At 37.7% G+C, this 72,089-nt stretch overlaps 2 protein-coding genes across 5 annotated transcripts in view; one reads left to right on the top strand and one right to left on the bottom strand.

The window, feature by feature from the left end:
• The window catches only part of LOC104599692 (PLATZ transcription factor family protein), a 3,245-nt gene extending 210 nt beyond the window's left edge, over positions 1-3,035 (top strand). The window contains exons 1-4 of the mRNA XM_010262328.3: positions 1-393; positions 1,748-1,822; positions 1,928-2,068; positions 2,328-3,035. The exon at positions 1-393 is cut by the window's left edge and continues 210 nt beyond it. Coding sequence (XP_010260630.1) covers positions 193-393; positions 1,748-1,822; positions 1,928-2,068; positions 2,328-2,648 — 738 coding nt within the window. The 5' untranslated portion in view covers positions 1-192 and the 3' untranslated portion in view covers positions 2,649-3,035. The remainder of the gene's footprint in view (positions 394-1,747; positions 1,823-1,927; positions 2,069-2,327) is intronic.
• A 32,690-nt stretch (positions 3,036-35,725) lies between these two features.
• Positions 35,726-71,236, bottom strand: LOC104599691 (thioredoxin O2, mitochondrial). Of its 4 annotated transcripts, none has more exons than XM_088891850.1 (6): positions 70,857-71,235; positions 70,679-70,753; positions 70,541-70,591; positions 70,325-70,404; positions 43,708-43,788; positions 35,726-36,067 (listed from the first exon to the last, which is right to left on the bottom strand). In XM_088891850.1, the coding sequence occupies exons 1-5, from the start codon at positions 71,074-71,076 to the stop codon at positions 43,723-43,725; spliced, it is 492 nt and encodes a 163-aa protein (XP_088747976.1). In that variant the 5' UTR covers positions 71,077-71,235; the 3' UTR covers positions 35,726-36,067; positions 43,708-43,722. The 4 variants fall into 4 exon arrangements, with proteins under 4 accessions (XP_088747976.1, XP_010260626.1, XP_010260627.1 ...); XM_010262324.3 differs by having other exon boundaries at positions 43,744-43,788; positions 70,857-71,234; XM_010262325.3 differs by having other exon boundaries at positions 43,744-43,788; positions 70,679-70,744; positions 70,857-71,233.
• Between the last annotated feature and the right edge of the window lie 853 nt (positions 71,237-72,089).

Raw genomic sequence — 72,089 nt, 5'->3', positions numbered from 1 at the left:
TAGATGAGTGCCTTTAGTTAGGGTTTTCAAGCATTTTAAAGAAGCTCTGGACTGTCCAGTGTCCACCAGATATAGCTGAGAGAAAGAGGAGAGAGAGAGAGAGAGAGAGAGAGAGAGGGAGGAGTAGACTGAAAGTAGTAGTGTAGTGTTGTTAAGCTTTTCTCTCCACAGAGAGGAGGGAGAGTGTGGGATATGGTAAGAGAATCAAGTGGAGAAAGAGAGATGGTGATGAAACCGGCGTGGCTTAATGGGCTTATGAGTGAGACATTTTTTGCTGGTTGTGGGGCCCACGAGACTCGAAGGAAGAACGAGAAGAACATTTTTTGCTTGGATTGTTGTCGAAGCATTTGCCCTCACTGTGTTCCTTCCCATCGATCTCACCCTCTCCTGCAGGTAAAAAGAAAACTTGATCAACTACACAAGCATAACACACAGCAAAACCACCCAGTTGCCAGTTTGTTCTTCTCCGTTTCTCTCTTGGGTTTCTCCTTCTGTTTTCAATTCACTACTTCTTTACTCGGTCTTTGCTATCTTGTTTTGAATTTCACCAATTTTCTTCCTAATTTTTCTATTCTTTTGATGTTCTGTGGTTCCCAGTTTGCACCCAATACTGGGTTTTGATTCTTTCGATTTTCTTCTGAATTTTGCAAAGGTATCTTAATTGGGACTTCCTCTTTTATAATTTCCCAAAATTTTCTGCTCTTTGTTTTATTTCAATCTTTTGCTTACATGTAAAAAACCTCTTTAGTGCCTAATTGGTTTTGGTTTTGCATAAATTCCTACTTCTACTTGTTAGTGAGAGAGTATGATTCTTTATGAAACTTTTAATTTACAATACCACTTGTCCAATTGTTGCTCTTGCTGCTTAGTTTAGAAGTTCCATTTTCTGTCCTTTTCACTAATTCAATATTATACAACCCGTTCTCTTTCCCCTTCTGATATTTGTCTTCATATTTTTTGACTGAAGATTTTGTGTTATATATTCTCTGCTCTGTTAAGACTCCAGAGATTACTGGGTGTCTATTGCAGCAATTAATCAAACACCCAGTTGCTCAATTATGCTTAGTTTATTGGGCTTCAGTTCAGACAATCTTCCATGATTTCTCTCTACTGTCAAGTTCCTCCCCCCTTCCATTTAACCTGTTAATTTAATCATTCCTGCCTATCCCCTTCTAAGATTCTCATGCTTAAATGAATTTTTCTTCATCTCATCACCATCTTATTATCCTTTTCCATGATTCCCTGTGTTTTTTAGATTTGGTTTGTTTCCTCTTTTAGCAAATTTCTTCTACACATTTTTTTTCCTGCAGCTTCCTTACCTGTAGCTTTCAAGAAAGTGAAAGTTTGACCCAATTTTCAGAAAAAATATTCAGATGCTTCCTTCACCATTTTTGTCATTTTCTTTTCACAAAAGCTCAGTTTCATAATTCCCCCCCTCTATAAATTCCTCCTCTTTTTCTCTCCTCCAACTCCCTTTTTTTTCTCTCTCACCCCCACCCCACCCCGGCCAAAATCGAAGAAAGCTTTATGTTTAGGGTCGGTTTGCTATTTTAACGTTCACCTTCTTTTTTTTTTTGCGAAATTACCACTTCTCCGATTCTGTAATTTGCTTGTCCTATCCTTTGTTCTGCGATGGGACATGGCCCATGATGGTAATTCCACCTTCAAAGCATTAAAAACCCCCGATTCCCTACTCTAATCCTATAATTTATGTTAAATTTAATTGAACGGTTGATCTGCGTGACAGGTGAGACGATATGTTTACCACGACGTGGTCCGATTGGATGACCTGGAGAAGCTCATCGACTGCTCCTTCGTCCAGGTAATACTAACACACTATAGTATTTCTTCTGAAGCTTTAAATTGTGGTAAAAGTAAGAGAAAAATAAAAAAAGGGGGGGCAATTATTCTGTGAATTGTGATGCAGCCTTATACCATAAACAGTGCCAAAGTGATATTCTTGAACCAGAGACCTCAATCAAGGCCGTGTAAGGGCTCTGCCAACATCTGCTTCACTTGTGACAGGATTCTCCAAGAGCCATTCCACTTCTGCTCTCTTTCATGCAAGGTCAATATCTTCTTCTTACTCCTCATTGATTACGGTATTTAAAAGCAAGGGCTGTGATGTTGACTTCACCATACTTCGCTAGGCTCCGGCCACAGTGAAGCATAACATAACAGAACCAACCACCATTGCTAAGTTGCTACTAATGCTACTAGTTTGTAACTTTGTATGGTTTAGAGTCTCTATGGTGTATCTGCGATGTACCGAATTGGGTTTGCATTGGATAATCGTGGGTGACCTCGAGAATGAAAATGGATTGCAGGTAGATCACGTGGCGGTACAGGGAGGAGATCTGTCCAGCATCCTATACAGGTTCGATGAATCCGACTTTGCATTCTCGCAATTCGAGGGGCTACGAATGGACGGCTCTGATCTCTTGGAGGATGACGGTCAGATCACCCCCAACTCGATCCTAGAGGACCCACTAGACTTCAAGGGCTCCTCTTGCTCTAGCAACCCTCAGAGGGGGAATTCCAATTCTGAGGTGGTGAAGAAGAAGAAAGGAAGTGGATTTCTCCCGGGAATTGTCCTCTCTTTGAGCAGCAGAAGAAAGGGTGCCCCTCACAGATCTCCCCTATCTTAGAAGCAAAAAAATTGAACCATTTCCAAATCACTCTCTCTCTCTCTCTTTTTAATTAACTACTTTAGTACCCCCCACCCCACCCCACCACACCCCCCTCTCTCTATATATATTAGATGTTGTCATTAGGGTTGGCTTATGCTCCATATTTATTCACTGTAGCAAGTTTGCACCGTATATTCTCGTAGAAGCGGCATATATGGGCTTATTTTTCTTCTCCTTTCTTCCTTTCTTCCTTCCTCTTCCAAAGCGCTTACTTCCATTACTGACCTCCGGCAATGGCCGTAGAGAGACCGTGTAATTGCAGGCTCTTCATGGTTATGCCAATTTTGTATCCATGTACTGGAATTTGCGCTCGTAAATATAATATAAATTTCGGTTCGGCTTGTATTTATTGTCTTACAAACTCTAATTGGTCGGAAATATTTTTCATTTTTATTTGTTTGTATGATCATTTTTATTCCAATTATATGGGGTCGGCTGAATCTTATTATGCCAATTAAGATGATGGATTTGTAAATAATTTGATGATTTAATTACACCAAGGATATGATAATAATATGAATATAACCAACCCTAAATGAGTGCAAATATTGGGAGAAGTAAGAAAATTAGGAAGCAAAAGCAAATCCAAATATTGGGAGAAGTAAGAAAGTTAGAAAGCAAAAGCAAATCCAATTTTCAAAATGGCTAGTTTAGGAAATTTGACCGTGGCACAACATTGGGGGAATTCCCAGGACCTAAAAAAAGGGAATTGTTTGGTATAGAGACCGAAATCTCGAGATACGACCCAAACCCATGAAAACTACACAACTCTGACTGTGAGAGAGAGAGAGAGAGTAATTAAACAAAGTCATTCATGCAGTTGAGCTGGTTCTGTTCTGTGTGGTATTTTGCTTTTTATTTTAAATTAAAAATTTTTGTTTTAACTTTTAACGGGACACAGTGGACACTGTACACCATGGTGTGGGATTGAGAAAAGCGCAAAAAAATCTTTTGGTGATGCGTACGATGTATCTCAATGGCACGACATGGTTGGGGGGTTTCTCTCTAAAGTCTAAAGTTATCCACAGTGGCTACGTCAGCAATATTTTTGTCTCCCTCTCCCCATGCATTGCCAAGAACTTTTGCTACTCGGGTCGTCTAGATAACAAGACATGTATTTACTACCTGCTAAGAGATCTTCCACGTGGTAATAAAAGCTGGGCCCTACATGTTCTTCACTTGCCCTGATCAACGGACAAGTTCAGCTTGACACGTGTCAACTTTTTTTTTTCCCTTTTTTTTGGGTTTTCTGTTTTTGACTTAAATTTTGAAACTTTGAATTATTTGTATTAGGAAAGCTCCAATAGATGGTGGGGTAGTAGAAGGCGGTGATGTGGAGCCCTAGGACAGCCTGTATCAGTATCATGAGACTTGGCCGGACCGATGACTTGTAAGCTTTCCGGCTCTTTTTGTTGGTTAGGTTGTCTGAAATCAGGATATATAGGTGATGTTTGGCATTGATGCCATTTTATTAGAAAACGGCGCAAAGTAGATGTCATATCAGAGAAAGCGGTGCTTTAAATAATATCATCTTGTTGGTACTCTTTTTTTAGAAAAAAATGTTTCAAATCATGTCTTAAAAATCGGAAAAATGTGGTATGGAACAATGATAAATTCAATGTTTTATGAGAAAACAACACATTACTGCCAGCGCTGCAATGATGTGGCATCATCTTGGACATTCAATAATATAGATCAATATTGAAAACGCTGCTGCCAGCCTGTCAACAATGATACCAAATAAAAGCAATGTTGTTTTTTCAGAAAACTCCTATGTGACAGCACCGATTTCAAACATGCCCAATACCGTTTCTATGAGAAAATGGTGCGATGTAACTGCAGGCTCTCCATCGTAAAGTCAATGAATCTCACGTCCAACCTCTCTCCCATGTCTTAATCCCTTTAATGTGTAACAAAAAAAAATACTACATAATAGATAAAGAACAAAACAATAGATAAAATGAGATGGGGACACTATCAAACTACAAAACTCATCATGTTTTGAGTTCCTATATTAGCTTGCTGGTTGAGGGATTAATAGAAAAGATAGTTTGTATTATTGCTAGAGGTACCATTAGACATGTAGGGAAACCCATTATGGGATTGTCCCCATTTCTAATAATCAGTCCTAAAGAACCATCTTTCTTCAAAATAGTCTTTGTACCATGCAATATTTCTTACCCTTTTGTCTATTTCAGGTGTTTCTTGTATATATGAGCTTTTAATTTTCCTAAAGCAATAATATTTAAGATGATTCTTGTATGTATGAGCTTTTCATCACATCATTCCCTTCATTGCTAAAGAGGGGGAGGGGCACAATCAGTAATCAAACTGAAAGCTCAGATAGGCCCTCAAAGGTAGCTTCTTATTATGGTCATCACTAGGCACAATTAATTCATCTAAAATCAAAGAAAACCATTAGAAGAAGAATAAATTCCCCCCCCAAAAAAAGAAAAATATAGATTGCTATTTTTAAAGCAAATGATTATTCATGTAGGCATAATACAAAGAAAGTACATAATTAGCAGAATTATATATGTTCCACATATCAGTTTTGGTGATTTTGGTATGTATATGTTAGATGCTAAACACTTGTATCAAAACCCGTCTCGTCTCGACATATTAGGTTGAACCATAATAAAGGGTTATTAGAAGAAAGGGCTACATGGAGTAGAGTGAAAGCCATCTTTATAAAACGCTATCTGCCATTAGAGTGAGAGCCACCAAAAAAGGCGAGTAGCTTTATAAAGTCAAAGTTGCCTAAAATTAGAGTTTTTGAGATATTGGATGTCACTACACAACTATGACTTTTAGTCAAAGTTTTAAAAATTGACCTCGAAATGGAATCATCATAAATCAGTAAAAAAAATATAAAAAATAAACAAGAACGCAGAAAAATACAGAAAATTATAACAATTAAAGTTGCAAAAAAAAATTAGACACATCTCTAATATTATGTATTTATCATGTTAAAAAAATAACTGCAACAAATGAATAATTAATGATGAAAATGGCTAAAAGTATAGAATAAACAGAAAAAGGCTGAATTAATGTCTGAGGCATGACCTGCTGACTAGGTCAAATAGTTGGGCAATTCAATTGGTTGGATCATTAGATCATTGACTAAGTTGATATTCATATATGTGTATGTATGCATATATATATATATATATATAATAAAAGTACAAAACTTATTAATTAGTTGATGAAGCACATTTAATAGAACGTAGCTAGATATATACACAAGATCATATGTTAACTTTATAATAATTTTGCAAAACAAAGGTACACAAACGCCATATACAATTGAAAAGACAAAATGACAAAAAATATGCAAGAAAAAGAAAAAAAAAAACATCAAGTGTCATGAAACACCAAACATGTCAAACATGTAGTCCATCTTTTCTTCCCATCATACTCATTTGTGCTCTTGTTTCTATTCTACGAAGGGAAAATCAAGAAGTTTTCCTGCGCAGTATTTTTTGTAGAAACAGATGGGATAGCAAACTGGTAGAGCCACGGGAATGCATGAATGAGGAGCAAAATTAAGGAGTAGAGCCTAAAAATTGATCACAACCCATAAAACCAAGATTTCCCAAACAGTAATACTAATATCTCAATCTCACGTGATATTCCAAGGGAGATAATTGGTGAAGATTGGAAAGCAGCCTCAGAGAAATGAGTCTAAACACAGAGACGGTACAACAAGTACACTTCTCAGGTTCTTTATTGTCATGTGATCGCCACCCAATTGAACTTGAGGTGAGTCAGATACTTCACATGGGATGTCACATACTATGTTGACTCTCAATCTCATGGATATTAGGAGAAGAACCAGACACAAGTTAACACATTGGACAATTGCATGACTTTGCTTCTTCGGATAACTGCTCTTCTGCATCACACTCATGCACTGTGATAAGTGTTAAGCCAGAGAGAGAGAGAGAAGGAGAGAGAATGGTTGCTTCCCTTGTCTCCCTTGCATTGGATTATCATATTCTTTGTTTTGGGTAATTCGAGATTATCAAATTATCAAGTTGAAACGAGCATTTCAAGGTAGAAATTTTTTCAGAGAGGTCGGCTCGAGAGGAGAGAGAGAGAGAGGACCTCGCCCTTCAAGGTGGAATAAGTTCGAGGAAGTCTAAAAAGGGGTCATAATGTTGTTATAAGAGTTGTTATTGGTTTTCGTCATCACCTGAAAAAGGTGTTATCTACTTTTGCTAATACAGCTTTGTAACTTGCAAAACCTAGTTTCCTGATTCCTCTCTCAGACTCATAGTCTTTTAATTTCTTTTGTGTAGAGCTAGCTCAAATCAGTCTACATCACCCCACTCAAAGTCTTTTAAATCCATTGCATTTCATTGGTGGGCTGTTTCCAAGTGTTTCATTAATTGGACCCCAAACCCTAAAGCTTCCCATGCATAAGCTACTCTAACCTACACCAAGTGGCCAAGAGGCAAGAGCTAATTAATGATACCACACCCCTTATTTATTGAACAAACCTCAATTGGGTTCGAGTCTTTATTATCTCACTAGTCAACAACATTTTCTTTTCTGGGTTATTAACTTTTCAGGAGTGTGGAGTGTGAACACTAGAATTCAAATTCATTCAGAAAAGACTCAAGAGAGAAATAAATAGAAAAAGGCTTTAGATTTTACAAGGGTTGATTGCTTGGTCAATATTTGTGGATTGACCAAGGAGCTTTTTTTTTTTTTTTTTACATTAAATTTTTATTTGCCCACTAAAACAATATCGAAGCATGCAAATTGCAAATCTTCTGGAATTAGATAATCAAATCTCTTTTGGTTGAGTGAAAAAGGAAAAGAAATTAAGAAGCTTAAGAAGGAAATATGCAAATGATCCTATCCATTATTATCAAGTAAAGGGTTGGAGTTAATGCTGCTGCTTCTTTGCCCTTCAGACTCTTTTATGTAAATAGTAAGTTTCTGTTTGGATCCGGGTCCTGATCCAGATCTGAGGTAAATACGTATTCTGAACAAGGCCCAACCAGTACGAATCAGTTCTGACATCGTCAAAAGTTCTTTTGTTCTTTTGGTCAAGGACATGGTTGAAAGTTGCCAATCAGAATTGGACTCTATTTTCAGGGTGAGTATCATTTTAACACCCTAATTTACACCCTATTTGACAAAATGCTCATCAAAATTGCTTCTCTAATTCCCCTTATCCCATCTTAATCTCTCTCTCAAGTCTCAAGAGATACATTTTTGCACTAGATTAATTCTCAATTATGTTCATCACCAGGCCACACAAGTCACCAGTTATAGGCTTGTTTTCTTCTCAATTCCACACTGATATCCATCTGTAAGTCTGTGACTTCTAAGATAAAAAGAAAAGAAAAACAAAGTTTGAGTAAAAAATGTGCCACTGTGTACCAACTACCAAATGCAAGGCACTGAGGTAGCATGTCATTTCAAATCTTCACTGGGTTGGTTTTAGTATCACTGCAGCTAGTTAATCAAATCCTGGGAACTAATTCCACAACTCACATGGTATGTCTTTGTCGCTCTCCAAATTACCCAGGCCAAATCCACCTAGAAAGGGAATTTATTGTTACCATTTGGGGCCCAAGTTCTACCGACTATCTCTGATCTCCATTCTCCAGTACTAACAACTAACCCCACTTGTGAGATTAATTATTGCAAAGTTTTGATTTTTTGAGGGCCCCCAACATTGTGCTATTTCTTGGCTTCTTTGGTGCTAAGTTTGTGTTTGTGTTCTTCCTTTTCTTCTGTTATTTATTCTTTTTTTTTTTTGCTTTCTTTCTTTTTTTCATGTTGGGGGTAAAGGGTTCATGCCATACTTCAATTTTACCTCCAAATCATATATATAAATGAAATTTTAATTTTTCTCTGGGCATGGCTGCAAGAAGGGGGGCAGGGTTTGTTGGGTACTTGGGAGAATACTAGTAGTTCATGATCAGTTCAGTTGATGATTAATTTTCAGATTATCTCTAAAATAAAATGCATTATATTATCTGTCTTTTGTTCTTTTTTGCTTTCTGTTTTCTCTAATGAACCTTTCTAACAAAGAAAAAATAAAGGAATATAATCAACCTCATGGGAGTTTATATGATTGATAATCAAATCTAGGTTGGGTTGGAGAAGCAATTAATTGGACACACATGCATGCGTTGTAGGTAGGTTGGGTGTCAGCACACCTAAAGTGGAACCCAATTGTATGATTTGGTTCTTGGTGATGATATCTTGTTGGGTCATATATGCTGGGTTCTATGGTACAGAAATATGTTTGTTTGGATATACAGAAGCATTGAAGGGCATTAAATCTTGTATACTTGAGTTACAAATGTTGATCCCTTACCATTGTAAATATTACATATTTACAAACACAGTATACAACATTTATAGCCTATAGGCCCTCTACAGTGCTTTCCCGCTTTCCTGGTACTATGAGTACCACAAAACATGTTTCTATACCATAGAATTTGCACATAATTTGCTGAGATTTGTTTTGTAGTGCCATGTCACCTAGCTGTTGGTTGGAAGTTCTGTGGGAAATAAATAGCATCAACATATATATTCTTTGTATATATGCACATTTTATATTCTCAATGCATTCAATTCTATTGAATGTTATGGGGGTGTTCTATAACATGAATGTTTTTGTTTTCATTTGTTTTTTTAAGAATCATCATATCGACAGAAAAACGAAACATGCTTTTGCATTCTGCTTTTGTTTCAGAAGATAATCCATGTTCTTGGAACGATAAAAAATAATGATTTCTAAAACAAAAACAAATTTTGGAACACAAACACTAATTTTTCTATATTGGTTAGTTGAAAGCTTTAAGGGCACTTGTGTCCTAAATTTAAGGAGCCAAGGTAAACTTTTTTTCTTTTCTTTTGAGTTTTCCTGCAAAAGCTCTATGTCTGAGGTTTAAAGAGCTCTGCTGCCGCATAAATGTTGGTAAATTCATATTAAATCAGACTAGTGTAAGAGCACATGCTATGTATTTATGCAAGTATTAACCATATATGAAGGTAAATGTTCACTTTATATAACACTTATGATATTGTGAAATTTGAGTTGAGAGGACTTGTGGAATGCCATTTTCTCAACAAGTACTACTTGTTTTAAAAATGTTCCTTGTTTACAACCATTTTTGTGTGGGAACAAATGGGCCCACATTTGATGTCAACAAAAGTGTATTAACATATGCTAACAGCTTGACATTCAGCCCCATGTTGGGAACATCTCTACTACTTACATGTTACATTCATGGGTAGATGTTATTCCAACTGAAGGCTATGCTGTCAGCATGTTAACACTACATTTTTCTGGCAGTAGACCCCATTGCCAGAAACACCATAAAATAACATTTCTAACAAAGTTGGGAACTTTCCTTCACTTTATACATAACCAAATAGAGCCTTGAGTAACATTTGATAACTGCTGGTTTGGAGCCAAAAGCAGGATATATATAGCAATGATTTCAATTTTAAAAATGTGCCATTCGCATTTATGAAACTCATGACCCTTAATTGAATGAAAGAGTATAGTCACCACGTGATAATTTTATCTCTATGGGCGAATTTTGAGAGGGGGTAAAGTTGGTCAATGGAAACCAAAATCCCATTAACCAAGATACACGTTTTTTTTTTTTTTTATTTATGTGGGATCCATGGAAAATTTATTTTCTCTATTTATCACTTACCCCATCTCCCGAGTGGATAAATAACCTTTCCACATGGGAGAAAAGTTGCTAAAACTTGAATTGGGCAAAATAATCTCTTTTAATAATAAATTTTTATGGCTAAAATGGTCATTACATTATTTACCTTGGAACTAAAAGAACATGGGTAAATACACTTACCCTGTTTTCCCCGGAAACACTTACCTAGGTAAATAGCTTCCCAAAAAACGAACGAGGCCTAAAAAAATTGGAAATTTATTATTTATTCCCCTCACAAGTTTTTATTGGTTTTTTGAATGTATTATTCTAAACCCCCTAAATTGCAATACCCCTTGTATACTGTAATAGATTCCCCCATCTATCCTTTTCACGGTTCCGAGTTGTACAGACCCACAAAAACTTTTGAGGTGGAGGAATCTATAAAGATCCCCAAAAAAGTATCATGTACTAATTACACCCCTGGATCGGATTGAAGCCCAATTTTAAGCTTAGAATCTTTAACATTGTTTTTCACCTTCATCACCTATTTTAGCAGCAAATATATATATATATATATATATATATATATATATCTTGTGAAACTTTCTTTCGGCATATGAGCAAATTCCTCTTTAGAGAAAGAAATTTAAGGGACTGATTGCATTCTCCCCATATTAAATATGAGTGAATCTATGGAACAGTGATGTATTTGTCACTTGTCAGTATTGGCATTGCAAAAGCACAAACAGGACTGTAAATCTTGCAAATCAGGCTATATATTTTCACCATGACATTGGTCATTAATGTTGTACAGGGGAATCAGTATTTATATAGCTTCAACTTTTGTTATCTCAATGTGCAGCATTTACAACTCTATAGCACTTTTGCAGTACTATGTTTCTCTAAATAGATTTTGCAGCTACATATACATCCGTAGGCATGGTAGCTAGGGAAATGAATGGTATATTGATCCAATTCCATCTGGAACCAACCCATTTATCCGGGTCTAGTCAATCAAATTGAATTCAAATTTATAAATTACGATTTCTTTATTAATCAGATTGAATTCGGATTAATCGATCATGATTCGATTTGTTATTATCCAATTTGATTATATCTATAAGCAAAGGCTAAAAGGACATTCATTATCTGATATTGATCCCGTCTATCGGGAGTCTTGGGAGGGGTGGATACAGACCTGACCTTTTAAATGTAAATATAACAGATATGTGCTTTATTTTACTCCTACCAAAGGGCTGACCATTTCTTGATTTTTATATATAAATCATGTATCCTAAATTCTAAACCCTAAACTTCAAACTTTAAACCCTAAAATCTAAGTTCCAAACCATCCCTAAATCTTTAAACCTTAAAATTTAAGTGGAAAATGTTTTTGATCAAACGTATATCCTCTAATTGGGTAGGAGCCAATATTTCCTCACAGATATGTATATAAATATACATAATCTTAATTTTTTTTATTCACTAAATTATACAACGGGGGTATAGCCCATACTCAAATCTTATACCCATCAACCCTAAGATTGGAAAAACTTATAACCAATCAACCGGTGGTGGTGGGTGGTGGGTGGTGGGTCGGGGAGGGTTGATTGATGAAAGCTCTTCTGTTTGTACAGTATAATGAACAACAGTCAATTTACTACATGCATATAGTCTTGCATTGTAACCCTATAGCAATAACCTAAAATGCACCTCGAACTATAAATATTGCACCTCAACAAAGGACATAATACTGTAATCAGGGGTGATTACGATTCGGTAATTAGAGATAAATGAACTAATAACCAATAAGTTAGCTTTTATATGTCCGTTTGGTTAATCAGATTTTTTGGTTTAGATTATTGGTTGTGGTTCAACTTCTCATGAACATCCTTAAGGTTGCATTTGTTTTTTGTGCAAAGTTTTTATAATGTAAAAGTATATCGATTGAAAAGGTGAACTGTTAAAATCGATGTAGTCTTTACATCGATAATCAATTAAAACTCCATCGTGAGTGAAATTTGCATTGATTTTCAATGTAAAACTTACACTGAAAACAAATGTTGGAAAATTCAAACCGGGGTATAAAGTTTATCCCAATCCTCATTTACACTGAAAATAAATGCAACCTTAGGTTCAATTTGGAAAGAGTATAAATACAAATATGTAGAATGCAAAACTTTATATTTTATATGTATTTACACTGTACATATTTGTATTTATACTCTTTCCAAACTGAACTTTAGGCTATGTTTGGAAGAAGTACAAATACAAATTTATAGAATACAAAACCTTGTATTTTGTATGCATATATTGTATATATTTGTATTTATAGTTAAGCCTTTACATATTTGTTAGGTGTAACATATTACAACATTGGTTTTGCAAACATATATGGTGCAACAGTATAGCATTCATTATTTTTAGCTTGAGCTGTATTTCATGGTACTTGAAATTAATGATAGACATGCTGTGGTTATCTTTATTTTCTATTTTTATACAACTTTTTATTTTCTATTACTTTGCAGTTTCGTGTATATATTGACAACTTCTGCATCATAGTAATTTATTTTTAAGTTTTGTTTGTTTTGTTGATTCTTTTAAACTTATGAGAAACAAAACCGAATTCGATATCAAATATTTTTATATGCATTGGATATCAAATTGAATTCAGATTGGTATAATATATTGCAGAACCAGGTTTTGTAGCCCCAAATAATGTAATAATTTTTCTAGATATACCCAAATTTGGCCAACAGATACACTTCTAGACTTCTACTTAATAATCCAAAATGTACTTGTTTTTAAAGAAAAAAGTGTTCCTGCATATTAAATTATCATTATAAGCAGGAATATCATTTTGTCCTTTGCTAGGACATGCCTGGATTATCAAGAAAACGAGATATTCCCTCAAATCAGCACCTTAATTTTACTATAAATCTCAAGAATGGAAGATATATAAATTGAAGGGGATTTTATAGTTCAGTCCACCCCTAGGATGGAGCTAAGATTTTTAGGAATGGACTGAATCCTGCCCGTGGATTGATGTTAAATTCACAGGCAGGATGCAGTTTATAGGAAAGCTACTAATAGACTAAGAGGGAGCTGCAATTCAAATTTCTGAGATGGATTGCAGTTCACTTATCCCTTCTGATATCCACCATCTTAAAATTTAGTTGTAATATTATCAGTCCAGAAATAATTAATTTTTTATTTCTCTTAGCAAATAAAGAGTTAGAAATAATTTTCTTGATGCAAATATTCAATTTGTGTTGTATTTCAATATATCTGTACTATCATATATCAGTTGCTAAAGGGATGTATCAACAATATTTATTTCAATGACAACAACAATAGTTGTAGTTGCTCTTGTCATTGAGAATTTTAAGGTCATGTTTGGCAAGGCATTTCAAAATATCTTTTGGAATTTTCAAAGACTGTTACTTTTCTGTTTTAATGAAAACGGGAAGCCAAAAAGACCTGCACCCCAAAAGCTTGTGGAAGCTCAAAACAGTCAAAAATTAAGGGCTCGTTTGGTGTGTTTTTTCGCACGGTCTTTTGGTTTTTTACAAGCCGGGAAGACCGAAAAAACAGTCTATTTCTGCTTGGTATGCGGAAGATCTATCCACCAAAAGATGGGATGCCGAAAAGATGTGAGAAGCCCATTTTGGAATGATTTTGGGAAGCTCCAAATGAAGCTTCTTGTGTCTTTCACGTTTTAATCTCGTGCAAAAAGGCGTAGAACATGCACAAAAAGATGCACATCTGTCAAACGATCTTCGGGCTGCTCAGATCTTATGTCAAAAGCTCAATGCATCATTTGACTGTCAAAGCTACAAGATCTTCTCAAAAAGACTTGCCAAATGGGCCCTAAGAAGTTTCAAATGAAAATTCCCATCTTTATCTTTTCTTTAACAGCCCAGTATATCATGGTAGGCCAAGATACCAAAACGGTCTTGATCTTTAAAGACAAAACCCAAAAAGCTGATCAATATGCTTTTTGGCCATTTGGGTTGTGGTAAGTACTTCCTAAAAAGACTTGCCAAACAGTACTTAAGTTTTTTTATTAAATTTAAAAAAATTCCCCATTCTTCCTTGAATTATATTAGAACAATTTTTTAACCAAATTTACCTCTAAATTTTCCACAACAGTACGTTGTAGTACTATCAACTAGGTTTGCATCTCCCTTTGTATAAATAGGCTCTGGAAAATAGGAGTGATAGATCCATGTGTTATAGTGTGAATTCTAGTCGAGGCAATTTATCTCTGTGAATTCATAATACAAACAAAGAATACAGTTTAGTGACTCAAAAACCTCCGAAATTCTGTTTTGCAAAGGGGGATTATGGTTATAATCAGGGTTTTAAAAACTAATCTGGAATCGGAACCACTTTGGCCATCGGTTTTTAGGTCTGTGGTTCAAACGAACAGTCCATTGCAACTTAAATCAATGGTTTTCAGGTCAGTTGATCACTCGGGTCAACAGGTTATTGACCAAATCAATGGTTTTTGACTAAATACTGGATTAAGGATAAAACGGAATTGGTTGTTTAGACAATTCTCGGGATGAACAGTCTGACTGTTCGGGTCAATAACGATTCAAAAACACTGGTTATAATTTACCAAGGCATGTCTATTAAATCTGTCAACAATGACTACGCTCATTTAATTACAACTTCCCTACCTTTCTCTTCCTTTCTCTACCTTTTCTTTCAAACTAAACACAATATTTAGTTAGATCTACATGTCTTCTCCAAAGTATAACTTTAATATTTATTTAGTGTCTGTTTGTTTGCACTTTGCAGTGCAAATCTGAAGGGGATACAAATTTTGCACCAGTTTAATTTTGCATCTATTTATTTGTTGCTATGATTTGCAGTGCTCCTTATCTAATAGAAATTTTGTAATACTTTTGTCTCATTTGCACTCACGGAAGTGATACAAAATTTCTATTACACTCCTATCTCCATTCTCTTTCATACAAAGCAGGGACCACTTTACTTATTATTATTTTAATATCTCACAAATAAATAAGACAGTCAGATATAAAACAGAAGTAAACCAGAATTTACACTTCCATGCATTTACACCGGTGTAGATGAAATTGGCACAAAAAACAAAGCCTTAGTGAATTAATAAATTTACTTCCTTTGTTCATGTTCATGTTTAGTTAGATTCTTCTGTTTTCCAATACTGGCCATATAGTGGAATATGGGTTGCATTCTCGATAACTATTGCTGCAACCCTAAAACACTATTGAGAGTATGGATGTCTTCTTAGGTGATAGTCTCAACGGACTGATAAAAAAAATGATAAAATAATAAAAATAATAAAAATAAACTAAACCGTTTAGTGGTTCGAACGGTTTGACTGTCCGGGTTAACGGTTTATTGACCAAATCAATAGTTTTAGAAGAAATAACGGTTCTGGGGTAAAACGGAATCGGTCACCTGACTGATTCCTGATTTTTTCGGTCCAACCTTCCAGTCCAGTCCGGTTCAGTTTTGAAAACCATTTATAGTCTAATTAAAATTTGAGAACAGCAATTGGTGACCTAATATTGCAACTTAATTATGTCCTAATTATTGAGCTATATGTGAGAATATTTAAGAGATTGTCACATTAGTAGTGGAAGTTTCATTTTTTGAGATAACTTCACAAATTAGTTATCACGAACATCAATCTACTTTTTATGCCAGTCCCCAAGCACTGTCTTGGTCCAATTCATCAACTTGATTCTGATAGGTCAATTTGGTCAGATGGTTTTGCAGAGATGAAGTTAAAGTGGGAGAAGATAGTTGAAACAAATGAGAGAAAGAGAGAGAATTTAGGCAATCTGGGTGGGGAGATAGAACAAACAAGTGGAACAAATAGTTTTCATGGTTTCATATATCTAGGGAGTGGCGACTGGCGACTGGACGGTGAGGGCTTGTCTTTGGCTGTTTTTATCGCTTGCATGATATACAGAGACAACTGTTTGATGGTCCCCCTGCCAGCAGTGCCACCTCTCCTCTTCTTCAAGTGAGAGAAGAAGAGGACAATGCCAACGTTACTAGCAACCCACCCACTGATCAATCCCACACCCATCAACTGACGTAAATTAATTTACCTATCGCCCAGGAGCTCTCCCTATTCACAAACCAAATTTTGTTACACCTTCTGTCTATACATTCTCCACAACGTAACCTTGATGCATCATCCTATAGTTTCATGAATTGATGGTCCCCTTGCTTCAACCCTTTTCCTATTACTTTCCATACTTTAGTAAATTAGCTTTCAGTTTAAAATGAGTGCAAATACAAGGTTTAAAATTAAAAGACTATCTATCTATCTATATATATAAACTCTTGTACTGAGCATATTTGTATTTATATTCTTTTCAAATTGAGTATTATTATTAATTTAATACAAATATAGGAATTTGTAAATTTTGAGGTTAAAAGAAAGGGAAATTATCTAAAACTCACCATGAGTTTTTAGCATCTCTTAAACTCACCACAATTTTTCAAAATGTCTAAAGCTCACCATGTTACTAACTTGACATTAAACAAACTAACGGGTGTTAATATATTACCATTTTAATATTTAGACATGAAAAAAAGAAAAAGTTCAAAAAAATATTTTCAAATATAAAATACATAAAAACATAGAAATTACAGAAAACATAAAAAATTATAGAAATTGCAAACAAAAAAAAAAATTGATTTCAAATTATAGAAACTATAGGAATTGAAAAACAAAATCAGAAAATAAAAATTGTAGGAAAAATACAAAAGATTATAGAAAAACACAGAATTTGTAAATAAACAACAAAAATATAGGAAAATTTATAGATTGTAGAAAATAGAAAAATATAAAAAAAAAACAGAAATTATAACAAAACACTAAAAATGTAAAAAAAAAAACAAGAAAATTAAAAAGTGAAAAAGACCATTTTTCCTCTAACTCACTATTTAAGGGTAATTTGGTCATGAAAATTGTTATTTATGCTGACATGAACACCTCTGTTAAGAAGCATTAACGATGCACTAACGGAATGTGAGTTTTGGAAAATAAAAATTTACTCACATTGTTAATTTAGACATTTTGAAAAGTTGTAGTGAGTTTAAGAGAAATGTTGAAAACTCATGGTGAATTTTAGACAATTTCCCTAAAAGAAAAAACAAATGCAGGGATTCAAGCACAACCCATTATACCTTTTTCATATACTCTTGCAAGCTTAATTATAATTAGGGTTAAACAATAATTGGCTTAATCGACTTTGTATTAATATTATTATTTGAATTTTGGCAAAGAATGTGCCCAAAGTAGTGGAACATATATAAGTAATAAATTAACTAGAAATTTGAATGAAGATTTCTTTCATCACCAATGTAAGAAACCCAAAATAAGATATAGATTTAGATATAACAGTTCTATTCAATTATGGGAGCTTTGAAACAAGAAAAAGTAAATTTTGCAGAGGAAAGGCGTGAGAAACCCTAGTGCCTATTTGATAGAGGAACCAATAACGTTGTTCACTTACTCCTTTGTTTATGTAATATGTATAGAGAGAGAGAATGTAAACAAATATACAGATTGAATGGATGAATGTCTTTATTATGATATAAAAAAATAATTACGTAGTTCACTTGTCTAACCCCATGCCTCACCATGTGCTAGCTTCTCTTAATTAATTTGCTATTGAAAATGGTGCTTGTTGGGTGTTCTAATTTTTTATTCATTTATGTTGGACAAGTGTGACAACACTACTAGCTTCAACCAAACTCTTATTATTCGATACCTGACACTTGGCATATTGGCAAGAAGCAAAGAGATCATCTTGAGCTTCACTGCTGCTTGTAGAAAGAATAAGAGTTTTTGTTGGATCAACCTTCAACCATATCAATGGCCTTTTGCCCATGATTTAGGCTGAGTTGTAGGTGGTAGAAACAAAGTATTATATTTTTTTTTGTTGATTTTCTTTGTGCTTAATTAATTTATTCTTCTTCTGTACTACTGCAGGTTTCTCTCTTTGTTTTAATATAATTTTCGCTTTAATTTAAAGAACAATTCATTCATTATTATTTTATCTCTAATAACACCTAACTAGACCCACTCCAGTGTATTGTCAGTAGAGACCACCCTGTTAACAGAAGCCTCAATCTCGAGCAAACTCATGAGGTGAAAAGGGCCGGTTAATTGGAACTGCATCAATTGATTTTACCAGTTGATCAGACAATTAATTGACAACTAGCTTCAACTTTAGCAGTACCCAATCCATTAAAAAGTTAATACCATCTAATGGTTAAAGGAAACAAGTATTTGGAAGTATATATAGTTGAAGCATGGATAAATAAATAAATTACTTTTCAGACATTCCACAGTACTTCTAAAGTCTCTTCCTTTCTCATTTCCTTGCACCAATTTTCAGGGTTTGGATGCTCTTTGCCAAGACCAGTGCCTCTCTCTCTATATATATAATATATAAATTTTACAAATATAATCTTCACTCTCTTGAAACAATTTAATTAATGAGAGTTTGGCAGCTGCAGCTACCCCCATCCCCTCTACTATATAATAAAGCATTGATTTTTCCTTCCAGAGAATGAATTGAAGTTACAGGCATGCATATAAATTTCCCTTCTTGTATGCATTACAAGTATGTCATCTCAGTCGGGTCCCACAACTACCTGCACAGGTGGAACCTACACAATATCCAATTAACGAGACAAGAATAAGAATACTTTATCTCTTTTAACATTTTCAATTAAGGCTTAGTTTGTTAAAGGTGCAAATTTCATTTGTATTGAATAAATGTATGGGGGTGCAAATATAGGCAAAGTATAAATTCTGTTTTATTTTTGTTCAAATTTGATTTTGTCTTATATGTATGTGACAAGTAAAATAGAGAATAAAATATAGTTTATAAAAAAATAATTTTCAGCTTTCAAGAATTTATTGAGATAGGATCATAGGAGGAAGGAGGTGCAAATTTTGTATCAGCTTTTAAGATACAAAAATTTCAGTTTTTCAGTTTATAAGTACAAAAAAGGTACAAATTTTGTATCAAGTAGGACTGCAAAATTATAATTAGGGTGATTTATTTAGACATCCCCATGATTTTATATATTTACTAAAACCTATCTTTCACTTTGCATATTAATAAAACACACCTATAGTTTGAAAGAAGAACCTTTTGTATTTCCATTTCCAAATGGCCATTTGACCTCTAAAAGCGAGTGGAAAATGTGAAATGGCATGGACTCAAGGTTTTATTTTGAAAAGTATCCCTTAAAGTTCTTATTTCACACCAAAAGTATCCCTAAAAGTTTTCGTATCACACACAGTCCACCCCTTTTATAAAGAAAGCTATAATATGGGGAGATTGTTTATATGTATTCTAAAAGGTTGATACGAGAATTATTAGAGCTATTTTTGAAATAAAAACCTTAAGCATGCCTTAAGAGGCCATGTCACCATTCTCACATGGAAACACAAATGATTCTTAATGGACGGTCAATTATATATATATATATATATATATATATATATATGCAAACCATGGTTTTTAAAACTGAACCAATCAGGGATCCGGTTCCTGGGTTGAACAGTCTGATCTTTCGAAACGAACGGACAACCAATTATGATAAAAAAATAAATAAATTTAATAAATAAAACCAGTCAAACTGTTGAACGGTTCAAATGGTTCAACCGCCCGAGTCAGCAGTTTGCTGATCAAATCAATGGTTTTTTGGGGAAACAACGGTTCTAGGGTAAAACGGAATCGGTCACCTAACTGGTTCCCGATTTTTCCAGTCTGGTCCAGTTTTAAAAGCTATAATGCAAACTATAAGGGGTAATTTAGTAATATATAAAATAGAGAGTAGATTTTAATAAATAAAGAATATTTAACTAAATGACCCTTATAATTATAATTATAAACAAATAGATATAAAATTGAACCAGATGCAAATTTATATTTGATTTAAATTTACATCACAAACATACAAAGCATACATATAAAGAGAGAAGGAAGGAGAGAGAGAGAGAGTAAAATGTTGAATCTAATTAATAAAGTTTGAAAACACCAAAAGCACCAACACAATGCAAGGAAGGACTGCAGCAGTCTTCCATAATTTGGAGCTTTTTAGCTTTCCCATTGTCGCTTGAAGCAAGCTAGGCATTTGGCCTAGGAGACATATCTATATATCAGAAGACCTCTATAGATATCAACAATTAGCTAGCTTTAGCTATGCTAGGGTGCCAAGGAAAAGCAGAGAGAGTAGATTGATCGGATAGATATATAATTAGCTGTAGCTTGGCTACGCTGTCTCTAGCATCGATCTAATGAAGCCACCAAAACATGCCTCATATCTATGCAGTTGCAGTCCATATCACAGCGATCCCGAGTCAGATTTTCAGCTACTTTTACTTTTTTAGATGCTGTTCTGTTAGGGATGAAATCATCCATATTCCATGCAGAATGACGTTCTTCATGTGTCACCACCACCCCCCACAATACACCACAGTCTTCACTCTTCACCACCCAGATTAAATTAAGGTGTTGTTTGGTATCATATTCCCAAAAAGATTAAGGTGCTGTTTAGTATCATTAATTCTTATTTCCATCAGCAATCAGGATTATTGGTCAACACAAAATTAATTATGCAAAATGCCTTTTCTACTTCTAACTAGGAGTGGGTTTGAACCAAGTCGAGCCAAATATTTGGCTATTCGAACTCGTCTTGCTGAAATTATATTAGGTTCAAGCTAGAGAGTAGAGACTTGAGCTCGAGTTTGGCTCAGTTCAAAGCTCGTAACTTCAAGCTCGACTACAATCCAAAATAAAAAATATACATATAAAAATGTTTTTATTTTACATACAAAAAATAATAATTATAAAAATTATTTACTATTATAGATAAAAAATAAAAATATTATTATATATATAACAAAAATTATTTATTTATTATACTAGGCTCACAAGCCGAGCTTCACTGGACTAGGGCTTGGCTCGATTAGCAAACAAGCCTATATATCAGGCTCGAATAGCTTGTGAGAAGCTCAACCCGTGGCCACCCCTGCTTCAGTTCTAACATCAAATTTGGCATTCATCCATAAATGCCAATAATTAATACCATGTGTTTTTTTTCCTATTGAAGTATCCTATTCTTATGTGATATGATCAAGGTTCAAAGTATCAATATGCCCCTGTGTATCAATAGAGGAATATCGGTACTAAAAAGCATGTGGTTTTATATTTTTTTAATTTTTTTTTCAAAACTTGATTTTTGGGTAAGTTTTTATTAAAAAAAGATGGGTCACAAAAAGTGTAATAGGGGGTAAACATATATACAACCCGGTACAACCCCATGAAACATTCAAATCAAAACTCAAAAGCAACCCAGGTCACAAAAACAGCAATCCAGGATCAAAGATGTCATACATGTTTGATGATCTCTTTATCCTGAGATTGACATAACCATTGTTATTCTCTTACCCTTACCCATCGATTCATCCAATAACCTCATCGGAGCCAATCATCAGACCACCACCATAGCCTATAGAGAGAATTGATCGACGAGTTAGGCTCACTTTGGAAAGAGTGCAAATACAAATGTGTACTGTGCAAAACCTTGCATATTAGTTTCCAGTTGAGAATAGTATAAAGAAAAATATGCTCCCTGCAAACCTTCTCTGAATAGGGTTCATATCTATGTTTCTAAGTTAACTGCACTCTTCTTGAACGGAAACTTAATTACAATTAATGACAAGTGAAATAATAAAACACAAAGCTACTACTTAGTTGGCGTTTGATAATGTGTAAATATCATGGACAAGACCATTTTGGTAAGATATGGTTTTCTGCTATGTGTGGATGGTCTACGTCTACAAAATAGAGTGGACAGGGATGGGTCATGCCCCAATTTAGCGTCCATAATATTTTCTTTTGGATGGTCCACACAATGGTATGGACAGTTTATGGGAAGGTTTCAATATAATGCACCTGTGTTACATTGGTCCAATTACTCTCATTTTATTTAATCTTTTAATAATTTTTAATATTTTATTAATAAAATAATAATTTTTAATGTTAATTCTAACACAAGTATGACAGTTCTCATTCTCAATTCTTTTTTCATTATTTAAATATTAATTTTTTAATATTTTTATCAATAAAATAACATTTAAAATATTACTTTTTTTAATATTTTTAATTATTTAAATTGCAATTGTTGCCTACATATTGATGCCTTTTTTTTAATTTATTTACTATATAAAATGCAAAAATTAGACATTTATGATCGACTGTATAGATCTCCCATAAAATGTATATTAAATACATAGAATCAAAAAGTGTAGTATCTACAGAATGTCACTGTGGGTGTAGATTGGTCTGGTCCACACAACCTATCTACAGTTCAGAACAGATATGGACTGTAATGTGGTGTTATTTCTTTGAAATTAAACAGATATTATTTCTTTGAAATTAAATACTATTTATTAAATTAATATATCCCATCCACACGATTAATCCAAACAAGGAAGCCACTGGATTATTAGGGACGTTTTGGAGTTACTCTTATCTACCCGGCCAACTAATCAAAACAACCAAATTATCCATAATGTTATGTTGCCTATGAGTCACTATCTGCAACTTTATCTAATAAAATACATAACACCACCGCCTGATGAAGAAATTGAAAAAGGAAAGCCACCTGTGATGCAAGCCCTGCTCTGATATTGTAGTTAAGACACTATCTGCAAACCCTGCTCTACCATAACCCCATTTTTATGGGGTAAATTTCGTCAAAAAAAAGTTTGTCATGTGGTATTGACTTTTATAACCCTTATACATTACAATTTACAAGGTTGAGTACTATATATTGGCTAATGTGAACTCTAGAGTAAACATATGGCAAACCCCTGAGACCTTATTCAAGGGACAGGTCAGACCAACCAAAAGAATGGGACAAAAGGGAGTGGGGTTGTTTAACAAGCCTTTTACTACTTGACTAGATATCTGAGAAATCTCACCCCCCCCCCCCCTCTCTTTCTCTCTCTAATGGTATGATCAGGCTAGTAAATTTGACACCAACAAATTGCAAAAAAAATAAAAAAAGAAAGAAAAGAAAAGAAAAAAATTTGAACTCTATGACTGTACCTATGCATAAGGGTGTCAATGGACCGGTTTTAGATTGGATGGACTAACAAAACATATTGGATTGGACCAATCTGATCCAAAATATTTATTAGATTGAATTGGACCTAGTCCCTCCATAATAAATTTATGTTAGATTGGGTTGGATTAAACCAATATCTAATCCACTGATATAAGATAAGAATATAGGTATTAATGGACCAATTTTAAGTTGAAACGAATCTAAATCAAAACGAATTTGAATAGATTGGACGGTCCAAACATTGAATTGGACCGATCCAGAATGATCCTTAGACTGGATTGGACCTGGTCCATTTTTAATGGTCTCATTGGACTGAATCGGATTGAACCAAATCCAGTCCAATTCACACCCTACCTACGCTATGCACAATGGTATCTGAATGCAACATTTATAGCCCAACAGTGTGTTTTCCTTTTTCTGATAGGCGCCTAACAGTGTTTTCAAGGAGTTGGCACTGTAATGTGTCTGTACCAGTACCAAGAACTGTGAAGAAGAGCTCTTAATTTTCTTTTGGATAAATTCTCTTTAAATGTCCTGTTCTATTTAATTTTCAAAAAAAAAAAATCATAAACAATTGCACTAAAACCCAACACTTGTTGGAACCAGGACATTGATTCCAATTTTTTAAGCAGAAATTCATTCTCTTGGAGCCATATGTATATATATATTATAAATAAATTTGAAACTGGCCAGATGGACAAATCCAATTCAAACTTGCATGTACTTATTAACAGAAAGAAGGATGATAAACGTTTTTTTTTTTTTTTTCTGGGGGGATATTTGAAAGACAACAAAACCTATAAGCCCACTGCCACTTAGTGCTAGTACACCCTATCAAAATTTAAGTCTAGCTCCTAGTCCAGACAGCCCTTCAGAAACAAAACGGAAACATTTCAACCACTACACCCCATGATTTATGGAATTCTATCCCCCATACTAGCTATGTCCATGTACATAGAATCCTCATTGGAGAAGCTATCTGTTTTACATAATTTATCTTTTGGACTATTGTGGTGTGCTTTCTATTTCATTTCTTTTATTGAAGCATGAGCCAGTGAGTCACCAATTAAAATCAAAACCATGTATAAATTTTCAAGGGGCAAAGCTTTCATTAAATTGGGCTTAACAGCTTTTTAATAGAAATTAATGGAAAAAGCCAGCCCAAATAAATTTTATTGTCTAATGATAAATTAATTTATCCTTGTGGATAAGTTTCAGTGGGTTTATTGGGGTTTCTGGGTTTGGGTGATGGGCGCCCGTTGTGTAAGCACATGGAGAAAAGAAAAAAAAATTAAAAATAATAAAAAATATCTTAAACCCAATTAAAAGTGAGCTTTAATTGCGTTGAACCACCTCTTGATTTACAAATAAAAAATTATTATTTTCTCTTATCTAAACCCTATAGTAAGTCATAAACTATAAACCCTAACCCCTATACTTTTGACCCTAATTTAAACCCCCTAAGTCCTACATCCTAAACTACTAACCCTAAAATTAGTTATAAAAAGCAATTGGTTGGACGCATGTCTTCTGACCGGTTAGAACCAAAGTTTTAAAAGTTTATTAGAATTTATTTTTTTATTGACTTTACAAAACCACTATAATGCCCTTCTAACCTTTTAAAATCCGAGTTGATATTATCAAGAGCTATCTTTTCATTCTTATCTTTTATCCAACTTTTACCTAAGAATTTTTAATATATTTTAGATTAGAGGATAAAATCTACTCTTAAACTAGTTTTTAAGTAGCAAATATGGATATGATATATTTTTTATCTAGTGTACGCTTTTCAATGTAAAGGCTATTTAGGTAGGGGCGCAACTTGGGTGGGCTCAGCTCAACCCGAGTCCAACCCGGCCTAACCTGAGTTTTGCATGGATTGGAATTGAGTTTTCGGGCATCAGGCTGGGCCTGTGCCAAAAAATTTGGGTCTCACTTAACCTCAATTTGGGCTTGGGTCAAGGCCCCTTGGATAGCCCAAGCCCAATTCAACCAGAGCATGATGCAATTCAAGCGGCCCAATATATGTATAATATACATACATATATACATATACGTTGCATATTTATACTAACACACTCTAAATTATACTTAATTATATATAATACGTATATGATAAATTCAAAATTACAGTCATGTACAAACACATAGAAATATTTAATTTACATAAAATTATTGGGTAAAATATAAAAACCTCCCCTATAGTTTTAAAAAATCCTACAATTATATTTTTATCTTATAAGTTATAAGAATGGATCAGATATTGGTTTAACCCAACCCAATCCAATATAAAATTGTTACGGATGGACCAGGTCCAATCCAATCTAATAAATATTCTGGATCGAACTGGTCTAATCCACTGTTTTATTGGTCCATCCAGTCCGTTCAAGTTGATTTTGGATTGGATGGGGTCCAATCCAAAACCGGTCCATTACATGTTAGGCAATGTTAACAGCAAGAGAAAAATGATCGTATTGTGATGCTGATTTGGCATGTGTGGCGTTCTTTATTTTTATATTTTAAATGAACTAAGTCTTTGCTCTTGATTTTCAAGTTAACTTGTAGAGGTGTAGAGGCCATACTAATATGATAAACGAAAAGTCTCATGCAAATATCTTTGTTCAAGAAAAAACCCTTCTGACCGAAAAGATGTTGAAAAGGTTAATTTGGGTATTTTAGAAACTTAAAAGGTCACATGATGCACACATGACCATTTTCCATCTATTTTCCTGAAGAAGGCCAACAGAGAGTTATTTGACACACATGTGAAAGTTTGGAAGGGGGTATTTGAAACATTTCATAGTTCCAAGTGGTAAAATGGCATACCTCCCATAGTTAAGGGGAATTCTCGGATTTTAACCATACTTTGGGTTATTATCTTAAACTCCCCTTTCACTTTTGTCATTTCTCTTAAACTTACCTCACTTTTCAAGACCTACAAAGACCACCCACCCTATCAGAGTATCAGAGAAATTTTGTTACTGAAACTTAACTTTGACCAGGACACCATTAGTGACGATTAACAAAAGTGGTCCATATAGGCCACTAATTATTTTTAATGATCAAACTAACCCTGATCCTCTATTAAATAATTGTTTAAAAAAGAAAATTGGTAAAAGAACAAAAAAATATATATTTCTTCTTTTATCCTCCTCTAATCCAAAGGTCCCAAACCCATTTAGATGAAGAGACAAACCCACAAGTCTCAAATGGAGGGATGGTATAATAAATCTTATCATAAACTCAAAAGGTAGAGTTAGTATAGTAAATTTACAAAAACCGTTTATCACAGGGGGGGATCTCTGGAGGTTTTGAAAAGTCGGGGGGAGAGTTTAAGAGAAATTGGGAGAAGTGAAGGAAATTATGAGATTGTAAGAGTGTTGGGATTCCCCCGCAACTGCAAGCAAAAGAATCCAGCCACATGATGGGAATGTACTGTAGATATTCCCAATGTACGGCTAAATACATGTACAAAATAGTTCAAAGAGATTTCTTCCCCATATTTATTTTTATTGAAGAAAGAAAAAAAAAACAAAGAAAGATTAATTGTCCAAAACATAATCTAAATTAAACATTCAAAAATAATAACTCATCAGTGATTTTCCTTCTGTGTAAATTGGAGCACAGGCTGGATTGCGGTTCTTCAGAGGTTCATTATGGGCTCTGAATTTACATCTACTACCGATGTTGCAACTTAGAAATCTGGAATCTTTGGGCCCAAAATAATTCCTAGGCTAAAATTAGGATGTGTTGCAATTTAATTTGGGCCCCCAAATTGGGTCTCTGGATTCTTCTCCTCACCTTGATTAATTTCAGCCCACAACATCTTGCTATATTTTCTTAGTTATTTTTTATGAAAAACTTAAAAACTTTTTTTTTTTTTTGAGAAGCAAAAACTAAAGACTCTCACAACTAATGTAAATTGGATATATAAAATTCCAATATGATGATAAGCATGAGACTGACGTGGACTGTAGGAGTGAACAAATGGATGATCAAGAGAGTCCCTTACTTGGTGGACGGTCTGGATTGGCCACATCATTCACTCACAAGGATAGATATAAAGTTCCCTACTTGACCCTAGTGGAAAACCCTTTAGTCTAAGGCCATAGGGCCCATATTTGTAAGATGGGCCCCCATCATAAATTGCCAAGAAGAAGAAAGAAATTTAACCGTCAGATTTATTTATGCATTATAATATGAGCTTTTAGAGAGTTTTAAGAGAACTCTCCACCATACAAATTTATGCTGTAAAAGCTAAAAGCAAACGCATAATTGTGATGCATTAAAGCTGCTGATACTTGGCTCAATGATTATCTCCTTGCTTGGATCCATTGAATGGCAGGTGAAAAATTATGCCACCCCACCAAATGGGCTTTACAGGTCTTGTGGCCCCAGGCTTAAGCTTTTTCCATAATCTACTGAAAATTACTATTTAATAAATACTACAAAATATATATATATATATATATATATATATATATATATATATATATATATATCAAGTTTCAGTTTGCATCACTTCACTTGGGGAGTGTCCCAGTCCCAGATTGATTGACATAGGATTTGTTTGGGAGGGTTGAGCTAAGATTCAGTTAAGCTGGTTCAGCTCCTTTCAAGCATTTCAAACAAGATTTTTAAAATCAGACCAGATAAGAAACCATTATGGGGTTCGGCTCCCAGGTTGAACAGTCCGATCATTCGGTCCAAACGGATGATCAGATCTGACAAAAAAATAAAAAATAAAAAAAAAGGTCAAAAGCTGTTGTCTGGATTGATAGTTCGACAGCTTGATCTCTCAGGTCAGCAGTTTATTAACCAAATCAACGGGTTTTGGTCAATTTTAAAATAAATCCCAATTTTTTCAATCTAACCATCCGATTTAGTCCAATTTTGAAAACACTAATTTCAAATAAATTATTCAAAGAGACTGAAGAGGACAGCACCCTTTAAATGACTGGCTGACAGCTGATTTGGGTTCTCTGAATTTTTCACCAAACTTATAGACTGTTAATGTGGGGTCCACCTCGAAAATCCAAAAGCCACAGGCTTCAGCCCTCCCAAATGGGCACACACAGATGGATTGTCAATCTATGAGTCCCTTGTATTGGGCACACACAGATCATATCATCTTGATGAGCAATTTAAGACCTTAACGTATTACTGGATTTGGATGACACAGTATGGATTTGATTTGTATCTCTTTTTATGTGGATATGAAATATTATAAAAATCATTAATTCTTGTTCATTTATAGTGCAGAAACAGATGTGAAAATGTAATGGCAATATTGCCTTTCTTGTGCCTTATGTTTGGTTTGATAGAAATTAAAATAAGAGAGAAATAGGAAGATTAAAGGGAAAGTTGGCATCCTCCCTGATATTAAAATTCTTACATTTTGACAATGATTAATAAAATTTAAGATGACCATCCTTCCATCAGAGTAAATTTAAGAATATTTTACAAAAATTAAAAAATAAGAATTTATGTTAAGGAAAATTGTAAAATTACTCATGTATTGTATTTTGAGGTTGTCAACCAAATACAATTAAAGAATTTAACATATCGTTAATATTCATTAATGGCGCCAGATGAACAATATTTATGGACAGATGGACATTGAGATTGAACGTATCAATACTTTGAACCTTGTTTTTTAAATTTTCTCTTTTAACTTTCTGCTTTTTTATCAAACTAAGCACAGCCTAAATCGAATATACCCAAACCATAATTTTGCATCACTAATAATCTCTAAGTCCATTAATGACTATTAATTATTAAAAGCAAAGATCAAAATTTCATCACGTATCAACTCATATTGGCCGATATGTATCGTATCGAAACCTTTTTGATATGCCCCTACAATGGGTATTTTAAGTCGGCAATTTTAAACTAATCCCTTGAATCAGTTTCAAAAAAAAATAAAAAATAAAAACATATAAAAAATAATACCAATAGAGACCGAATATCGATATTTTGAACCTTAATGTGATTGGACAATGGTTGCGTATACTCAAGGATGAGTATTGAATATTCCCTGGTGACCAAGTTCAATTCACTATATTCTCAACTGCAATTACAACCCTAATTAATTTTTCCTACTACTTTCCAAAGAAAGGGTTTTTCTTCCTTAAACCTAATCTGACTAATGAGAATGCAATGCAGCTAGACAATAAATGAAATACCTAGAATACCCCTATGGGGATAAATTTTGCTTTTGGTTTGGATTAGAGCTAGGCAAAGCTACAATCCAAACACCTCCCCACCCCAATCTGGTGTGGAGCCCCAACTTGTCTCCCTATAGGGGAGTGGTGAGAGTACATCTCATCTCACCATTAGAATACAACCAAAAAAAAATCACCTAACAGAAGAAGAAGAAGGAAGAGGATTGGTGCATTTCAGCCATCTTTATATATATTTATTCTTTCATGTAAAGATGTAAATGTCAAGAGTAGATTAGTCACTCCACTGTTTCAAATTTCCAATGATTGATATGGTCTCAAAAGCTAGAAAGCACAACCATTAAAACTGCAGAATCTGAGTAGTTGGGACCCTGGAGGGATGGGGTTAAGATGGAGCATGGAGGGCTTTAGTCTCTCATCTTATCTCAATATCATCCATCCCTACCCTACCCTTATCATATGTCAGCCTTTGGTAAGTGGTGGATAATAAACCTCTCTCTCTCAGTCTCTCTCTCTCCCCCCCTCTCTCTCTCTCTAGGCTTGGCGGCTTCTTTGTTTGGACCGTTGCCTCTCTCTCTCTCATCTTCTCTGAATGTATTATTGTGGCATTGATTTAACTTTGTGTTTGTACAGTGTGTCCGGTGTCCAGCCTTCCAAACATTGCACTGGCAAGAGATTTATATGGGCATGATGATAAGGACTGGGATTCAGTTCAGAGAAAAGAGGGGAGATATCTCTTTGGTCCTACTTTGCTTTTTCATTTGTATCCAGATAAATAGACATCTTTGTCACACTCTGTGTCCTCTTCTATGCAGGAGAAAGGACCTACATCAGGTATTTCAGTCCCTATCATTGTCCGTTGCTTTGACCATTGGTCTTTGTCTTTATCCTCTCTTGACTCTCTTTAGTCTACTACTGTACAGGGACAATAGCCGTTATCACTATCTTCAATCTCCTTCCTTCAAATAGAATACAATATATTATTTCAATAATAATAAAATAAATGGGTTCCCTTCTAAGCTGTTCTTCTGTTTTTCTTTTCTTTCCTTCTGACTGTTAGCCACATGGAAGAAAGAAGGTTAGGTCTCATCAATCAACACTGTCCTTCACATCAGGGACCCACTGGATTGACAGGCCCAAGCTTTCACTTCTTCAATCCAAATATGCATCATATCCCAACACTACTTTTTTGGGACCTTCTCCCAAGTGACATTAGTTGTGAAAAAGCTTTTAGCTTCCAATTCAAAAAAGTACCTAGAAAAGGAACTTAGTTTAGCCATGTGGCAGAGGCTGTTGTGCAGAAACTTGCCCCCACCACCATGGATAAAAGTCAGAAAATTGAAGAACTAGACACATGGAGTACTTCTGGAGACTGCCGAATGTAAGATTTCTAGGTGTTTTTCAGAGTTCTCTCGACTCCTATTATTATTATTATTAAGCAGGTCTACTAATTGGATCATTTAATAGAAGAATCTTCTGCATGGCTAATTGGTTCAGACAAAAATGGTATCATATTGGTCTTGCTACCCTTCATGGAAAAGTTTGAACAAAAAAATCATTGCCATATGGCCAGAATAAACCCCTCTTTTTTAGGCATCTTTTATATTAAAATATTGAAACATTCAATGACCAATATCACTTATGGAAGGCAGCAATAAAAGATGGAATGGACCATAGGGCTGATATAAAGACTGGAGTATTCCAGAGGTGGCCAATTCAGAGGGTCTCTTGGGTGAGTTGCTTGGATTGGCTACAACATTCCCCTATATGGCAGGTTGTGAAGGAAACCCTAATTGTTTACCAAATAGTGGACCACTTAGATTGGCTTTAAATTCCCAGTCCCTATGTCCTGCATGTAACCTTTAGTATTAACATTCTGTGCCAGATAAAAGAATAAGCCATTTGGTGCCCATTCAGGATACCATACCACCATATGAACCAGCTATTGAAAAGCATAAGCCTTTGGAACCATTAACTCACATAATGCTGGAAGTAGAAGTAGATATGGGGCTTTTTGTTTAAGCTATTGGTTTTTGAGGTACCCAACAACCATAATTGATTGCTTCTGTTGTTTTTGTTCTTTACAGCCCCAAGTTGCTGGCACTTCTCTTATGATTATTAGGCAACGGACTAATATTGGTTGTGTTCTAAAAGGCTTTGGCCATGGGAATCTTTCAGATGTTCATCATGTCAACCTCTAATCATGTGGCAAGGTTCAGTCAAAAAGTCTTCTGGACTAACATGGGCAAAAGAAAAAAGAAGGGCATTCTTCATACCTCAAATAGGTGGATGAAAAGACCTTTTTTCATGTTTTTCTATTGGTAAAAGTCTCAACTTCAAACAAGCACTGAGTTCATTTAGATTTAGAAATCCATAAAGGAAAAGAAAGATGGTAGATATTGTTGTTGGGAACAATTCTAACCAAACAGTGAGGGAATTTTATGATGATGGCAATCAAAAGGGCAAATCTACCTCTTTAACTACCCACCTTTAAGACAGTAAATTCTACAAACAGTGATGGAGTTCTTTTTAGATTTGGAAACCCATAAAAGAAAAGAAAGACAGTAGTGATTGTTGTTGGGAACAATTCTAACCAAAAGTGATGGAATTTTATGATATTGGCAATCAAGGGGCAATCTCTACCACTTTAACTCTTTAAGATAGCAAATATAATTCTCCCTATATCAAGAAAAATAAATTATAATGTACCAATGACTTCTAGAAGGAATAGAGTACTTAAGAAAAACTTCCTTACCGTTTTTTTCTTTTTCCCACACATTGGATGCCCACCACTTGTTAATATAATTTCATATTTTAATACAAGAGGTCTAAAATTATTATAGTTTTAATACTTCAACTTCAATTAAATGAAAAAATGATTCTTTTTTATAAAATTGAAAACCATTGTCTATTATATGAAATGATAGCATGCTAACAATCAAAATGAGGCTAGATAGCTTGAAAATTAAGGAAGAAAAACATCAATAGCATGCCCACATACACACCTGTCCACAGTCTTGACTTGAATCTATGCATGGTTGAATATGACTTATTAAATATTGATCTAACTAATGAATTGTTAATTTGTCAGATTCACATCTTGCTTGAACATTTTATGTTATTTACAAAATTTGGGATTTGCACTCATCCAGTTTGGTGAGAACTACTGTGGAATTCTCATCAATATGGCATAGAAAATGAATTTGACCCAACTCAAATAGGTGACTATTTTAGGTTTGGCTTTAGATACACCCCAACTTATAGCTATGAATTTATTGAGAATGAACCTGATCAACCTCACGTTTTTGACAGTTGAATTTCCCATGTTTAATGCACTTGAAAAGGATAATGCTTCGAGACAAATCAACCATACTCATCCAAACTTTCATTTTTTTTTTACTGTAAAAAAAAAAAAAAAGATGCTCAACCTTGGCTAGTTTTATATAAATGACAAGTTTCTTTTGGCTAAAATATTTTCCGTGACAGTGGGACTCCTTTAGGGGTGCAAGAGAAATTGATATGTGAAACAGTGAAAGATTCTCTAAAGGAGTCTGTAATGAGCTTTTTGAAACAATACTTATCCCGGGACCAACCTGTCCACGGATTCCTCTCTCCTAATAATCCAGACTATTCATCAGATGAGGAATCCTCTAAATTGGCCATGTATTGAACTCTACAGTTCACAACCCTTCTTATTAGAGCTGCAGATGGTCTCCAATAATCCAAATTGGAATTTAATTCAATTAAGGCAATCGGAATTCAATCTGTGTTTGTAATTAGATCAATATGTATCCACTCCAATCTAAATATCTGATCCGATAAATTTAAGCATATATGCTTATATCTACATAAAATTAATGTGTTCATAAAATAAAGTTGGTCCAATGTTGCATATTTACTAAAGAGAAGTGTATATTCAAGTCTCATAAAAGTTATTTTTAAGTCATTTTATTGATGATATACAATGTCAAACTCATTTTTTAAGCCCCAAAATTAACTCCAGATAGAGGGGTGGCCACCTTAAATTTTATCAATCATTATCAAAGTAAAAAGAAAAGATTACAGGGGGAAAACATAACCCACCTTGCCTAGGGATGCAAACAGAATGGATTGGATTCGAATTAAGGTATATCTGAATCCGATCCAATGAACTGTAGGTCTGATCCGAAGATTCGATTGGATCTCACAAATATTGATTTGGATTCGAATTTAATAAGAATGTCAAATATCTGAATATGATCCGATCTGATTTAATTTTAAAAAAAAATAAATTATTAAAAGAAAAAGAATATATAACAATTTAAATAAAGAAAAACAAAAAATAAAAGCATTTTTTCAACTATTTTCATCATATATATACATGTTTTTCATAAAAATAATAATATAAAAAATCTACAGAAAAAATGCAATATAAATAACATATTTATAGATAAATAAATAACATATATATTATACCGGATCAAATAGGAGTGATCTGAATCCGATCCGATTATCCAATCCGAAAATCTAAAATGAGGATATCCGAATCCAACAAAATAGAATCGGACTTCAGATCGGATCCTATCGAATCATGATCCATTTGTGCCCCTAACCTACCCCAAGCTCAAGATGCACAATAATAGTCATCATCATCATCATCCATGCCTTACTCCAACTATATTGGGTCAGTCAGCTACATGAATCCTGTTTCCACATTCCATTCTATTTAAAGCTACATCAACTGTTAACTTATTAGTAGTTATATTATTTTTTACTACTTTTACCCGTTTCTTTTTTGGTCTACCCCTATCTCTTCTAACTCTCTCCACTTGTAACAAATCACTTCTTCTAACCAAAAATGTTAGTAATCTTTTATGCATGTGACCACACAATTTTATTAGCCAATTTAAAAATCGTTTTAATTCATTTTATCAATAATAGTATCATAACAATATTCTGGTTATTTTTAGTTTAATTAATTAATGGTATTCTATATCCACGTACAATTTAAGCACAATCTAAATCCGATGGATAGGATTCTGTTTAAATGTAAATATTAGCGAGTCACATTTAGATCACTATGGCCAATAAACCAACCCAAATTAGCCATTAGATAGAGCCTAGAGGAAGAGGACCTATTGGATTGCCTACCTGTTTACCCCAAAGTCTATTAACCTATACATATAGTCTTTGTCAAATTACAATCCCCATACAGTGGATTGATCATACGTTCATCCCCGAGGTTCATATCTCAATGACCATCTACTGCACCCATTTCAGCCACAAAGGCAACTATGATCAATCCAAACTGTCCAAATAGGGGTTCTATTGGATTGTCAACATGTATTAATCCTGTAAGTACTAAGTAGTCTATGTTAACAATGTCACAAATATTACACTGGAGTTCTGGCCAATCAATTTGGCATTTTAATACATAAACTGTCCACATAATAGGGTTCCACTTTTAACACGTGGCAAAATCTTCTAGGTAAGAAAGTTTTCCAAGGACTTAAATTGCCATATGGAAGATCATTAGGTCTTTCTCACTAAACACTACCCAGATATCCAACTATTTGGGATCTGGGCCAGGAATAATTGGGGCCAGACTGGGCTATAATCCCCGTACCAACAAGCAAACCCATTTTCACTGGGTAGTAATCTGCTACCAATCCTGTCCATACAAACCACTGCAGCCTCACGTTGGGAACAACTCTCTTGTCATTCTCCCCAAGTACGGCTGCAATGGATGGTGGGGACGTTGTTGGCACAATGTGTTGGTAGCCGATCCAACTCATTTTCACCCACCCAAACAGAGAGAGAGAGACAGAGAGACAGAGAGAAAGAGAGACCTGGTTGCCGATCAGCTCATTAGCCTGTATTCAACTCCTTACTATAGCTCTCCCGAAATGATGCATGCCATTTTAGCTTCAGTATTTTATCACTTTGAAGTTGGCCCCAAATGAAAGGTTTACTTTGTTTGACTGCTTTGTTATTTGTCTGTGATTGTGTGTTGCAGAATTGCAATCTTGGGTGTGAGTGAAAAGGAATAGCCACGAGTCCCAGGAAATAAAATACTTGAATCAAATAACTTGTGACATCTAGTCAGGTTAAATTAAATCAAATGCTTACTAAGAATAAGTTAAAAACAGCATATTTTAACCCATGCATATGTTCCACGTACAATGAAATTGTACTTGTACTATACAACCAGCTTATAACATGTTCCAGATTAGTCCCCGTATAGTTTCAGCAATGACGCCCTCTTTTTATCGGCTGTGCTTTCATTCTCACCAAGTAATTACTCGTAGAGCTTTTCCACGGTAGCTTTTAGACGTGCAACATCAGCACCGATTACTTCAGTAGCCTTTGCCCCATTACAAAAAAGGTGAAACGTTGGCTGCAAGAGAGAAAAAAGTGCTGTTAAGCACACTATTCAAAGTAAAATGCAAAAATAAATAGCATACAAAACATATTCAAGCATGTCAAAATTTCAATTGCATTATTTCAAATAGTTAAATGTGACATCTTTCATCCCAAATTCCAAGTGAGATGAGCAATAAAGCAAAAGCCGATCCCAATTCCAAGTGGGGATACATGTTGTCAGAGGAGGCTAGACGCCACATGCAAGTCCAATCTGACTTGACCGTCAGAGACTCTTACCCCGGGACACCTACTCAGGGTCTCTGACGTTTCTCTATGCTCACAGGTGTACCCCATTGCCAAGGTCTTCAACGGAGTTCCAGATTTTCCCTCTACACAGACCGTGCAGCATGAATACCCACCACCACAAGCCAAATCAATTTCTTTGCATACATCTTAATCCTAGGGCTGCCCTTTGTGACCTGGGTGACCAGGGTTCGAATCTTGGAAACAGCCTCTCTTATGTACAGGGGTAAGGTTGTGTATACCTGTCCTTCCCCAGACCCCACATTGGCAGGAGCCCCGTGCACTGGGCTGCCCTTTACATCTTAATCATAGTCATCAAGCCCTATCCCAATTATATGGGGTCAGCTCATAATCCCCACAGGACTCAAACAGCCAATTCTTAGTTCAGGTTGCCACTGTTAACAAAGCTCCCAATCTAATACTGCTGTTGCTTCTTTGTTAGCAAGATTACAGAAATAAACCTCCACCCATTCTTAAACAGTGTTGGTCTAGCAATTTTTTGTCTTTAGATACCCATTCCTCCACCTGCTTCTCATCTTGATTTGATTCAATGAATCAACCCACAAGACATCATGTAACAGTTTTTTAAGTGTTACTGCAACTTTCTGACCTGCACTACCTCCACCAAATGTGCAGAATCTCCTCTGGTCTCTAAATCATCATAAGCCCTAGTTGAGAAGTCACTTTCATCTCTCAGGTCCCATGAGATATTAGATGGTTCAATCAAATATTTGCATGAAATGATTCTCAAAAATAGTTGCATATATGACACAAATTAGAGTTATTTATTGAAACATGATGCTGAAATCATTTGAAGGTGTAGACATTAATTGATTCATGAGTGGTGCACATGCACCAGTGTTTGTTCTTGCCCAGATAGATGAGATTGCCCCCAGTTGGAGACCACCCAATGAGACCATCCCTCAAGCTAAAATTTGGTCAACCCCATGGTTTAAAGTGTCCCTAATTTCCCTAATATTTCCACAACATATTTCCATTTCCATGGGTAGCGACACGAAATTTTATTGGAATCGACATTTCCCCAATAACACTATGTGGAGTGCAAGAGAGAGTTTCCACGACATACTTCCATTTCCACTTCCATGGGTAATGTTGGTTCGGATGTCTTAATGTGTATGCTTATCTTTGTTGGGTCTTAAGTCGTTAGTTATTGGGCCTAATCTTATTTAGTGTTTCTTATTTGTCTAGGTGTCCCATCACTAATCAGGGGCATTCTAGTCTATTCATGTAATACTATGTAATACACTTATATATAATAGAGTAGGGTCGGCTGAGAGAGGTGTGCCACCATTCTCAAAACTTTCTCTTCTTCTTCTTCTCTTCTCCTTCGGCAGCTGTGTTCCAGCAAACATGGTATCAGAGCTCTAATCTATCACCTGGTTACAGCCGCCGCCTCCTCTTCTACTCTTATCTAACTCTCTTTCTTTTTCTTTTCTATCTTGGTTGCTGCAAAGAAACCCTAGGGTTGGTCGTAGAACACAGCAAGACCTACATCTAGGGTTTCCCTTGGTTGTAGGGCCCAAGGGGAGTTTGTCCCAGAAGCTGATGCCCTACTAGACTTATTACAGCAGATTGTAGCCATTCAGCTAAGAGAGATCTGTGTGGAACAGATCTAGGTGGGAGGACTGATTTCGGCAGTCCTAGGGCTGGTCGTAGGGGTGATTACAGTCTGCGACAATAGAGGTTAAAACACAGCAGAAGTCAGCACAGTGCAGCCGTGTGTTGCTCTTGGTTTCAGCTCTGTTACGGGTTCTCAGGACTGAGTTTGCAGTGTAACAATTTCCGTAAGTCTGAAACAGCTTTCTGTATATTGTGTTTGCAGTTGTGATTCTTGCAAGTAGGAGAAGATGTCTTCAGTATCCGGGGAAGAGTCTTCTAGGGATGTTAGGACTGGTGGGAGGTCTCATAATCTGGAGAATCCAAATCTGCACAGCCTGCAGATCACTAATGTGTTGTTGGATGAGTACAACTTCAGAGAATGGTCTGTTTCAGCCATGCTCTTCATCACTTCTCGGGAACTCACTGGGTATTTGGACGGGCTGAAGAAGGAACTTGAAGTGGGTAGTGTAGAATATGCAGTTTGGCGTAAGGAGAATGCTATTGTTATGTCCTGGCTACTTGCTCCAATGACTCCACGAGTAGCTAGGACTGTTCAACACTTCTCCACTGCTGCCAAGATCTGGGAGAAAGTTTCTAACACTTATGGGCAGAGAAAAAACAATGCCAGAATTTATAGACTGAATCAAGACATTGCTGCCTTGAGACAAGGGGATATGACTGTTGCAACATATTTTGATTGGGAGAATGCCAAAGACAAGGAAAGGCATGATAAACAAATTGAAGAGGGCAGAGCATTTAAATTTTTGGCTGGTTTAGATCCAATATATGAGAGCATAAGGTCTCAAATTCTGAGAAGGGATGAAATGCCAGATTTACATCGTGTTTATTACTTAGTGAGGAATGAAGAGGTTAGAAGAAAAGAGATGCAAGCTGATACTCAAATTAAGCCAGCTGAACAGCCTGTTGAACATTCGGCCCTAATTTCTACAAATCAAAAGGGGAATAAATACTCGGACAAGAGGCATCTTAAGTGCACTCATTGTGGAGGTGAAAGGCATGTGAAAGAGACTTGTTGGGTTCTCTATCCTCATTTGAAACCAGTTGCCTTGAGGAAAGATAAGAAGCACCAGAAGGGTCAAGCTGCAAGTGGGAATCTTGTTGCCAGTCACAGTGATGATAGCTCAAAACACTCATCCACAGTTACTTCTTCTCCCATGGGACAGATTGCTAATTCCTCCGGACCAGGGTCCTTGGGTTTCACTGCTGATGAAGTAGAGGTACTTAGCCGGGCTCTAGCCCATCTAAGGGCCAATTCTCTTGCTTCCCACCTCCCTTGCCAGATCAGATAATGTCTCTGCTTTTAGTGCAACTAGTTCTATTGATCCTGCTTCTTGGATTATTGATTCCGGTGCAACTGACCACATGGCACATATGTCCTCTCTATTTTCTTCCTATCATTTATTGTCTGGCCAAGATAAGATGAGGGTTGCTGATGGTTCTTTCTCCACCATCTCTGGGAAAGGGGTGGTTGACCTAAGCAAGGACCTCTCACTCAAATATGTTCTGCATGTTCCCAATCTTTCTTCAAATTTCTTATCTGTTTCAAAGCTTACCAAGAATTTGAATTGTAGCATAACCTTTTTCCTACTCATTGTGTCTTTCAGGACAGATTGACGAAGAGAATGATTGGGAGCGGTCATGAGTATAGAGGTCTCTACTACCTTGATGCAGACATCAATTCGGCCTTACAAACATCTGCTACTAGTAGTCCGTCCAATGTAGAGTCAATAGCTAGGTTACATCTGTGGCATGCTAGGCTAGGTCATTTGCCTTTTTCATCATTAGAAGTGTTGTTTCCGGAATTATTCAAGGGTGTTTCAAGTCAAAATTTAGTTTGTGAAGTATGTCAGCTGTCAAAACAATGTAGAACTGTTTATCCAATTTCTAGTAATGAAATTCAAGCTCCTTTTGATTTAGTCCACTCTGATGTTTGGGGCCCTTCACCCCTTGTTTCTGTTGATGGCTTTCGGTACTTTATCAGTTTTATTGATCACCACTCACGATGCACATGGATCTATTTGTTAAAAGGACGCGATGAAGTGCCACGGATAACCATGACATTTTACAAAATGATTGAAACACAATTTTTCAAGAAAATTAAGCAATTCCGGTCAGACAATGCCGTTGAATATTTTGAAAGATCCTTGAACCTGTTTATGGAGGATGTTGGAATGATACATTAGTCATCTTGTGCTAGTACCCCCCAACAGAATGGGGTTGTTGAGCGCAAGAATAGACACCTATTGGAGACTGCTCGAGCCTTACTATTTCAGCACAAGGTTCCCAAGCACTACTGGTCTCAAGCAGTCCTTACTGCATCATATCTGATAAATCGAATGCCATCCAAGGTATTGGGTATGAAAACTCCTTTCTCTGCCCTTTGTCCTCATCTTCCAGATTTTTCTCTTCCACCTAAAGTCTTTGGTTGTATATGTTTTATACATGTAAAGGATCCAAAGAAGACCAAGTTGGATCCTAGGGCTACGAAAGGAATCTTTTTGGGGTACTCTCCTACACAGAAGGGTTACAAGTGTTATGATCTAGTCACCAAGAAAAAATGTCACAAAGGATGTGGTGTTTTTTGAGTCTCAGTCCTATTTTCATTCTTCCCAGAATCCTCTTCAGGGGGAGATTAGCGGGATGGAAGAGGATTCCTCTGTTCCCTCCTTTTTTGTGCCTCTTTCTGACCTTCCATCTTCTCCTCCTGATCCTCCTAGTTGTAGTATCCCGGGTGAACCTAGTGAGGCTCCCATTGTACCAGCTACCACTCTTGATGTTGCAGATGCTACTGAAGACTCCAGGAGGCAACAAAAGGATATAAGAATCACCTACAACAGAAGGAAAAAGAGCCCTCTAACTCATGACTGCAACCAATTGGACTCGGATCAACCTGTCTCAGCACCTCCAGGTAATCTTATCACACATACTTCTGATTTGGATCTCCTTATTGCCCTTCGTAAGCCTACCCGTTCTTGTACTATCCGACACCCCATTGCTGATTTTGTGTCTTACTCACATTTGTCTCCTCGTTATTGTTCCTTTGTATCTGCTCTTTCTTCTGTGGATGTCCCTACTAGGTATTCAGAGGCAATGTCTGACCCAAGATGGAAAGAGGCTATGAACAAAGAAATGAAAGTCTTAATGAGAGCAAGGACCTAGGAATTAGTGGATCTACCGGAAGGAAAAAGCACTGTTGGATGCAAGTGGGTGTTCACTGTAAAGCATAGGGAGGACGGGTCCATTGAAAGGTACAAGGCCAGACTTGTAGCAAAAGGGTTTACTCAAAAGGAAGGGATTGACTACAAAGAAACCTTTGCTCTAGTAGCAAAACTCAACACAATCCGAGTTCTATTTTCATTAGCTGCAAACTTCTCATGGGAGCTACATTAGTTGGATGTGAAGAATGCTTTCCTAAATGGCGACCTACATGAAGAGGTATTCATGGATCCTCCACTAGGTTATGGGCTTGGCAGGAAAATGTGTAGACTGAGAAAAGCATTATATGGTCGTAAGCAGTCTCCTCGGGCTTGGTTTGAGAAGCTTTGTGGGGCCATGAAGAAAGTGGGTTATACTCAAAGTAGGGCAGATCATACCTTGTTCATAAGGAAGAAAAATGGCAAACTTATAGCACTTATTGTCTATGTGGATGATATGGTGATTACAGGGGATGATCAAGAAGAGATAAAAAGACTAAAGGAGTTCTTGGCTGCTGAGTTTGAAATCAAAGACCTGGGCCATCTAAGATACTTCCTTGGGATTGAAGTTGCTAGGTCAAAAGAGGGGGTCTATATATGTCAACGGAAATATGTCCTTGATCTTCTAGAATAGACAAATATGATGGGGTGTAGGCCAGCAGATACTCCAATAGAGCAGAACCATGGTCTACAGGAATCAATAGGAGAGGACTACCTTGATAAAGAGAGGTACCAAAAGCTGGTGGGGAAGTTGATTTATCTATCTCTCACTCGCCCAGATATTGCTTATGTTGTACATGTTGTCAGTCAGTTCATGCATTTTCCTAAAATCCCTCACATGAGAGCTGTGGAAAGGATTCTCAGATATTTGAAGACTTGCCCGGGGAAAGGAATTATGTTCAGAAAACACAATAAAATTGAAGTTGAAGCATATACTGATGCAGATTGGGCTGGTTCTGTTGGGGACAGGAAGTCAACCTTCGGGTACTACACCTTTGTTGGAGGAAATCTGGTTACATGGAGGAGTAAAAAACAAAATGTGGTTGCTAGATCAAGTGCAGAGGCTGAATATCGAGCTATGGCTCATGGTGTTACTGAACTTCTGTGGCTTAAGATCCTTCTTGGTAAACTCGGAATAAAGATCGAGTGTCCTCTCAGGTTGCACTGTGACAACAAGTCTGCCATCAACATTGCAAATAACCCAATGCAACATGATAGAACGAAACATATTGAGATTGACTGACACTTCGTCAGAGAAAGAATAGTCTCAGGAGAACTCTGCATTCCTTATACTCCCTCCGAGATGCAGATTGCAGATGTTCTAACAAAAGGGCTAGCTTCAATAAAATTCGTGGACTTACTTGGCAAGCTAAACATGATTGACATCCATGCGTAGCTTGAGGGGGAGTGTTGGTAGCTTGAGGGGGATTGACATGATTGACATCCATTAGTTATTGGGCCTAATCTTATTTAGTGTTTCTTATTTGTCTAGGTGTCCCATCACTAATCAGGGGCATTCTAGTCTATTCATGTAACACTATGTAATACACTTATATATAATAGAGTAGGGTCGGTTTAGAGAGGTGTGCCGCCATTCTCAAAACTTTCTCTTCTTCTTCTTCTCTTCTCCTTCGGCAGCTGTGTTCCAACAAACAGGTAACAACATGAAATTTTTACTAGAATTGACATATTCCCCATTGAACACTACCAATTCTATGTGGAGTATAAGAGTATTATAACATAATTTGGTAACAACATTGTAGGTATGTGAAGTAACAAGTTATTGTATTACCACTTTGAGCTAACTCAATATTCATTTCAGATATAAAATATTAGTTTTTGTTCGTGTAATAGATTATTTGGTTAATATATTACAACCATTTACATTTTCTGAGTTCAAATTTTGCTTTAACTCATTCTATCATAAATCTCCGAATCTTAAGGCTTATAGGGCAACTTTAGAATATATTTTTTATTCATAACCTTAGGTTCTTATCTTTGTTTAATGATTTAGAATAAGATAATAATTTAAAAAGGCGTGCCTATGCTTCCTTTATCATTTCATAAAATAACATTCTATATTTTGCACATTTTACAATGTTTCCACCATATCTATAATTTTTACAATATTTCCGACATTTCTGACATGTTTCTCATATTTGGATGACCGACATTTCCACCAACATCGACATTTCAAACTTTGGTCAACCCTGAGACTACAGCCTTTAGGTGTTGGAGCAGATCTCCCTCCCTCCTTAGAGACACTATCTCAAACATGTAAGATCTCTAACATTCTGATTGAACCCCTTGATCATTAGACTTAGAGACCCATAATTTCTGTGGTGAATGACCATATGTTGTTAGACACATATTGGCTATACACGTGGTGATTTTGAATGAGGTTATAATGGATTAGACATATTTAAATGTGAGTGTCTCAAGATAAAAAAGAACCAGAAATTAATTACCACAAGATGACTTAACTAGGTGAATAACCATATGTTGCTACAATGTGAAAGTAGTGCACTGCACAAACCATTTTCAAAACAAATCATGATAAGTGGGTTTTTACCACAGAGGTAATATTTAACTCGCTTAATGTGTCCTCAAGCCCCTCCTGCAACAGATTACCAATAATAAGCTCAGTGAAAGTTTCAAAGTAAAAGAAATTCTATAATTTTTTTTATAAATTAAAACAAAGAAAAAAAAAGGAAATTTTACAATCATAAGACAGACAGCTGCAATAAATGCAAAAGGAAAAATATTGTCATCACTACAAATATATATATCGACTTGAGTAATAAGTTCTAAGGTGATCTGGTTTTAGTAGATACAATGTGAAGTCACTTCACATTCAGTCTGCAGAACCATTCTGGTAAGAATTACATTGAGAATAATTGTTTTTGTCGTTCCTAACAGGAAAATGTGATTGAGGAATATTGGAGCATTATAAATTGCAGTTTCATCGATTTATCACTTGGATGCTCCAAAAGAATTGCATTAATAATGAAATAATACTATAAACAAAACCAACCCAAATTGGTGGGAATAAACTTGGAGGAGAATCTACGGTGAGAAGATTTGCAGGTATTCTAGGTTGCAGGTATTCTACGGCATGGGCAAAATTCAGGAGTGGACTACGGGTCCCTCCCAAAGCCTACGGGCCACACTACTGCTGAAAGACCCAGTCGCCTCAACGGCATGGCAAAGTTCAGGAGTGGACTACGGGTCCCTCCCAAAGCCTACAGGCCACACTACTGCTGAAAGACCACGTCGCCTCTACCGCATGGGCAACACTACTGCACAAGACCCAACCGCCTCGTCGGCATGGGCAAAGTCAAGGAGAGTGGACTACAAGTCGCTCCTAGAATCTAAGGGCTAAAGTACCGAACTGGCAGAGACCTCAGCACCTTACAGGCAGCTCGCTTCCAAGCAGCTCCCAGAACCTAAGAAACTAAATCAGCGCTTACAAGCTCGTCGACTAACGGGCTAAAAGGAGAAATATACTCCCTTCGCCGAGTTGCTTTCATCTCGGGAGTGGGGGGCAAATGATGAGGGCGGATTTGGCCCTCCAATGACATTATGACACCTGGCAGCCTCATGCCAACTAAGTGCAGCCCCTTGACAGCTAGGCAGCTCGCCATCATGCAACACTCACAGGCAGCTCACCACTAGGCAGCTCGCCATCATTACAACACAGACAGCTCGCCATCATGTAGCCTGGCACCTCAGAACAACTAGGCGACACCCGGGACCACTTTGACAACAACTTGCCTTTGCTAAGTTGATGGTGTCCCGCCAGGTGCGGCCTGGCACGAGCTGGCAGCCTGGCCCTGGCACGAGCTGGCAGCTTGGCCCTGGCGCGACATGGCCCTGGCACGAGCTGGCGGCCTGACACAAGCGCCAACCTGACAACCTCGACGAACACACCTCCATACCCCGCATTTTACAGGATTGTGACTTGTAACGGCTATATTAGTTCACCAACTCCCCGGTTCTGACAAGAAGGGACAGTTTTACCATTTGATGGCATTTCACCCACCTAACACGCAAACCAGTCCCATCACAACTGGGATCCAGGAACTGCTCCACCTAACCCATGAGGACTCCAGTATATAAAGACCTCACCCCCCAAGGGCGAAGGTAGGATGCGAAAAGGGATGGATAACCTCTGCTCTCTAGCTCTCTCATCCTCTTATCATCTTCAAGCTCTCTACTACTATACTGCGCTAACTTAGCCATCGAAGTGACCTCACCGAGTAAACACCCCCGGGTTCTCTGATTTAGTTCTCGCAGGTCCCTCAACTCCCACCGCTTACAAAGATGAGCAGATCATCGCCAGTAGGGAGTAGCCAGTTCAGTTCCCGTCGTTACTAGTAGCCAGATCACCTCTTGCCGGTAGCAATCGAGTTGCACTACACTAGGGAGCTCGTCATCAAGGTAGCTCACCTCCAGGCAGCTCATCAAAGTAGCTCACCTCCAGGCAGCTCATCAAGGCAGTTCGCCACCAGGGAGCTCCACTTCAGCCTCTAGGTCACAGGCCACTTGGGAGCAGACGAGATGACGAGGTACTTAGCCAAAAAATTGACACATCAAGAAAAAAATGATACGTGACCGGAAACCGTCACATCAACATGTAAAGTGTATTCAAATGAAAATTTAAAAATAAAAGCAAACATATAAAACATTTTCAAGCATGTAAAGCCCGCAATCTCTTTTTTCCTTAATTTTCTTGATTCTATGAGTCACCTTTGTAGCACGCCCCTCGAGGCAAGCCCGAACAAGTCTATGTTAGGGTTTGAAATTCTTATTTCTCACATAAAAAAATAATGATTTTACAACTTTCATTGCCTTTTAAGAAGATATTTTATTGCAATGAATGAATGAACAACATAAGCAAATAGGGGCGTGCCTAACATAGACTTGTTCGGGCTTGCCTCAAGGGGCGTGGTTGGGGGTCCAGGGGTGGAGCCCCGGCCCAGCCGTTAGACTCAAAAAACAGGAAAAAGCGCAAAACTTTAAAAGGGTGCACGCCTGGGCAGAGGCGCAAGGTGCATCAGGCACATGCCTAGGCGCACCAGGCACGCGCCTTTTCAATGAGGTGTGCCAAGGACCTAGACGAGGCGCATACCCCAAAATGCGCCTAGGCGCGCCTGAGGCGCACCTTTTAAATCACTGGGATAGATAAGTGAACTTCAAGACATGAGCAAATTTGGGAAGGTAAGAGAGAGAGGTTCCCTACCATTTTAGGTTGCCAGAATGTGGATTGACAACGAAGTACCTATAGTGGAAAATTTTAACAAGAAATTAGAAAGGTAGAAGGCCAACCACATTTCCTTGGGAAGGAAAATCACCCTAATTAGATCCACCTTAGCAAATCTTCCAATCCATTACCTCTTAGTTTTCAAAATTCCAATGTTAGTGGCAAAGGAGTTAGAGAAGATTATGACAGATTTTTTATGGGACCCAAGAGAAAACAAAAATAATAATTTAGTGAATCGGGCCACTATTTTCAAATGCAAAAAGGAGGGGGCTTAGGTATAGGAAACATAGAGTTAAAAAATAAGGATTTGTTGGGCAAGTGGTTGTGGCGTTTTCCCCTGAAACCAGATTGTTTATGGAAATAAGTAATTCAGAGTATTATGGAATGAATGAAAATGGCTGGGATGTCGGGCTGAATGGAAGGGGTACCTTCTCAACACCTTGGAAACCAATTTCGGGTCTGCTGCCTTGTTTTTTTTACTCTTATTAAGTATGAATTCTTCTCTGGGGACAAAATTAAATCTTGGGAAGATCTGTGATGGGGTAATGCTCCTTTAAAAGAAAGATTCCCCTTGTTATACCAGCTTTCTTCTTTTAAAAATAAAACCATCTCTCAGTTTGTGTCTTTTTTTCCAATGGGTTATCGTGGAAATTTGGGTTTAGTTGCAACCTGAGGGAAGTTGAAATCCCCATGGGCATAGAGTTAATACTCTTTGGAAGATGTCTTTTTGGATCTTCCGAAGTCTGAAGTTAGAGTTTGGCACCCCTGTTCTTCTGATTTCTTTTCTTGCTCTTCCTTCTTCAAGTCCCTCTCTTCTCATGACCTTATCCCTAACTTTCCGGTGAAAGAGGTGTGGAGTGGACCTGCCCCACCCAAGGTGAGGATTTTCTGTTGGGAGGTTTTTCACTCAAAAATAAACACATGTGAGACCCTTCAAAAAAAAATACCCAATTGGTGCTTATCTCCTCACATCTGCCTTTCTGCAATGCGAATGGGGAAATTTCTTTTCACTTACTTTGTCATTGGTTTTCAGCAGCAACTTCATTAACCCACCTACAAGAAGAGGGAAGATCGAGGTTGCTTAGAGATGAACCAAAGAAAAGCCTCCTAAAAGGTTCTAATCCAAGGAACCTGAAAGTTATTCGAGTAAGACCTTTTGTATCATTTATTTTCTTGATGAAAATTTCATTTTCTATTATCGAAAGGAAAACAAAGTTCTGATGAGAACAGGATAGAGGATATGGCTGCGGAGAAGGGGTCCAAAGTTATTGGGAAATGGCGTTCTGAGGTGATGGAAGACAAGTCCTTCAAGATGGAAAAGGATTGGAACAAAGGAAGGTGTGTTCTAAAAATCAGAGAGAACAATAAGGCGACTATACTGGTACCGGTGGAGGTTGTTGTATGGATGAAAGGCTTCTTGGATGGTGCTATCAACTCGTGTAAGGAGGAAGGCTGGAAAAATTCTATGACAGTTCCAGGAAGGACTTTTTTAATTGAAGTGAGGAGGAATACTAAGGGGTGGTTCATCACTGTGACTGAGCTATTTGGCATAACTGGAAAACAGATGGTCTGTCTACCGGAAGGTAAGAGGCAGAAGGGGTGGATGGTATTCGTGGAGGAGTTGCAGTCATTTCTGGTGGCTGTGGAAAGGAAGAAGATGGAAGGTGAGAAGGCAGTTGTCCAGAATTCCAAAGACCTTGGCCGAAAGGTCCAGGAGAAGGTAGATGTGATTGGAATAAGGGGGAGTACAGAGGTTTAGGTACTACAGCGCCTGTGTGGTGGTTTCCTGTTCCTCTGTACATAGAATATTGGTGGGTGATGGAGTGGACAAATGGAGAAAAATGAATGGTGTTAATGGCTGATAGGAGTGTGAAGGATTAGCAGAAGGTTCCGACGGAAGTAGTTAAGGAAATTAACCTGAAGGACGAAACTGGTTTATTTCCCTTTGCAGAAAGGAAGGTGGTTCTTGATGTAGGCGACCAAGAGCTGAGCTTCAACACGGTGGTTGTAGATGGAAGCCTCATTCAGATTCAGAAATGGAGCCCTATCTGTAATGAGGTGGAGGTGAAAGATGGATGCACTCGGCTGAAATTGTTAGGTCTCCCCTTCAATCTGTGGAGGGACTCTGTTCTTGAGCAGATTGTTCAAAGCCTTGGTGGGGTACTGATGGCAGCTAACAAAAGAAATCTGGGGGCAGTGGAGCTGCAAGTCGCCGGAATCAAGCAGGAGTTCTTACCAAGATTTTTCTAAGTTTGCTCAGACGGAGCTTGGTACAGAATGTGGGTGGCGTCTGAAGTCGAACAGGCATGGTGGGGAAGAAGTCGAAAGGTTGAAGATGAAGAAGAGGTGGCATGGTGGTGGACACGTGGAGGAAGAAGAGTGGGGGAAAAAAATCTCAAGAGAAAACCAAAATGGAATTAAATCAGTCAACGTGGGTAAACCAGGCGACAAGCCAGCTATTAAGAGTAATTAATTCAAATTTTTTTGAAAAAAGTAAGTTTGAGGTAGGGAACTTATCCTATGCTGATGTGGCAAAGGAAATAAGTGGACCAAGCCAGAAACACAGGGCTTGGTCCGAATCGGTGGGGGTTAAGGGAGGTTCAAATTCTAAACCGGTTTTCAATTTAAGCGACCCACGTGATAACTTAAAATGTCACGTGGGTCGGGGTAAGAGGGAGGAAGAGGTGCCGACTATAGACCGTCCTTTTGGTCTATCATCGTCTACAAGGGGGAGGACTACAAGGAAGAATACGCAGCAGCAGAAAAGTGGTCGACAGGGGGACTTGCAGTGGTTGCGCCGTCAAGATAGGGCTGCTCCAAGCTTCGTGAGGCGCTCCGCAATGAGACCAAACCCTAGATTCGTAAGAGAAAGACGTGAAGAAGAAGCCAGTTTGGACGAAGGATGGATTCGATGCAGGAGAAGAATGAAGACTCGGACTATAGCTCAGCCGTTGGTACCAGTATTGGTAGTGTGGAGGATGACGGAGGTTACGATGAAGGTATATGGGCTTAATGAACACTGCGGGCTTATTTCAGGGGAGACATAGAAGAGGAGAGGAAAAACAGTTCAGACGGCAAGAAAGGCTCGACGGGAGATGAGAGAATTCTTGGGATTCTTGAAGCAAATGAGGCTGATGAACTTTACCGAAATAACCCATCTCCAAGGCTTCAGATTGTGCAAGGCACAAGTAGTGTGGCAAATCAGGGGAACCTGAAGCAGAGCAGGAATACATTAACAAGGGGTAAACAAGGGGGAGGACAGATTGCCAGTTTAGCCAAAGGAGAAAAATGCTGCCCAACCAACTTAGGGGGACAGATAATTACCAACCCTCGGAACTAGTGAGGGAGGCTGTGAACTCCTGCCCGGATCCCACTCCACCCCTCTAAACAAACCCAGGTAATCGAGTTAATTCAGTTTTTGCTACTGATGAGTTTTCTGTGTCCTTTGTTCCAGATTCTGATCCCATTCCATGTTCTGCAGCCCTAGTTTGTGAAGCCAACAAATGTGGTGGGTTCCCTAAGAGTGTGGAGAGTTTAATGCAAGATCAAAAGGGGGAGTTGATAGGGAGGTATAGGAGTGAGAGGGTGTGGGAAATTATTGAAGGAGTATTCAATGAGGTAGAACAAAATGTGTTGTGGAGGGAGGGTATGACTGAGATTAGAGGGGAGAGGTCAACTGAGAGGAGAATAGAGGAGAGGAGAAAAGAAAAGGAAATGGCAGAAAAAATATTGGTGTAGGGAGACAGGAGAGAGGATTCAATAGCAAAATTTGTGGGGAAATTGGGATGTAGAATGGAGAACTTGAGTGTCTTGAAAGGTGGCCTACAAAAGAAAAAGGAGGAAATCAAAGTGAAGAAAAGGAAATTGAGTGAAGTTGGGAGGTTAAAAAGGAATTGGAGGGTGAAGAAGTTTGGGGTGAAAGGAGAAAGAAGGAAAGGGGGGAAGTAGTGAGTGGGTGAAAAAGGGAATTAAGAAAGAGATGAAAATGAAGATACTTGGCTGGAATGTGAGGGGTATAGGAAGCGCAAGGAAAAGAACAACGATTAAAGAGGTGTTAAAGCGATTTGATCCAAACATTGTACTAATACAGGAGTCTAAAAGAATGGAGTTTGATGGTAGATGGGCAAAGAGTATATGGAAAGCCAGGGGGGATTAACTAGGTGGCTGCCCCATCATGGGGAGCCTTAGGGGGAATAATAACAATGTGGAAGAAGGATGTGGTTGAAGGTGTGGAGGAACTAATCGGGAAATATTCAGTTTCATTGAAGTTTAAGCAGCAAGAGGATGGATATGTGTGGGTACTAACAAATGTTTATGGACCAAATGATTATAGAGAGAGGAAGGAATTGTGGGAGGAATTGGCTGATACCAGAGGACTCTGGGATGGGCCTTGGTGTGTGGGTGGGGATTTCAATGTGATTAGATTTACAGAGAAAACCAATGTTATTAATCAAAGGGTGACAACCAGTATGAGGAAATTTAATCAGTTTGTGGATACCTTTGATCTTAAAGAGTAACCTTTAGCCCACAAGACATTCACTTGGTCCAATCTATAATTGAGTCTCATCTGCTCTAAGTTGGATAGGTTCCTATTTTCATTGGATTGGGAAGACCATTAGGGGAACCTAGCCTCTAGAGCTCTTCCTAGATTGACCTCGGACCATTGGTCAATTGTGATTTGCAAAGAGGAAAGGAGTGGAGGGCCTGCCCCTTTTAGGTTTGAGAATATGTTGTTGCTCCATCCTGGGTTTACTACAAGAGTCAAGGAGTGGTGGATTGAGTGTAACCCAGCTGTGGATTGGGAAGGCATGAGATTTCATAAGAAACTTCAATTTTTGAAAGCCAAGCTCAAGGAGTAGAATCAATTAGATTTGGGAGGTTAGAAGAAAGGAAGAGCGCTTTGATGGATCAAATTGAGCTCCTTGATTCGAAAGAAGGGGAGAATTTGGAGAGGCAACTAAGGAACAAAGAAGAGGTCTGAGAAGGCAGTTAGATTGTCTACATAAGGAGGAAATAAATTGGAGGCAAAAATCTCGATGCAAATGGCTGCAAGAGGGAGATAGAAATACCAGATTTTTTTCATTCAATGGCAAATGGGAGGGAAAGGAAAAACTTTATCTCAAGACTGGAAGTGGAGGGTGTTGCTTTAACACAACAGGATGAAATAGTAAGGGCATTTGTTGAACACTTTAAGTCCATATTAAGAAGGCCACTAAGTAGGGGGACGTGGCTAGAATGGCTAGATGCAGGGGAGGACAATAGGCAGAGATTGGAAAGAAGGTTTGAGTTGGAGGAGACCAAGGAGGTTGTGTTTTCTATGGATAGAACAAAAGCTCCAAACTCGGATGGTTTTACAATGGCTTTCTATCAAAACTGTTGGGATATTGTAAAAGATGACATTTTGCTAGTGTTTGAGGAATTTTATAGAAGATGTGGTTAACCTGGGTCTGAACTCTACTTTCTTAGCATTGGTCCCAAAAAAGAAAGATGCATCCCACCCAAAGGACTTTAGGCCAATCGGTTTGGTGAATAGCTTGTATAAGATCCTAGCAAAGGTTTTGTCTCTAAGAATGAAGGAAGCATTACAGCAATAATCTCTCCAAATCAAGGAGCTTTTGTGAGGGGAAGACAAATTACTGATCAAATCTTGATTGCCAATGAAAGTGTGGAGAATTTTAGGAAGAACAGGAAGAAGGGAATGGTTTGTAAACTGGACTTAGAAAAGGCTTATGACTTGGTGGACTGGTCGTTCTTGATGAAAGTTATGTCCAAATTTGGGTTTGGGCCTAGATGGTGTAAATGGATCATGGGATGCGTTCGGAACTGTCATTATTCTATGCTAGTGAGTGGTGGGCTTCTTTCCAGTTGTAAGGGGAATAAGACAGGGGGACCCCCTATCTCCTTTCCTTTTCACTCTGGTCGCTGATTTCTTGGGGAGATTGATTCAAAGAGCAGATTCGAGGGGCCTGTTAAGAGGCTGGAAAATCGGGAGGGAGGAAACCCCCCTTACCCACTTACAGTTTGCAGATGACACAATTTTGTTCTGTGAAGGTGATAATTTGAGGTACATCAGGAGCATGAAGTTGGTGATACAACTTTTTGAACAAATGTCCAACTTAAAGGTGAATCTTGAGAAAAGTTGTATAGTGGGTGTGATTTAGAGGAGGGTGAGATCAGGGAAAGCACAGAGCTGTTGGGTTGTGAAGTTTCAGGATGGCCATTGACTTACTTAGGGATGCCTTATTTTCTCAGGACCCATAGGAGTTGGAAACTCTACTAGGGCGGAACTTGCTGCCACTATCCAGGGAGTACAATTAGCAGTGCAGATAGGTGTGGAACAGATGATAATAGAAGGGGACTCCAAGGTAGTAGTGGGCTGGCTACAAAATCCGGAATCTATTGTGTGGTGTTTTAAGAATGAAATTAAAAAGTTCAACTGCCTAATAAGAAGCTTGACTGTAAGAATACAATGGGTGGGGAAGTCAACAAACTCTATGGCTGATGGTCTTGCAAAGCAAGGGGTATATAGGGAAAGTTTGTATTGGGCTCAATTGTAGACTAAATCTGTCTTCTATCTTTTGTCTTTATTCCTACTGGTAGGAGAGAGGACGCAGCTCGTGCCTCTCCAAAGGAAACTTGTAACTGTACTAGTTTTCATTAATGAAATTGATCCTTTTTAATTATAACAAAAAGAAAGATTTGAAAAGAGACTTGCCTCTTGGAAGAACTACCTTTCCCTTGGTGGGAGGATTACACTGATCAAAGCTACCTTATCTAACTTACCCATTTATTTCCTTTTAGTGTTCAAAATCCCAGCAAAGGTATCCAATAGATCGAAGAAGATGATGAGAGATTTCCTTTGGGAACTAGGGGAGGATAAAAGGTACCATAGGGTGAGCTGGGAGGTGGTGAGCAGAAGCAAAAATCTAGGTGGCTTGGGGATTGGGAACATCAAGAAAAGGAACTTGGCTCTTTTGGGGAAATGGTTGTGGAGACTCCCAATAGAAAATGAGAGACTATGGGCTAAAATAGTGGTAAGCGTACATGGGCTGGAGCAAAATGGATGGGATGCTGGAATTCGAGCTAGGCCCACAAGTGCATCACCATGGAAATCCATTCACGATCTGCTTCCAACTTTCTCTCCTCTCATCATGTATGATTTGAACATGGGCAACTCCATAAAATTCTGGGAACAAATCTGGGTGAAGAACACCCCTCTTATGGACTTGTTTCCTTCCTTATATGCCCTTTCTGAATTTAAGAAGCTAGTTTCTTCTTTCATTACCCCTTCATCCTCATCTTCTGGGTTTGGGTGGAATCTGGACTTGAGAAGGGCTGTGAGAGATAAAGATTTGCATAGTATTTCAAGCCTCCTTGGTATCTTTGATAATGTTTTCTTAGACCCTACTAAGCTGGATTCTAGAATATGGAGCCCCACCCCCCTCTGGCTCATTTTCTTGTGCCTCTTTCTTCAAAGTACTAAGTCAGCCCCCTAGCCCTATTCCCCCTCCCTTTCCAGTCAATGAGGTTTGGTGAAGACCAATTCCCCCTAGAGTTGGTGGTTTTTGTTGGGAAGCTTTTCTGGAAAGAATCAATACTAGTGATTTGCTCCAAAAGAAGAGACCGAAGACTTGTTTATCCCCAAACTGGTGTGTTCTCTGTAAAGCGGATGGAGAAACTAGTTTTCATCTATTGGTAACTAGTCAATTTGCCAAGTCCATTTAGGTGTGGGCATTATCCCTCTTTGGGGGTAGATGGAATCCTCCATCAAATTTGCAAAGCCTTTCCTTCTTTGGGTGTCGAATGAAAAGGAAAAGAACCATGTGGAGATGCTTGAGGGCTGTTGTATGTTGGGCTTTGTGGGAGGAAAGAAATTCCAGGATCTCCTCTGAAGTAGAGAGGGACAGTGAAGAATTAAGAGAAATGATCCATGTAAGGGTAGTATAGTGGCTGAAACTTCAGTTTTACAGACTTCACAGTGGATGATTTATTGAGGAAGTGGAGTGAAATTGCTAACTGCACCCAGCCCAAAACAGTAATGAGTGTGTCTTGGACCCCCACCGGCCAGTTTTTTAAAACTAAACTTTGATGGGAGTAGTCGGGGAAATCCTGGAAAATCGGGGATTGGAGGTGTGTTTAGGGATGAGAATGGGCTTGTTTCAGCCATGTTTTCAGGCCCAACTGGAGTGGGTGATTCTCTCAGGGCTGAGATTTTTGCAGTTCTGGAAGGAGTCCAAAGAGCTAAGGAGATGGATATAAGAAAACTCATCATTGAAGGAGACTCAAGGTGGTGGTAGGGTAGCTGAATAAAGAAAATAGCAGTTTATGGATGTACAGTAATGAGAGGAGGAAATTTAGATGGCTGGTTCAAGAGATGGAAATCAAGATCAGCTGGGTGAAAAGATCAACTAACTCCTTTGCTGATGGGTTAGCTAAGCAAGGAGTCGAGAGGGAGTTAATGTTTTGGGCACAAGTGTAATTTTTTCCGTTTTCTGTTCTTGGGAGCTCAAGCTCCAGCTGGAAGATAAAAAAGTTTATCTTCATCCTTGTAATATTTTTGTGATTAATTAATGAAATGTGGTTATGATCAAAAAAACAGAAGAGGGAAGATCCTCTGGAGATGTTTTTTTTTTTTTTTGATAATTGAATGAGCTTTATTAATAAGCAAAGAAAAAAGAGTACAAGCTTCCCAAGGAGAGGAATGAGATGTGACCTCTCCACACTAGTTAATTACAGCTTTCCAAACTCAGTGGAACAAGTTACAAGGTAGCACAAAAAAGACCTTCCCTGGAAACCCCTTGTTTGGCCAAGTAATCAGCCATAGTATTTGCCAACCTACTTACCCATTTAACAACAATTCTCTTATTACTAGTTAACCACTTCACTTTTTTGTGGAGGTCTCTGTAGCCCCAAATGACAGCATCTGGGTTTAAAAGCGACACTATTACCACCTGAGAATCCCCTTCAATTAGAAGATGTTTCAGCCCAAGCTGGTTTGCAATCTGGATCCCTTGTACAACAGCTAGTATTTCTGCCCTTGTAGAGTCTCCCACTCCCACCGGTCTTGAGAATAAGGAAATAATGCTGTTGTCCTTATTTCTCAGCACACCCGAAGGCCCAGGGTTACCTTGGCTGTTACCATCAAAGTTTAATTTAATGACACCTTTTGGAGGAGGTTCCCACTCTATCATACTTCTATTCTTCCTACAGGAGGAACTGGCCACTGCTAACCAATTCCTCCAAAGATCATCAAAAGAAAAATCAGCAAACATGACCAAAAGTCTTCAGCCAATGGATTGCTCTTGTTAAGATACAGTCCTTCACTTCATTAAAGCTTCTTTCCTTCTCTAGGAAGATTCTAGCATTCCTTTCCTCCCAAAGTTTTGGTTGAACCTAGTCTACTTCCATAGCTGAATCAGGAACAAGGAAAAGGCTTAGGCTTGACTTCTACAGTTGATACCCCACTTCTGGCTTACTCACCTCCATTAATAGCCTGTCCATTTTAGATACTAATCTGGGTTTTATGCCTGTAACAGATATCCTGGCATAGAACAACCAAATGGTAGCAAGGGAATGGTGAAGGAGAGTGCTGGGGTGGAAATTGAGAAGGGGGTCCTTTAGCAAAAAAGAAACAAGAGGAGGACTTGGAATGGATCTTGAACCAGAATTGTACTTTGTTGGAGGAATACAAACAGGAAGAGGAGATGATGGAGGAATCCCCAAAAAAATCAAACCTGATGCAAGCCCCAACAGAATGGAGCGGGAAATAGTAAGTAAAGAGCCATCTATTAAGGAAAGAAAGGAGTGAAATTATTTATTAATTATTGTTTCTTGATGTTTATGACCAATGTTTTCAGATTGGGACTGGACCAAACAGTTGAACTGATGAAGTAGTGATTTGTCATCATTTTTTTTTTCTTCTGAACTGATTAACTGGTGAATTCATCAGTTAAACATTGTTAAACTGGTAAAATTGTGAGAGAGAGAAAAAAGGGAAGAATGTTTGAAATTAATAGCTAACATTGATGCAGAGGAGGAGAGGGGATCTTTAGAGGAGGAGAAAAGGAGAAGAAGGCTTATTGCCAAGAAGACTCTAGATACTATGTTGCACCAAGCCGAAGTCAAATGGAGGCAAAGAGCTCGATCAATGTGGTTGAAAGCAGGTGACAATAATACTGTTCTTTTTTTTCCACAAGGTAGCCAATGCAAGAAAGAGAGTTAACTCTATTCAAAAGCTGGAGGTGGAAGGAAAAGTAGTACAAAAAGAGAAAGACATAGCAGATGCTTTTGCTTGTTTCTATAAAGAGTTGTTCAAGGAACCCTGCAAGATAAGATCAAAACTGGATGGTTTGATCTTTAATTGCTTGACTGAGGAGCAGGTTTCAGAACTGGAAAAACCTTTCTCAAAAGAAGAGGTAAAGGAAGGTTATTGAAGAGCTGGAAGGGGAGAAGATGCCGGGCCCCGATAGTTTGTTGTTTTTTAAGAAGTTCTGGAAGCTCTTTAAAGCTGATTTATTAAGGGTTTTGGAGGAATTCCATGATTCTGCTGCCATCGAGAGAAGCTTAAATGCAACCTTTATATCTTTGATCCCCAAAAAGAAAGGAGCAAATGAGCTAAAAGATTTCAAGCCAATCAGCTTGGTTGGATAAGTCTACAAGATCTTATCAAAAATTCTGGCCACCAGATTAAGGAAGGTGATGGATTCTTTGATATCTAAATACCAAGGGGCTTTTGTCCACAACAAGCACATTCAGGATGTAGTTCTCACAGCAAATGAACTACTACTAGACTCGAGACTAAGAGGTGGAGAAAGTGGTCTGATCTGTAAAATTGACTTAGAGAAGGCTTATGATCATGTTAACTGATCCTTCTTAGATTATTTGATGAGAAGAATGCAATTTGACTCCTCCAAGTGGAGAAATTGGATGAAGGTCTGCTACTCTACTTCTAGATTCTCAGTGCTAGTAAATGGGACAGCTAAAGGAAATTTTAGGAGTTCTAGAGGTTTGTGGCAAGGGGACCCGTTGTCTCCTCTTCTTTTTTTTTTAATAGTAATGAAAGGTTTGAGTAAGTTGGTAGATAAATCTGTGGAGAGGGAATTGCTGGAAGGCTTTCAAGTGAAACCCAATGTAACTGTCATTCCAATTCTACAATATGTTGATGACACTCTCTTCTTTTGCAAGGCTCAGAAGAGCAAGTTCTGAATTTGAAGTATATTCTTTACTGGTTTGAGATTATCTCAGGTCTGAAAGTAAACCTTGCAAAAAGTGAGATAATAGTTGTGGGTAAGGTTGCTAACATTCAGGGTATGGCAGACTTGTTTGGCTGCAAGGTCGGTCAACTACCATCAAACTATTTAGGGTTGCCCCTGGGATCCAAATGCAATTCAAAAACCATTTGGACCCCAATAATAGAAAGAATGGATCAGAAATTGGCCACTTGGAAAGCAAGGTATCTCTCCAAAGGAAAGGGAGAAGTTATAAGCAAAGCTTCCAACCTGTTCAGAAGGGAAGTCAGATTTAAAGCTGGGAATGGGAGAAGGTTAAGTTCTGGTTAGATGCCTGGACAGGGGAGAATTCCCTAAAGGATATGTTTCCTACACTGTTCAATGTGGCTGAAGTAAAGAAGCAGTGGTAGCAGATACATTTGTGTTAAGGGAGAATGCTTTTTGTTGGGCCCCTACCTTTAGAAGGGACTTCAATGATTGGGAGATTCAGCAGGTGGGGAACCTCTTGGTTTGGCTTCAGTCACAGGTGTTGAATTTGCAATCTGAGGATGCTCTAGTATGGAAAGGGAACGAAAGTGGGGAGTTCTCAGTTAAATCCTTCTACAATGCCATAAGGGGAGGTTTTGAAACCCCCTTCCCAAGCCGGGCCATTTGGGGGGACAGTGGCTCCCTCTAAAGTAAAGTTTTTTGTATGGGGGCCTTAGAGAAATGTCTCACCAAAGAGATGCTGGTAAGAAAAGGTTTTAACTGCAGCGATCTGAGATGTAGCCTCTGTGGTGGGGAAACAAAATCAGTAAACCATCTGTTTTTTTTTTATGAATGAAAATAATTTATTAATCCAGAAATAAAGAGGCAATACAGGAAACCCAAAAAGAGGCACGAGCTGTTACCTCTTCTAATAAAGTATTACATCAAAGTAAAAAAACAGAAATAACCCAAGTAAAATTACAGAGCAGCCCAAAATAAATGTTCCCTTGAGCTCCCTGTTTAGCGAACCCATCCGCTAGGGTATTTGCTGATCTTCCCACCCAAAGAAAGCTAACAGTCATGTTTCATGTTTCTTGTGAGCCAGTCGACTTTCCTCAATAAGTCTCTGTCTCGCCACATAGCTGAAGCTGGGTCTGTCAACCATCCGACAACGTTCTTAGAGTCTCCTTCAACTACCGATTGCTGAATTCCTAATTGTTCTGCCATCTGAAGACCTTGTACCGCCGCTAACATCTCAGCTCTATTAGAATCTCCTATTCCAACGGGCCCTGAAAACAAGGCTAAGATGTTACTCTCCGTATCTCTCAGCACCCCTCCTATCCCCAATGGGCCTGGGTTTCCTTGGCTGCTGCCATCAAAGTTCAGCTTTGCCCATCCTTCAGGCAGGGGGATCCACACTGCAGTTTCCTTGTCCTTCCTTGTATGGCTGTTAGCCACCGCTATCCAGTTACTCCATATATCATCTAAGGGAAAAATATGAAAGCAGTCCATAGTTCTCAACCAATGAATGGCCCTAGTCAAGATACAATCCTCAACAGCCTGAATGCTTCTTTCCTTTTCCTTGAACACCCCTTGCATTCCTTTCTTCCCAGATTGTCCATAAGGCGGCTGCTCTAAGACATCTCCACATCATTTCTCCTTTTTTTTTTGTAGGCCACACAAAAAAAGGAAGGATCAAACAGCTGACTTAAACCTATGGACAGATTCAACCTGCACCTGAATAAAGAGAAAATCCAACTCCAAATAGCACTAGAAAAAGAACAAGAAACAAGTGGGAGCAATCCTCACCACTAACCCTGCAAAGTACACACCAGTTAGGGGACAAACACATGAAAGGCTTTTTCTTTTATAAGCAGTCCAAGGTATTAATCTTTCTATACTCCCAGCAGAAAATAACAATTTTAGGTGGAACAGGTCTAGACCAAATCTCCTTGGTTGGAAAACCCCACTGACTCAGGGAAGAGCAAAGGGAAATAAAAAAGGAAGCACAAGTGAAGTAACCTTTTGGATAAGGGGGCCATAAACTCACATCCACACTAAGAGGGACCAAAAAGACACTGCCAAACAGAGACAACAGATCTGAAACACTGTTAAGTTCATCATCCCTCAAACCTCTCCGAAAACCAAAGTCCCAACATAAGGACAAGAGTGAAGTAGGGGATAGGAGAAAATGAGAGATAGCTTTTTCCTTGTAAAGGGAAATAGAATAGAGAGACAGGAACTAGTCCTTAAGTGCAACAATACCCACCCAAGTGTCTTCCCAAAATAAAACAGAATTACCAAAATTAACATCATACCTGACAAAGTTGAGAAATTGAGGGAGGGTACTCTGGATTGCTTTCCAAGGAGATGCCTACGTTGCTTGACGTGATACACCCTCATCCCATCCATTTTCCAGTCTGCCATGTATACTAGCTATCACTTCATACCACAACCTCTCCCTTTCTCTAGGCCTCCTTCACAACCATTTTCCTAAGAGAGCTTTATTCCTAAGAGTTAACTTTCCTAGTCCCAGTCCACCTTCTTTACACCTACAAACTACTTCCCAGTTGATTAAATGATCTTTCTTATCCTCTCCTGGCTCCCAAAGAAAAGTTCCCATTAATCTCTCCAGCTTCTTAGCCTCCCTATTAGGAATCCTAAAAATGGATAAATAATAGACCGGTAGGTTTGCTAAGGTGGCTCTCAATAAAGTCACTCTACCCCCTATAGAGATGTAGTTTCTTTTCCAAGAAGCTTAATCTTTTCTCAAACTTTTCCAAAACCGGGGTCCAAAAACTACTCTCTTTTGGGTTAGCCCCTAGGGGGAGACCTAGGTACTGCAAGGACCAAGAAGAAACGGGACAACCTAAACAATCTACCACAGATTGAATAATCCCCTCATTCATGTTGACACATACCACACAACTCTTATCCAGATTTATCTTTAAATTGGAGACCTTCTCAAAGTGTTGTAGCAATGCTCTAAGATTCCTCACTTTTTGCTTGTCACTCCCTTCACAAAATATTATGATATCATCAGCAAACTGTAGATGGGTTACCCGGACATTGTTCCTTCGTATCCTCCAACCACTAACTTCCTCTTCCCTATCCGCCTTAGAGATTAATCTATTGAAAGCATCTGCAACTAAGGTGAAAAGAAACAGGGAGAGTGGGTCACCTTGTCTAAGGCATCTACAAGCTAGGAAAATGTCTTTGACTACCCCCATTAACCAATATTGAGTAATGGCAGGAGCTAATACAGTCCTTTACCCAGTTACACCATCTATCTCCAAAACCACAGCACCCAAGGTCCTCTAGTAAAAAAAAATGGACCTCTAGTAAAAAGCTCCAATCCACAAGATCATAAGCCTTCTCTAAGTCTAGCTTACATGCGAAACCTTGATTCCCCGACTTTCTCATGTCCTCCATACACTCATTTGCTATTAGTATATGATTTGTTATTTGCCTTCCCTGCACAAAAGCACCTTGTGCTTGACTAATGATGGATGGAAGTACTACTCGAATTCTCACAGACAACACTTTAGCCAGGATTTTATAGATGCTTGTCACCAGACTGATCGGCCTATAACCCTTAGGGTCCTTTGCATCTATCTTTCTTGGGATTAGGGCTAAGAAAGTAGCATTAATTCCAGGGCTTACCTTTTTTTATCTGCAAATTCCTGAAACACCCCAACAAGGTCTTCTTTAATCACATCCCAACAATCCTGATAAAAAGCCATTGTGAAGCCATCTTGACCAGGTGCTTTGGATCTATCCGTGGAAAATACTGTGTGTCTGATCTCTTCTTCACTAAAATCCCTTTCTAACTAGTTTACTTGTTCTTCAGATATCCTAGTCCAATCCAAATCTTCCAATGTTGGCCTATTGTTCACCGGTTTCCTATAGATTGACTTGAAATGATCCACAAACAGCCTTGCTATCTCATCTTGATATGTTACTTCCTCCCCATCCACTTCTAACTTAGCCACGAAGTTTTTCCTTTTCCTCTCATTAGCCAACGCATGGAAAAATTTTGTATTCCCATCCCCTTCCTTAATCCATTTGTATCTGGATTTTTCCCTCCAAGAGACTTCCTCTCTCAGAAGAACCTCTTCCAAATCCTTCTTTAAGTTTCTTCTCAACAACCTTTCTTGCTCACTCATCATCCTTTGGGCTTCTTTGGAATCTAATTCCTCGATCCTAGACACCAAATTAATTTTTTGCTCCTCTATCCTTCCAAAGTGCTCCCTATTCCACTCCTTGATTTTGGATCTCAATCTTTTCAGCTTTTTATGGAATCTCACTCCCTTCCACTTCACCCCTCTTAACTCTTTTCTCCACCACTCCCCAATCAGGTGCACAAAATCCGGGTGAGTTAACCACATATTCTCAAATCTAAAAGGTCATGGATCAAATCCTATTATTTTAGGACTTAATTGGATAGGGAAGTGATCAGAAGTGACTCTGGGTAAGGCTTTAGCCATCAGGTTCCTCTAATGATTCTCCCACTCTCCATTAAAAAGAAATCTATCTAATTTCAAACAAAGGGGGTTTTCTTGGAAATTGGACCAAGTGTAATTGGCTTGTAAGAGAGGTAAATCCTTTAGCCCACAGTTATTAATGAATTCATTAAACTTCCTCATGTTGGTTGTAATTGTTCTTTGGGGATTGTTAGATTCATTACAAAACCTAATTACATTGAATACTGATAAAAAAAAAACTAATTACATTGAAGTCCCCCCAAGACATCAAGGACCCTCCCATAGGCCTTGTATCTCATACAATTCTTCCCACATCTCATTCCTCTCTCTATAAATGTTTGGCCCATAGACATTGGTTAGAACCCAGGTAAAACCATCCCCTACATTCCTAACCTTTAAAGACACAGAGGATCTCCCTATTAGTTCCTCCACTGATTCTACAACATCCTCCCTCCATAATGTTACTAAACCTCCAGAGGCACCCCAAGAAGGGGCCGAGGTCCAACAAACTCCTCTTGATCTCCATATACTTCTAACCCATCTTTTATCCAATTCTGCCAACTTAGTTTCTTGTATCAACACTATGTCTAGTTTCTCTCTTCTTAGTAAGTCTTTAATTGCCCTCCTCTTTCTTTCACTTCCCAGACCTCTCACATTCCAACTGATGATTTTCATTGAACACTTCTTTCAATAAAACCCTTCCCAAGAGACTCCACCTTATAGTAGTCTTTCTTCTTTCCCCTCTCCCACTAAATTCAATGTCACCCTCTATATCTGAAATCAATCTCCCCACTTCTGATCTCTTTTTCTTTTTCCTTCTATTATTACCCTCATTCTTCCTAAATGATGCATTCGTTTCAGCCACCACTCCCCCCAACTCGGATCTTCTGTAGTAGTCCTTCTCTTGAGAAATTACTGCTCTCTCCCTTTGATCTAATTCCTCCTTCTCTTTCTACTCCTCCAACAATGCGCAGATCCTCTCCCATATTCTCTCTAATTCCTCTTCCTGTCTCTCTCTAGGTACCACTTCTCCCTCTTTCAATTCACTCCCAGAGTTTCCAATCACTCTTCTCTTCCCCCCAACTGGAACTTCCTCTCGGGATGCTGGAGTATCTGTTTCAAGCAAAGAAGGCACATTAGTAACCAAAACCGAATGGGCATTCATAGTTTCATACCTGTGTTGTTGGAGACCGATGGGACATCATTCAGGGGAGGGGGATGCACATAAGGAGATAGGCCTAAATCTGTTCCCTGTGATTGAGCTTGCCTTAAAGAGTTTATAGTAGAGATCAATACCCTGTCAGCTTTGACAGTTGAACTATTCTTCACGTGCTACCCTTCTTCTGATATTACATTACAGGTCAAAATGTAAGAACTTTTCCCTACCGACCTCATGTCCTGTTTTTCCTGAGCTATTGGACTGACTTCCCTTGCTGGTGCAGGCAGCACCTGAACCGCAACCTCTATCATGCAATCCAAAAAATTAACATTGTCTTCCTCAACTCCTTGTGAATCATCTTCTTCCTTGTTCTCTTGAAAAAGAACCTCTGTACCCAAACTATCTTCCTCAAAAATGTTCCTCGAACTGTTCAGATCAATGCTCCCTAATCTGACTGTATCATCTGAAGAAGCATCACTAAAATCTTCCTCCTCAGTGCACTCATACTGCTTCCCCTTCTCTAAATCGCTTCGCCGGATACTCCTTGGGTTATGTTTTTCCGGCGACATTCTGTTCACAACCCAGTGTAGAGAGTTCCCAGGATGAGCAATATTCGCTCTTCGTGATTTTCTGGCTGTAGTGCTCAACAAAGAAGACGATAGATGGTAAACACCATCTATCAATGTCACCCCCTTGGTCACATGACCTTTTAAAGGTGTTTTGGGTCCTGTCGATGGGCTGGTGATGTTCGGCCCATATCTTGTTTTAATATGTTGTTCCCCCTGTCCCACCTTAGATCGGCCCACTGTTATTTTTACCCCTCCTTTTATTATTTGGCCCGTTTTTTAGAACCTGGGGCCCAGTCTTTTGAAAAGGCCCAGACAAGAGTATCTGGCCCAGATTGGGTAAAGATTGGGCCCTATTCATTTTAAAAGGACCCAACGTTTCATCTCCCCTACTCTCTGCCCCCTTCTCACCTTTTCTCAGTCGAACAAGTGTGTTTAATGAAGTAGCTTTAACACCATTTGTTACTGCTAGTGCATAGGATCTGTCAGGTACCCAGCTACTGCCTTCTTGAGCACGCTTGTGACTTTCCATCTTCAGCAAATCTTTTGAATTTTCAATAACTTGCTTGCCCTTTTTTATGTAACTGTATCTTCCTTGCAAATTGACCAACTCCTTGCTGCCACGTAAGGTTTCTTCTTCAACCTTACCATCTTCCTCCCTCCGAGCTTCCCTCCACATTTCAGCTTCAATGGAGGAAGTCAACCAGACCGCCATGAAAGCTCCTTCAACTCTCAGATTCACTTTCCTGGGTATCTCCTCAGGCTTGACACCATTTAGTAGGATTGCTGCAGACCTGAGATCTCCCCAGAAAGCACCAGCCAGTCTTGCTCCACACAGTGATGCGATAGCTTCTGCTACTTCATTCTTCCACAGATGGAAAGGTAGACCAACCAACCGCACTTTTACTCCATCCATTACTGAGGAATCCTTCGAGTTTGATGAAGGAGACCACTGGCAAATGTTCACTGAACCCTGTTGATCTTGCAAACACACAGCCTCAACTTCTAGCTTATTATCCAGAGGATCAAGCAAAGCTTTGCACCTATCAAAAGGAGTTAATACATATGTGGTTGTCATCCTCAACTGTTTTGTCACCAATTCAGCAATCTCCTCCCAATTTCTTCCTGGTTTGTCGACTTCAACAATCAGTTTATTGGACCACTCTCCTTTTACTGCCGGAATCAATAATGCTGCTCGATTTCCATCTTGCACTAAGGTAGGGGCCATTTGGTTGGGGGGTTCAAGGTTCTCTGCTGTCTTCAAGAGATCCTCTTTCACCTTCTTTTCCAAACCTTTTTCCTTTGTCATTTTCGTTCTAGCTATAAAGTCTCCCAGAGCCTTGACTATTTCAGTCCACCCTTGGCTCTTCCTTCCTTCTGGAAAGCAGACCATTTGTTTCCTGGCTTTGCCATACTGCTCTGAAAGTGTTATGAAGACTCCTTTATGGTTTTTCCTGCATTCCACCACATACAAGGTTCTCTGCTGTCTTCAAGAGATCCTCTTTCACCTTCTTTTCCAAACCCTTTTCCTTTGTCATTTTCGTTCTAGCTATAAAGTCTCTCAGAGCCTTGACTATTTCAGTCCACCCTTGGCTCTTCCTTCCTTCTGGAAAGCAGACCATTTGTTTCCTGGCTTTGCCATACTGCTCTGAAAGTGTTATGAAGACTCCTTTATGGTTTTTCCTGCATTCCACCACATACCTCCTTCCCACCTCTGTTCTAAATTCTTTCCAGAATCTGTCCTTTTCCTTTTGCACTCGCTGCAACTACAAAATCTATGAACCACTCTACCACATTCAGTCCTACCAACAGCACCATAGCCAGCTTAGCTTCCCTGATTTTCAAGCTAATCTGCCCTCTGATTCTTAGTTCTTCCATCAGAAAGTTCTTTGCCTCCGCCTTGAGGTACTTCCTCCATCAATTGGCCTCCACAAAGTTCTTCTCCTCCTCCATAAATTACACCTTCCAGTAAACCATCTGTTTTTACACTACATTTTTGCCTCAGAGATCTGGAGCCATTTCTTAAGAAGTCTGAAGTTAAGTTGGTAAATGCCAGCCTCAGTTAAAGCCTGTATGGAGGCTTAGCAGATCCAAGGGATGACTAAGAAAGGAAAAATTTGTTGGTCTTCCATTCCCTTAGCAATAATGTGGGCGGTGTGGTTAGAAAGGAATAGTAGGGTCTTTGATCTTAAATCCTCTACTGCAGCTGAAGTCATCAATTCGGCTGTAGGTTTTGTTAGAAGTTGGCTGTCTATACTTGCTGAATTTAAAGGGGATACTTTGATTGTAATTTTTTGAGGATGGACTTTTTTTGAGGTCCTTCTGTTTTGATGTGTACAGTTTCTCATTGTACAAAGGACCTTTACATCAATACAATGAACCTTTGCTAAAAAAAATGGTAAAATTGTGATGGTGTGACCCAGTGAGCTTTACAGGTTTTTTATTTGGTCCAAATCTCACAACATTGTTTATGACTCTACTCTTTTGGTTTGTCTAAGGATCTTTCATTGCTCTTGCAGTTACCTTGTAGTAGCCAAATTGAACTTTTTCAATGTCAGACTGGTAAGCAACTGGCTTAAAAGTCATCTTTAAAAATCTAAGGTGAGGTTTCTACAAATATCTAAGAGAGAACAAAGCACTTTCATAGGAGCTTCAAGCCACATCCTCAAGGACTCAAATATTGGCCAACCTAACTAATGCATTGGCTGGGCAAGGCTTGGTCTATGTATATCATAAAAAGGGGTCATAAGCACATTTGTATTCTATTGCAAATCATTCTTTTTTCACATATCAATAAAATTACAAGTTACCAATAAAAAGGCTAAGTATTTTGCTAGTTTTAAGATGAAGTTTTAAGAATGAAATTACAACAATTAGGTGCCAATAAGCAATCAGTCTAAAGGGATAAAAAATAAGGGTGAAAATAGAGGAAATAATGGGTTGAAAATGAACTTTATCAAAATGGAAATAAACCACAAAACCCTCAGCTTGTTTAGATTAACATTTTGGTTAAATATAACCAGCAAAGGGGGCTAGACAGAACTTGAGAATGCTTAGAAATATTAAAAGAAGGGAAAGAAGTCTAAGTTGGGTTATTTAAGGGCTGCAGAACTAAAAAACAGAAATAACAAAGAATTAAGCAAAGAGACTGAGTGTGAGAATAACAGAACTAAGATGGAAGGAATGATTTGATAATGTAGAGAAAAAGCAAGCCTAAATTTAACTTAATAACTTATTATGCTTGGACTTGCTGATGCAACTTTAAAGGCCCATAATCTTGAGCTGGATTAACATGATTTAATGAAACCTAGACCCTAGATGATGCAGGCATGGAAGCAAGGAAAAAATCCATGGATAAAGTCAATGACCCTGTACATTGGCTGAAAACTGTGGATATCTTTGGGAGGAAAGGAATGCAAGAATTTTCTTAGAGAAGGAAAGAGGATTAGATGAAATGAAGGATTGTATCCTAACAAGAGCAATCCATTGGCTGAAAACTGTGGATATCTTTGATGACTTGTGGAGGAATTGGCTAGTAATAGCTAACACTTCAACAAAAAATGATATAATTCTGTCAGAATGGATTCCGCCTTTGGAAGGTGTCATCAAGCTAAACTTTGATGGAAGCAGCCAAGGCAACCCCAGGCCTTCAGGTATAGGGGGGGTATCCTGAGAAATAAGGACAACAACATAATATCCCTATTCTCAGGACCGGTGGGAGTGGGGGATTCCACAAGGGCAGAAATCCTTGCTGCAGTACAAGGAATTCAGATCGCCAACCAGCTTGGGGTGGAGCATCTCTTAGTTGAAGGGGACTCTCAAGTGGTAACAAGGTGGCTCCTAAACTTGGATACCACCATTTGGGGCTACAAAGATCTCATCAAAAAAGTAAAGTGGTTAACCAGCAATATGAGAGTTGAGGTAAAATGGGTTAGTAGGTCAGCTAATTCATTGGCTGATGCTTTAGCCAAACAGGGGGTTTCTAGGGAAGATCTTTTTTGTGCTTCTATGTAAGTTGTTATTAATTTGGAAATCTATACTTAACTAGCCCAGAGAGGTTGCAACTCATGCCTTTCCTTGGGGACTTTGTACTATTGTCTATTGCTGATTAATAAAATTATTTCAATTATCAAAAAAAAAAAGTCAATGACCCTGTAGTTGAGTTGGTTAGTCGGCATCACTCCCATAGGCCACAACAGAGGTGCAGGATCAAACCCTTGTAACTACAGGCTCTCCATGGTATTCTGTGGTATTACAAATGGGCCTCACATACACCTTGCCCTGTCCCTACTAGCATGTGACCCACTAACCTGGCAATTCAGATGCCAAAAAACAAAACCAATAAAAAAAAACATAGAGAAAGAAATCAGTTTCCTCCAACTCTTCATTCAATGACAATTCCATAATTCTTGAATATTTTGGATTTTAGGTTTTTTCAGTCTTTTCAAATTTATTTTCTAGTTTATTGCTGTATTAAGAATACAGATTCAACTCTCCAAGAAATTTACTATCATTAGTGAAAAATTAAAACTACTATTTATGACACTTCTCAGACTACTATTTATAGTAAAATTGCAATTCACTATTTTTAGTAATTTCAGGTGCCTTTACAATAAGTTGGTTTTAGTAAGACCAATAATGGATATTTTGAGCTATTTTAAGGGTTAGAGTCATTATTGAGTGTCCCTATGGGTACCTATTGGGTTGTCTTAGTTTTTAAAGTAGTTAGAATTTGTTATGGATCAGTTTTTGGTCCAAGTTGAAATGTATAACGGAACACCAGAACCTTTATAATTAGTCTACTATAGAGTTATTACAATTGGAATTTGAGAGTGGAATGAATGAAAAAAAAAAGGTTTGAAGTTACCTACAAGGTAATAGTGTGCTTTCTTCTTCTCTCTTTGTCTATTATCTTTTTTTTTTGATAAATCTCTTTGTCTATTATATTTCTTCTCACTCTTTCTTTTCTTACTTTTCTCTATTCAGGTTTGAATCTGAATCATAATTCAGATCCTTAATTTCCCTCTTCCTCCCATTGCATTCATCCTAGTAAGACTCTTCTCCTTCCATCCTACATCAATTTGGTATCAAAGTGAAGCCTAAAGATGAGTTGGGAAGGATTTCAAAGTTCAATTTAACAAGACTATCTCCAAAGCATGAGTAGAATGAAACTGCCAAGAGATTCAAGCAGGGTGACATGAAATATCCATAACCTACAAAGCATCAAAACCTTATGTTCTTATAATGAAATGCATGAAAGAAAAGGAACCAGATCTAGATCCAGATCTGGGTGTTCAACAGGTTCTCAAAGAAATTCCTCATGATGTTCACTACAAGCTCAAATAAAAGTTTCATCATGTTGAGATGGAAATTTCTGAATATAAAGAGTTAATTCTCAGTTGCTGTTTCCATAATCCCTACCATCACCTGCACCGAACGTTAAAATCATGAATTGGTCTAATAAATGAGTCTTCCTCATTTCAAAATTTAAGGATAAGTTGTTTTTTTTTTGAACTGGGGTAAAATGACCCAGGCATGGAAAGGAAAGAATCCATAGAGAAAGAAATCAATTTCCTCCAAACTCCTCATCCAATGGCAACCTCATCATTTTTTGGTGTTAAAAAATGTTGGTATTTTTTATATCTTATTGGTATATGATAAAATTTTTAGGGGTAAATAATCACCCCAATGCCTATGTGTCATTATTCAGAAGATAAGCAGGTGGCAAATCACTAAAATTCTGGAAAACGAACCTTAAATTTGAATTCTTTTTTTTTTTCTGAATTTTGTTTTCAGAACCTACTTCAGTTCAATTAACAAACACCACCCTAATTGGCCTAGTGCAGCCTTTCAGTCTCTTGGAAGGGGTTAAAGCGTGCCCCCACATAAGGTGGGGAATGGAGCTGACATGGACTAGAGCATTGAACAAATATCAGAGGATTCTCCTTCTGATAGGTAGTCACATTGGCACAACATACCTTCATATGGATAAAGGTAATTCTCATCTGATTGATGGAATCAATCACAACTTCCCTCCAACTATCTAAAATATGACAAGATGCATAAGAGAAAGATCAAGGTGACTTTTAGAGAAACCTTCATATAATAACACAACTTATGAGCTTTGTTCTAATCAAGCATTCCATTAAAGAATAAGATGGGGTTGCTGGAAATAACTCCACTGAACTAGTTGTAGAAGTTCCAATACGAAAAAAAAAAAAAAAAGGTATGGACAATGCTAATAGAAACCCCAACAACAAATAGTAACAAAATCAGGCACCCAACAAGAGAAGCTGCTTGAATTCAAAAGGTCGGGACAGTTTGATAATAGGGAGAAAAAAGTTAGCAGGCAGGCATGGGCTCCATGAACTTGATCACTTTATTTCATTTAGACATCATTTCAAAGTTAATCCGGAACCTACTTTGAGAGAAATACACCATGTAAATAGATTAAAGATGGTATACATTAGAGAAAGCACTTCTCACCTGATCAATATCAATCTTATATATGGTAAGATGCGGGTATTTCTTCCCGAACTCTTCTACAACAGGAGAAACGAACCTGCCTAAACGAAACAACAGCCATTTCTCGATTCACTTAATCCAAACGAATCTATGCTGATTAAAAATGTTTAAAATGAAGAAAAAAACATGGAAATAAGATTCCATGATATCAATGACAGATGTTCCTGAGAATCTTACAAGGCCCACACCATACTGCAGTGAAGTAGAAAATTGCTGGCAATTTGTCATCTATTGCAATAAAAAAAACGATGTAAGCAACTAGAAATTCCGTTCAAATTAAGCTCTAAATATTTAGGACAAATAAACTAAACGTACCTTTAACCCTTTTAAGAGAACTGTTGAACTCTTCTTCTGATTTAATAAGAACAATGTTCGAAGAACCTGGATTTACTTAACCAGTTAAACAAGCAAATAGAAAAACCAGTATTAAAGATTGAAATATATAAAAGAAAAAACAGATGAAACTATGGAAATGGGATGGGATATCACGCACCTGGGGATGAAGAGTGGGATCGGGATGGGAAGAAAAAGTTGAAAGACTGGTGAGAGGTGGGATTTGAAAAGGGTTTCGAAGGCAGTGGAGGGACGATTGAAGTTTTGTTGATGCAAGGATGCAAAGAAGGATTTGAAGAAAAAGCAGAAGATGAGAATGACTTTGTGTGGCGAATGACTGAACGGATGGAAGAGGTACGGAAGAGTAACGCTCTCGCCATTCTATCTCCGTGTATCTGTTAATGGCGTGGCTTTCCCCGATAATTAAAAAGACAAGCCGGCTGATCACTCGGTCTGGAGTCTAGACGCAGGGACTAGGGAGGGAACGGTATTCTTCACCTGCGATAGAAATGTGGCGTGCCAACACTGCCATCTTAAGATTCTTAACCCGGCCCGAACCGAACTTATAAAAAACTCGGTCCGTAGATTTCCGAGTTCGGAAGTAGGTTTTTCCCTACTTTTTCCTTCAACACAAACATAGCCTTAGGGGTGCTCGCTCTCTGCTATTTTTTGAAAACCGACCGTAACTATAAGTTTTTTCTTTTTTCAATTTCACTGATTAATGGGTTAATCAATTTTGGATTTTTATCGGTTTCAATTGATCGATTTTTCAGTTTTTTTATATCTACTATGTATATATGTTGCACGTAGTAATTTCAGATAACATTATTAATAATTTTAATATTCCTATTATAATCATTTAAAAGGTTAAGTAATTTTATAAAAAAAAGAATAAGTAATAAAAGCATGGTGTATTGGTGTATTTAGATTATTTTATATATCATTTTCATTATTAATAAAAATACTTCTTATTTATCATATTTATTTTTTGCTTAATATGATAAATATATAATATTATAGATGTGTAGAAATTTCATAAACGAATTATTATGTTTTCTATAACTTTTATTTCTATCTTTTTTTTTTAGTTTGTATTGCATAATTATGACACCATTTGCTACCCTATTTGACTTGAGAAAAAGCAATTCATTTTTCTGCAACTTTAAATTTGTTATTCAATTTACATAATTAATTGTAAAAATAATTCTTATTTATCACACTTATTTCTTTGTTTGATATGATAAGTTTATAATATCCTAGATATCTCAATATTTTCTATAAATTTTGTTTTTTTATTTTTGGTGTTCCAATCTATTTTTTAAATTTTTATTATTTAATTATGACATCATTAATTAACTTACTTACCCAAGCGATTGGACCATTATGGTGTAAG

Source organism: Nelumbo nucifera, chromosome 7 (genome assembly GCF_055504915.1).
Source record: "Nelumbo nucifera cultivar China Antique chromosome 7, China Antique-T2T, whole genome shotgun sequence".
In the NCBI taxonomy this organism is placed as follows: domain Eukaryota; kingdom Viridiplantae; phylum Streptophyta; class Magnoliopsida; order Proteales; family Nelumbonaceae; genus Nelumbo; species Nelumbo nucifera.
The sequence above is the reverse complement of the archived record's forward strand: the minus strand, read 5'-3'. Positions and strand labels throughout refer to the sequence as shown.

What these genes read in the sequence shown, in the direction of transcription:
- LOC104599691 (XM_010262324.3), bottom strand. Translation starts at nt 71,076, where the DNA reads ATGGCGAGAGCGTTACTCTTCCGTACCTCTTCCATCCGTTCAGTCATT. An exon ending in ATAAGATTGATATTGATCAG is followed by an intron (nt 43,789 to 70,324) that starts GTGAGAAGTGCT and finishes AATCTGTTGCAG; the next exon opens with GAGGGGCTTGAGGACACATT. An exon ending in AGTTAAATATTACCTCTGTG is followed by an intron (nt 36,068 to 43,743) that starts GTAAAAACCCAC and finishes TCTCTCTTGCAG; the next exon opens with CCAACGTTTCACCTTTTTTG.